At 48.3% G+C, this 70,442-nt stretch overlaps 2 protein-coding genes across 4 annotated transcripts; both read left to right on the forward strand.

The window, feature by feature from the left end:
- The first annotated feature begins 430 nt into the window (after window positions 1-430).
- On the forward strand, window positions 431-43,775 carry TOP1MT (DNA topoisomerase I mitochondrial). Of its 3 annotated transcripts, XM_073329969.2 has the most exons (16): window positions 431-486; window positions 9,926-9,998; window positions 15,429-16,918; window positions 21,829-21,944; window positions 22,453-22,574; window positions 24,353-24,475; window positions 25,832-26,019; window positions 26,995-27,139; window positions 29,242-29,385; window positions 30,223-30,408; window positions 32,098-32,166; window positions 33,575-33,689; window positions 35,619-35,746; window positions 36,938-37,032; window positions 40,229-40,378; window positions 42,246-43,775. In XM_073329969.2, the coding sequence occupies exons 3-16, from the start codon at window positions 15,750-15,752 to the stop codon at window positions 42,346-42,348; spliced, it is 2,853 nt and encodes a 950-aa protein (XP_073186070.2). In that variant the 5' UTR covers window positions 431-486; window positions 9,926-9,998; window positions 15,429-15,749; the 3' UTR covers window positions 42,349-43,775. The 3 variants fall into 3 exon arrangements, with proteins under 3 accessions (XP_073186070.2, XP_073186075.1, XP_073186076.1); XM_073329974.2 differs by lacking the exons at window positions 431-486; window positions 9,926-9,998; window positions 15,429-16,918 and adding an exon at window positions 18,423-18,661; XM_073329975.1 differs by lacking the exons at window positions 431-486; window positions 9,926-9,998; window positions 15,429-16,918 and adding an exon at window positions 18,533-18,620.
- Window positions 43,776-65,586: 21,811 nt separating this feature from the next.
- Window positions 65,587-68,432, forward strand: LOC140906308 (lymphocyte antigen 6E). The gene is made up of 3 exons (XM_073329978.1): window positions 65,587-65,638; window positions 67,646-67,765; window positions 68,275-68,432. Exons 1-3 carry the CDS (start codon window positions 65,587-65,589, stop codon window positions 68,430-68,432), a joined length of 330 nt encoding a protein of 109 aa, XP_073186079.1.
- Window positions 68,433-70,442: the final 2,010 nt, after the last annotated feature.

Consider the following 70,442-nt stretch of genomic DNA (forward strand, 5'->3'; position numbering starts at 1 on the left):
ATCGTCTGTCCCTCTGACTCGTTGCATCACCTCTGACATTGGATTGTAAGTTCTTTGGAGCAGGGCCCCATGTATTTGTTCTGGAAAGCATCCAGCACACTTCCAAAGTCTGTATTAGCCAAAATAATCTACATTCCAGGCAGAAACTCTCACACACTGCAGGTGCCTCTGTCCTTTTGAAAATCAGGTCATTTATGTAGGCACCTAAATGTGAACTTTTTAGGTCCCTTTGCTTGAAAATGTTGGCCTGCCTGAGAGTTGAAATGGGTAAACTTGGCTACAGGGTGCGGGGAGTATATTGGGTTCTGTGCCCCAGGCTTTAGCTGAGTGGCATCTCTGGTGCTGGGAACATTGTAGCTAATGGTCTCCTTTTCCAGCTCAAAGAATGTGCATTGCTTGGATCCCAAGGTAATAAAATCTCTTTCAGGTGGAGACTGAGCCCATCCCAACCAAAACTCCAGCTTCAGGGCCAGCGAGCGCTCCCAGGTGAGAAATGAATGGTTCGGCATGTGGAGGGGTGGGAAATAGACCATTGCGCAAGTGGACAGGAGAGGCCGTATGTGCAAACACGCTAAACTCACGGAGCAGCTGTTTGCCACAGATGTGTCTACATGGCTGCTGGGAGTGCACCGCCCAGCCCGGGTAGTCAGACTCACGCTAGCTCAAGGTGAGCTAGCTCGCTAAAAATAGCAGTGTGTCGTTATGGCAGTGGCTCGGGCTAGCCACCTGAGCTCAGATCCTCCTGACTTTCCTTGAAGATTTCTTCCAGTGGTATGCAGGGAAATGCTGGTGTAGATCGAACACTGATTTAACCACCACTCAGAGCAGCGCTGGATAAAACGGTGGTAAAAATGCGACTAGCTACTAGAGCTTGCACCAGTGGTAACAATGATGGGAGATTTTGAGTGGGTGGGGAGGACTCTAGTGTAGACAAAACCTAAGTGTTGATTCCTAGAGGAACGTTGAAAGAAACTTACCCTTTGACAATACTCTGGTTTGTAACCTGGGTTTCACCTACCCAAGCTTCTGATGAGACTTAAGCTTTCCATAATCTCTGCGTATTATTTCCTTTCCTATGTTTTCTGCACTGGGAGATTTTTCATATTCTTTGTGGCCTCAGATTTACCAGGGAAATGTTGGAACTTTGCTGCTCCGCAATTTTTATACAAATTGCAACTGTACTGAATTGATTTTTTTCCTCCCTATGATAAGAAACTCTCACCACTCACTGTGGCATTACTCTGAGTAAAGCAAGGACCTGGCTACTAAATTATCACCTCTCCTTTGCCTAGGAAAGCAGGGCTAAGACATCAATTTTCAATGTAATCTTTACATCCAGCTTGGGACCCGATCCAGCACCCACTTTAGTATCCACTTGATTTCAGTGGGCATTTGATCAAGCCCTTAATCCTTTGCTTCAGAGCAGCGAGGAGTAAATATTGAAGGGGACTGTTGATTGATTACACGTACTTAGTAATTACAGTGATGGGCTTTATAGAAAACACTAAGATAAGACAATACGCATCTGAAGTCCAATAGGTTTGTATTTTCTATACATTGCTACGTATTGAGGTTGCACTGTGATCTGAAAGGAAGGAGTTAATGTGAACTTGGCTAATTTTCACTCCCCTCATTTTAGGGTCAGTGACTTCTCCAATGCCTCTTGCTGGGAATGAGAGAGCTGGTGGAGGGGGAGTTAAACCCCTAAATGTTTGCAGGGGAGTCAAAATGATTTTCTCTACCCCAGCGTGCTCTTATTTTAAGAGGAGGTTGGGTAATGAGTCAACTCTCAGCCGCTCACGTGTTGATTTACACAGACCCCAGCTCCCTTTAGACTTAATCAGATTTTAGGAATTTGACATATTTTACGGAGTATGTCAGTTACTTGCTTAATGAGTTTAGCTGAAATTGTGTAACTCTTGGGAAAAAGTCCAATGCGTTTCCCCTGTCTTGATCTGCAGAATACGCTGAAGCCCATAAGGGAGCAGGGAACTCCGAACCCAGTGGTGGTGCTGAGGGAAAGTCAATTGTGAATAATTTATTTATATTACCCCAGGGCCGATAGGTTCCAACTGAAATTGGGGCTCTGTTGTGCTTGGCACTGCATGTACATTTAAGAAGAGACAGTCCCTGTCCCAAAGAGCTTATAGTCTAAACAGACACGGCAAGGAAGAATTATCCTCTTTTTACATATGGAGAAATGAGAGCAGAGTGACTTCCCTAAGATCACACAGGAAGTCAGTCACAGAGCAAGAGTTTGAACCCAGCTCTCTTGAGAATCGCAATCCATTTCCTTAACCACCAGCCCATTCCTCTTCTGAGTATTAATCCTAGGTTTTACTTACTACAAGTATTTGTCTCTGTTCTGTCTGTGGTGTGGGGAGAGGCCGGAGGGTGGGAGAGGGGAGGGAAATGATGCGCAATGAATTATAGAATACCAGGGTTGGAAGGGACCTCAGGAGGTCATCTAGTCCAACCCCCTGCTCAAAGCAGGACCAATCCCCAACTGAATCATCCCAGCCAGGGCTTTGTCAAGCCTGACCTGAAAAACCTCAAAGGAAGGAGATTCCACCACCTCCCTAGGTAACGCATTCCAGTGTTTCACCACCCTCCTAGTGAAAAAGTTTTTCCTAATATCCAACCTGAACCTCCCTCACTGCAACTTGAGACCATTGTTCCTTGTTCTGTCATCTGCTACCACTGAGAACAGTCTAGATCCATCCCCTTTGAACCCCCCTTTAGGTAGTTGAAAGCAGCTATCAAATCCCCCCTCATTCTTCTCTTCCATAGACTAAACATCCCCAGTTCCCTCAGCCTCTCCTCATAACTCATGTGCTCCAGCCCCCTAATAATTTTTCTTGCCCTTCGCTGGACTCTCTCCAATTTCTCCACATCCTTCTTGTAGTGTGGGGCCCAAAACTGGACACAGTACTCCAGATAAGGCCTCACCAATGCTGAATAGAGGGGAATGATCACGCCCCTTGATCTGCTGGCTATGCTCCTACTTATACAGCCCAAAATGCCGTTAGCCTTCTTGGCAACAAGGGCACACTGCTGTGACTCATATCCAGCTTCTCGTCCACTGTGACCCTTAGATCCTTTTCAGCACTGACCACATCAGACATTATTAGCTGGGAGCTTTAAGGGGACACTTAAAGCCCGTCTCTGGAAGCACAGACGTCACTGAAGGATGTCAGTGTGGCCCACCTTTGTGGCCCACCTGATGATCACTTTAGATAAGCTATTACCAGCTGGACAATGGGGTGGGAGGAGGTATTTTTTCATATTCTCTGTGTATATATAAAGTCTGCTGCAGTTTCCACGGCATACATCTGATGAAGTGAGCTGTAGCTCACGAAAGCTCATGCTCAAATAAATTGGTTAGTCTCTAAGGTGCCACAAGTACTCCTTTTCTTTTTGTCTACACTACGCAGCTTTCAGCGACACACCTGTGTTGCCACAGCTGTGCTGCTAAACGTCATGCCGTCTAGCCGCTGTTTGTCGCCGCTCCTGTTGACAAAAAACTTCCACCCCCAAGGAGCGGCGTTTGAGAGCGCTCCTGCCAACAACGAGCTGTTCACACTGGCACTTGTCGAGGCAAAACTTTTGTCTTGGGGGGGGAAACACCTCTGAAAGACAAAAGTTTTGTCGTTCAATTGCCAGTGTAGACAAAGCCTGGGTGACTCCCAGTGCCTCCGAATAACGTACCCCATGCCGTGAACAGCTGTTAAATAGAAAATTAAGCCCTAAGCCCGTGTTCTGGGCTCTTCAGCTCACACTCCCTGCTGCGTTTCTGGAGGAGAAAGAGAGCAGTTACCAATGTGTTGTCATCCTCCCCGCCTCTAGCTTGTCTATACGAGCTAGACCTTGGAGTTGCCAGGACCAGTTCGACAAGTTCTTTGCTGTTATCCTCTCCAAGCCCAGCACGCAGGCAGAGTGAAATCCCGAACCAAACTGGATAGACCTATTGCCTTGGGTGTCAATGTTAACATGTACCAATTGGAACTTCGCTTGCGGCCTCTAAGCATTAGTCAATATACGGAGATAGCAGACACGTGACCACCTTGCTTCCTTTGCTTGAGAGAATCAAGCGTGTCACTGATGGATTTTGTTATGATCATCTAATTTGACCCTCTTGTATAACACAGGCAATAGAGCCTCACCCGGTGACTCCTGTAGGGGGTGGCGTTCTCCTTCTTTGTTATGGGACAATATTGAACCCAGTAACTCATGACTAACTCAATTATACCTGCTTATGTGATGCCAGTGAGCCCAATAATGCATATGACCAATTAGAGCATATCTTTTAGCAAGACGCCTAAAATCCCTTGTTCCAGGCAGAAAACATCCAGGCCAATGGGGCTTTTGTTAAAGACCGAGCATTTTCTGTTCTCCCGCAGCACACGATTATGCCAGCGTGAGTAATGTCCAGCAACACTGGCTTTGTCCCTTTGAATAGCCAGCTGTAATTGAAACCCCTTGAGTGAAACTGATCTATTTTCAGAGCTGCTTCTGTATTTGTTTTTCCAAAATTTTGGTGGCATCAGGTAACCTGGCAACACTTCACAACCCCCTTGCACCCAACCCCCTTGCATCCAACTTCCTCGCTTTGGAAAGCAGTTTGTTCCGAGACTGGAATTCTGGCCCGGGGTATCTCCGCTTGTGACCCTACTTAATTTGTTTGTGGTTGCTGCAAAGGCTGCTAATATTCAGTGTGGATGTTTGTAAAGCTTTCTCCCTGCCCTCCCTGGTGAGAGTTCAGATTTAACAGATCCTACTAATCTGTATTTGACCTGCATGTGCTCTGGGAATTGATGTCAGAGAGAGAAGTGGCAGTCACTGTATCAAATAAGCAGAGGGGAACCAATCCAAAGGGAAACAGCTCCGCTAAGCACAGTTATAAGCTCTTATCCTGTGTCCTAAGAGAAGCTAAATAATTGCTGAAGGATAATTGCAACTGAAGTTGTGCTTGCATCTCTTTCAATACTGGGGATGAAATTGCATCAAGCCTTAAGCAGCAGGGGACGGTTGTCTGCTCTCTGACATTTCAGTGTGGCACGTGCTGCAAGTTAACCTCATGCAAGAACCTTTGGCTCTTTCCAAAGTGACTAGTATTTAATTACTTGGTGCCCAGCCTGACACCTTAAAGAGGCTGATTTCCAGAGGGCAGGAGCTTGGGACATTCCAAAAACCAGACCTCTTAATGTGCCCCCTGCAAATCAGTTATCACTCTTGAAATCTTCTCCCCTGCATGCAGCAGGCCCTGTTGGCAGCGGGGATTCTGTGAAACTGCAATGATAAGGAATTTGAATGAAGACACTTTATTGTTTCTCTGCCGATTCCTTTTCTCATACGGTGAAGCCCTGCCGATGATTTTCTGGATGGAGAGCGGACTTTAAGAAGACTGCATTGAGATCCACAGTGCTTCTTGGCATACTGGAGTTAGTGAGGCAGGCAGACGTTGCTTGCTTTTGGGTTTGTAACTTAATTACAGACCGGTTGCTTGCCTTTAGGGCAAGGTTAGAACGAGATCAGCCCTGGGGCATGCTGGGTATATATTTGTAGTGAGATCCCATCGAGAGTTGCTGTAGGCAGTCATGTGGGTTAAAGACCCATTGTCCGGATGGTAGCTCCCCAGTGACACCTGCAGGCCAGGAATATGGCATGCTTACTCCTTAAAGCTATATCACATCTTCTTTCCCCCCTGCCCATTTGGGAGTGACTCCCTTTTTTTGCAGGAACGGTAGTTAACTCTAGTGACTAATGTATCTGATCTAATATTAGACTACAGACTAGGGACCGAATGGCTCGGCAGCAGTTCTGCAGAAAAGGACCTAGGGGTTACAGTGGACGAGAAGCTGGATATGAGTCAACAGTGAGCCCTTGTTGCCAAGAAGGCCAATGGCATTTTGGGATGTATAAGTAGGGGCATTGCCAGCAGATCGAGGGATGTGATTGTTCCCCTCTATTCAACATTGGTGAGGCCTCATCTGGAGTACTGTGTCCAGTTTTGGGCCCCACACTGCAAGAAGGATGTGGAAAAATTGGAAAGAGTCCAGCGGAGGGCAACAAAAATGATTAGGGGACTGGAACACATGAGTTATGAGGAGAGGCTGAGGGAACTGGGGATGTTTAGTCTATGGAAGAGAGAGGATTTGATAGCTGCTTTCAACTACCTGAAAAGGGGTTCCAAAGAGGATGGCTCTAGACTGTTCTCAGTGGTAGCAGATGACAGAACGAGGAGTAATGGTCTCAAGCTGCAGTGGGGGAGATTTAGGTTGGATATTAGGAAAAATTTTTTCACTATGAGGGTGGTGAAACACTGGAATGCATTACCTAGGGAGGTGGTGGAATCTCCTTCCTTAGATATTTTTAAGGTCAGGCTTGACAAAGCCCTGGCTGGGATGATTTAGTCGGGGATCGGTCCTGCTTTGAGCAGGGGGTTGGATTAGATGACCTCCTGAGATCCTTTCCAACCCTGATATTCTATGATTAGTCCTAACAAATCTTAAGAGCGGCCAGCTCTATGTTAACCCTGTTCCCTCCACTTCTAACGTGCTTCCAATACCAGTTGCAGCAATGAACCTTCGGAAGCACTCGTTGCTGTAAAGTATCCCCACTCCCGCCCCAGGTGGGTAAATCAAAGCCGAGCAGGGGATTCATCTACACGACTTCCATTGAAATTAACGGGCGTTGCATGGTTCACTCCCCTGGAAAGCCACACTGGTTAGAAGGCCAGATGGCAGTGCGATGGCCCCGTCAAGTTTCGGAGGAGCTGATCTGGTGTCATTCTGTGCACACCAAAAGAATGTTGATCTGTTGCTGCTTGGCCAGCTGCCCAGACCTGTGGGCCTGGATAAGTCTGTTTCCTGTCACAGGCCCTGTGTCCTACACCATCAGGTTCTCTTGTTTTGAGCGGCTGGATCAGAGTTTCGGGGCTGAGCTGGGTCCTGAGTTTACGGCCCTTGGGTCTATCCCATTGCTGGGAGCCTCGCTGTTGATACGCCCCAGCGAGTTGGATCAGCAGACTCCTGCTGCAGCCCCTCGCTGGTTTAATCTGGTCCTTCAGTCTCCAGAGATTCCAATGGGCCCATCTCCCTTCCCATCTGTGATCACTCTGCATCCTTGGGGCAAGTGCAGCGTTAGGCTCTAGGGAAAAGCAGTCTTAGGAAAGCATTTGAGTCTATTTACCTGCCTCTAATGTAATAAGCACGGCTTTAAAAAATCACCAGCCTGCAAGCCAGAATGAAAAATAACTGCTCCCCAGCTCCCACAAACTCACCCCCAGCGGTTTCAGGAATAAGCCAGCAGTGCAAGCTTTATTAGCTGCTGTATTTAATTACAACATATTGTCAATCAACTTGACAGTGATTACACTTAATCTCTCTTGCTTCTGTTACACCTCTTTATCTTTTCTGGCTTCACTCCTTTCTTTTGTGTTATGGATAACGATGCATCTTTCCTGCACTGTCTCGAGCGTCTGTCTCATCTCCTCTTTCTCTCTGTGTCTACACCCTCCATCTCTCATGCCATGGTGATCTAATAGATGAGCACTGGACTGGGACTCAGGAGAACTGGACTCTGTTCCTGGGTCTGCCACTGATTTTCTGAGTGACCTTGGGCAAGTCACTTCCCCTCTCTGTGCCTGTTTTCTCGCCAGCCCTTTGTCTATTTAGACTGTGAGCTCTTAGGGCAGGGACTGCCTCTTACTAGTGTGAATACAGTACCGAGCACTGCAGGGCCCCGGTCTCAGCTGGGTTTCTAGCCAATGCCATAATACAAGTAAATTATATTTCTCTTTTCTAATTGCACACATCAGTCTGTCCCACCCCCACTTCCCTCTGTAGCTGCCGTAAGCAAATCCATTCTCATAAGGTGAGATTCAACAGTGCAGGTATGCAGTTTTTGTCCAGCCCTTTAAAAACAGAGACACAGGTAGTGGGTCTGCACTAGTGCTGAAGCTGCAGTGTGAAGCTGTGAGATTGTGGCATATAGTCTCTTGTTGCGTTGAAAAGGGGTTAGCCCTCCGCTTGTTGCTTTGGCAAGGGATCAGTTTATAACACATCCTGATTGAGATTCAAATTGGCCGCGCCGACTCTTTGTTTCAGAGTCCTTGAGACGGCAGCCGACAGTCCGGACTGCAACAGCCAGGAAGCTTCTCATCCGGGGGAGCAGGAGGGTGAAGAGGGCCAGCCCAGGGAGGGGAGCACTGAAAGGTTTATACGCTGCAGGTTTTGTAGCATTTGGAGGAGCATGTTAATTTTCATTGAGGGCATTGTCTTGCCCTTGCTCTCAATTTGCATCAGGGCTGTCTTGCAACCTCAGCTGGCTACAGAGATAGGAGGATTTTACCTGAGTCTTGGGTTTAAGATTCATACCCTGTCATTTCAACTCCTATTAGAAGTGTGGGGGAGGAATCGGTGTTCTTCAGACATCTCTAATCCAGGTGACCAGTGCTTGGTCCCAGCCACAGCCGCCCCTGCACCCGCAGCTTGATTCCACGTCTCGCTGGTCCACTTTGTCGCAGTGCGATAGCCTCGTTGAAATGGCTGGGAAGGCCCAGGATGGTCCCTGTGTGGACGAAGCCACCTGTATGTCTTTCTCAGTGAGCCTGTAGCATCAGGGTGGAAGAAGAGTGCTGGGCTGCAGTGGGGAAGCTTGTGTTGTTGTTGAGTGGAGAAACCAGAGGGCTGTAGTCTCCAAGCGGACCCTGTCTGCTTTGCACCAGCTTGCAGAACCTCTTACTGAGGTTCTCGCTGCACTTCTCCCCACACCCGTTCCTCTACCCACTCCCTGCTCATGGCCCCACGCAGCCCTGAGACCATTTCACCAACTTCTTCCTAGCCCTGGCCGAGGTGGCCGTGAGGCAGTTCAGGACGATGCTAGATGGGAGATTCTCTGACTGTGGGGCCTCTTTCTAGTCTCTGGTCCCCGGGCAGAGTTCCCTCGGGCAGCGTCCAGTGACTCCTTCTCGGAGCTGTGGGCACTGTCTGGGATTCTCTGCTCAGTGTCACCACCTGAATCCCTTGTTTTCATCCTGTGACCTGTACCCCTGTCCCTTTGGTTCATGTTTTTGTCCTCCGCACTCAGTTGCTGTCTGGGTTCTGTGGCTCCTCCCTCACCTGGCGGGGGCGGAGTCTCCATTGCTTTGATGGGCTCTGCTCACCGATCCCAGTCATCAGATAGGTTGCCCGTCACCCCCTTTGAAGCACCAGAAGCAAGGCTCCATGGAAGGGGAGGGCAGCTGGTACCCAGATCGTGGCCCCGCCTGTGCCCTGCCTCACCCCCACTCGGCCTCTTCCCCGAGGCCATGCCCTCACTCTGCCCCACCCCTGCCCCGCCGCTTCCCCACCCTCCGCTTGTTCCTCTCTGCCCCCTCCCCCCCAGTTGCTCGCCTAAGGCAGGAAAAAGTGATGGGGCCATGGCACCACATTCCGCCCCTGCACCCCCGTTCCGGGAAGGGGGCAGAGAGAAGCAGGGTGGGCCTCGGGGGAAGAGATAGGGTTGCCATTTTGGGTTGGACGTATTCCTGGAGGTTTCATCACCTGACATAATCTTTAACTGAAGATTAACCTTCAATTCCTGGAGACTCCAGGACAAGCCTGGAGGGTTGGCAACCCGAGGAAGAGGCAGAGCTGAGCGAGTGGGGTCTTGGAGGGGGCAGGAAGAGATGGAGCGGTGGCGGGGCCATGGTTCAGGCGCTGATGAGCCTCCCCACTTCTAGGTTGCTGTTGGCGCTCCCCAAACAGAGGACTCCCGCGCTGTCTGGGAGCATGTTCAAAGGCCCAGCTAAATAGGGCCGGTCATCACACAGGCTGGTGTGTTTAAAGGGAATGTGGTGGTTGTCTGAGGAGAGCTAGGCAGGATCTGGCGCTGATCCTTGTAGTGCACATTGATAAGTAATAAAAGGTGCTGTTCGTTCTAGATCAGAGCACGCCCCGAAGAAAGTGAGAACTGGCCCTGAAGGGAAACTCCTGGTGACCGACGACAGAGACCTGGTAAGAAGCATCTTGAAGTACCTGGAGCTGCTGTAGCCTCTGTAAATGATTCAGTGTTTAAACGGTTGTGAGAGGAGATGCCTGGGCACTTCAGTTTCTAAGAGTTATGTGTTCCTGGAAGGTGAACTCGTTATAAGGCAGTTATGGCCTATCCAGCAAGTCTTGATGGATTGGAAAAAATGGGCCGGACTTTCAGCTGGTATAAATCCATGTAGCTCTACCGTTATCGGTGAAGCTGTGCTGATCTACCTTAGCTCCGGAGCGAGCCTTATATTGGTACAGTCCCCTTTGACTCTCACCATAGATTCAAGGACTTGAAGGGACCATCTAGTCTGACCTCCTGCACATCGCAGACCACAGAACCTCACCTGCCCGCTCCTGTCATAGGCCTATAACCTCTGGCTGAGTTACTGACACCCTCAATTCTTGGTTTAAAGACTTTGTTACAGAGAATCTGCCAGTCACTCTATTTCAAACCAGCAAGTGACCCGTGCCCTGTCCCCTTTCTCAGCCTCTCCACTGACTTCCTTCTGTGCATCGCACAACTTCTCGCCCTCATCGCCAAGGCCAAATGTAATCCCATCCCTTTCTGCTTACCTAGCTTAGTTTCTAACCACTTCATCTGCCACTGATGCCACCCTGCCTGCCCCATTCATCCATTTCTCCCACAAGCATCTCTGTCTCATTTTTCATGCCACCCCTGTGCCTGGGACCCCCAGGCCATTCTGCTGTGACACCCACAATGAGCAAGTCAGTTACATGGAATCATGGAAATGTAGGGTTGGAAAGGACTTCCAGAGGTCATCTAGTCTGGCCCCCTGTGCTGAGGCAGAACCAACTATAAATAGACCATCGCTGACGGGTGTTTGTCCAACTTGTTCTTACAAACCTCCAGTGATGGGGATTCCACAGCCGCCCTTGGAAACCTAGTCCAGAGCTTAACTCCCTTTATAGTTCAAAAGTTTTTCCTAATATCTAACCTAAACCGCCCTTGCTGCAGATTAAGCCTGTTAACTTCTTGTTCTATCTGCTGTGGTCATGGAGAACAATTGATCCCCATCCTCCTTTTAACAGCCCTTAACGTATTTGAAGACTGTTATCAGGTGCCCCCTTCATCTTCTTTTCTCAAGCCTAAACATGCCCAGTTTTATTCAGCTTTTCTCATTGGTCAGATTTTTCTAAACCTTTTTATCATTTTTGTTGCTGTCCTGTGGACTCTCTCCAGTTTTTCCATATCATTCTCAAAATGTGGCACCCAGAACTGGGCACAGTACTCCAGCTGGGGCCTCACCAATGCCGAGTATAGTGGGACAATGACCACCCATGTCTTGACATATGACACTCCTGTTAATACCATTGCATCACATTATTAACTCCTATCCAGTTTGTGAGCCACTACAACTCCTAAATCCTGTTCAGGAGTACCACCACCTAGCCAGTTATTCCCTATTTTGTAGTTGTGCGTTTGATTTTTCCTTTTGAAGTGCAGTACTTTGCACTTGTCTTTATTATTTCATCTTGTTGATTTCAGACCGATTCTCCAATTTGTCAAGGTTGTTTTGAATCCTGATCTTATCCTCCAAAGTGCTTGCAACCCCTCCCAGTTTTGTGTCATCAACAAATTTTATAAGCACGCTCTCCATGCCATTATCCAAGTCATTAATAAATATATTGAACAATACCAGACCTAGGACTGACCCCTGCAGGACTCCACCGGACACACTCCCCCAGTTTGACAGTGAACCATTGATAACTATGCTTTGAGTACGGTCTTTCAACCAGTTGTATGCTCACTTTGTAGTAATTTCATCTAGACCACATTTCCATATTTTGATTGAGACTGTCTCGTGAGACTGTGTCAAAGGCCTTACTAAAAATCAAGCTATATCATGTCTACAGATTCTCCCCATCCACTAGACCAGTAACCCTAACTAAAAAGGAAATTAGGTGAGTTTGGCATGATTCGTTCTTGATAAATCCATGTTGGCTATTACTTATCTCCCTACTATCTTCTAGGTGCCTATAAATTGATTGTTTAGTTACTTATTCCAGTGTCTTTCTGGGCATTAAAGTTAGGCTGACTGGTCTATAATACCCCAGATTCTCTTTATGCCCCTTTTGAAAGACGGGTACTAGGTTTGCCCTTCTCCAGACCCCTGTCCTACATAAGTTCTCGAAGATAATTGCTAATGGTTCTGAAATTGTTTCAGCTAGTTCCTTAAGTACCTTAGGGTGCATTTCATCAGGACCGGCTGACTTGAATACATCTATTTAAATATTTTTAACCTGTTCTTTCCCTATTTTGGCTTGCATTCCTTCCCCCTTCTTAATATTAATTGTGTTAAGTATTTGGTCACAATTTGCCTTTTTAGCAAAGACTGATGCAAAATAGGCATTAAACACCTCAGCCTTCTTGATGTCATCCATTATTAGCTCTCCCTCCCTGCTAAGTAGAGGGACCTACACTTCCCTTCATCTTTCTCTTGCTCCTAATGTGTTTAAAGAACCTCTTCTTCTTGCCTTTTACATCCCTTGCTCTGTGAAACTCATTGTGTGCCTCAGCCTATATGCTTGTGCTATTCTTTTGTACTCCTCCTTAGCAATTTGTCCAGGTGTCCACTTTTTGTAGGATTCCTTTTAGATTTTGCAGGTCATTAAAGAGTTCCTGATGAAGCCACATGGGCCTCTTACTATTTTTCCTTTCTTTCTTTCGCAGCAGAATAGTTTGCTGTTGCACCTTTACTATTGTCTATGGGAAACTGCCAGCTTTCCTGAACTACTTTTTCCCTTACATTTTCTACCCAGGCGGTTACTAGTTATTTGAGTTTGTTTAAGTCTGCTTTTTTGAAATCCGTTGTCCTTATAACGCTCCTCTCAGTTCTTCCTTCCCTAAGAAGCATGAAATTTATCATTTCATGAGCACTGTCACCTAAATTGCCTTTAACCTTCAGAATTACAACCCGTTCCTCCCTCTTAGTCGAATCCATTCTAAAATGGTTGCCCCCTGGTTGCTTCTTCCACTTTCCAAAACAAAAAGTTGTCCTCAGTACCTTCCAAGAACTTACGGGACATTTTGTGTTTTGCCATATTATATTCCCACAGATCTCTGTGTCTTTGAAGTCCCCCGTTACTAACAGGTCTTGTGTCTTGGATATTTCTGTTTGTTCTAGAAAGGCCTCAGAATCATAGGACTGGAGGGGACCTCGAGAAGTTGTCTAGTCCAGTCTCCTGCACTCATGGTAGGACTAAGTATTATCTAGACCATCCTTCTTCCTGACTTGGTGGTCTACTATGACATCATGTTTGGTGTTTTCCCCCTTTTTGGCTTCGCCCAGCGATTTTCATCTGCTCTGCCTCTCACCTGTTTATGGACCTCAAAACAAGTATCTATTCTTCATGTGTAATGCAACATCTCCTCCCTTTTTTCCCTGCCTGACAAGCTATATGCCTCTGTGGTCCTTGCAAATAATGACACAACTGATTTGCCACACTGACATTATTTATTCTGAATAATTAGTCACAGGTTCTTTCCCAAAACGGGCTCCACACAAGTTTCCCTTAGAAACTTGTCTCTGTCTCTCTGGGATTGAAGTGACTGGCAGTAGATAGTGTAGATTCCACTGTAACCTTACAAAGAAAAGGAATAATTGTAATACCCATAATCATTAAACAGCTTAAACCTATCCAAATAGACAGCCCATGCACCCATTAGGGCCAGGCTAATAGATGCATTTTGTACTTATGCTCTAAAAGATTAGAAGAATTCAGGGATGAAGAATTAGTGAGTGGAGAACCTAAGAAGGCCACAAATCAGTTGACACCCAGTGCAGAGCCAAAGAGATTCTGAGAAAATGGAAATACGTGGTGGTGTCTTATACCCCACATTATGCAGATGTCAGGGATGTATATCCATATTTGTTTTGGTACCCCAATTACCATAAGGTCAGTGCCTGCCCCCGTTCCATCTGTGACATTCTGGATGTCCATAATTAACCATAATCATTTATATTAACAAACCACGTCAATACTGCCTCAATCTTTCTTAATTCTTATGCGTCAGTGCAGTCTAATTGCCTAGGAACCTAACTGCAACCTCCCCAAACCCTCCCATTTTACAGAATCTTGCAGTGGTCCCTCACAAGAACATAGGAACGTCCCTACTGGGTCAAACCAAAGGTCCATCTAGCCCAGTATCCTGTCTTCTGACAGTGGCCAATGCCAGGTGCCCCAGAGGGAATGAACAGAACAGGGAATCGTCAAGTGATCCATCCCCTTTCTCTCTTCCTTAGCTTCTGGCAAACAGAGTCTAGGGACACCATCCCTGCCCATCCTGGCTAATAGCCATTGATGGACCTATCCTCCATGAATTTATCTAGTTCTTTTTTGAACCATGTTATAGTCTTGGCCTTCTCAACATCCTCTGGCAAAGAGTTTCACAGGTTGACTGTGCGTTGTGTGAAGAAATACTTCCTTTTGTTTGTTTTAAACCTGCTGCCCATTAATGGTTCATTTGGTGACCCCTAGATCTTGTGTTATGAGAAGGAGTAAACAACACTTCCTTATTTACTTTCTCCACATCAGTCATGATTTTACAGAACTCTATCATATCCCCCCTTAGCCAAGATGAAAAGTCTCAATCGTATTAATCTCTCCTCATACTGAAGCCATTCCATACCCCTAATCATTTTTGTTGCCCTTTTCTGAACCTTTTCCAATTCCAATATATCTCTTTTGAGATGGGGTGACCACATCTGTACGCAGTATTCAAGAAGTGGGTGTATCATGGATTTATATCGAGGCAATAGGATATTTTCTCTGTTATGATCTATCCCTTTCTTAATGGTTCCCAACATTCTGTTTGCTTTTTTGACTGCTGCTGCACACTGAATGGATGTTTTCAGAGAATTATCCACAATGACGCCACGATCTCTCTCTGGAGTGGTAACAGCTAATTTAGACCCCATCATTTTATATGTATAGTTGGGATTATGTTTCCCAATGTGCATTACTTTGTATTTATCAACATTGAATTTCATCTGTCATTTTGTTGCCCAGTCACCCAGTTTTGAGAGACCCTTTTATAGCTCTTTGCAGTCTGCCTGGGGCTTAACTATCTTGAGTAGTTTTGTATCACCTTCCTGTTTACCCCTTTTCCCAGATCATTTATAAATATGTTGAATAGGTCTGGTCCCAGTACAGAGCCCTAAGGCTTGGCAGTGCTACCCTGTGTGCTTTTGTCACCTGGCCTCTTTGAACCTGATCTTTATATAAAACTTCCCTGAGCCACCAGTGCATGCGCCTGGTTATCTGTGGTTAGACTGAGAAGCACCTGCCATGTGTGTGGGTACCAGAGCATGCCCGTGAAGATGCACTGACAAAATCTAGGCTTCGGTCTGCTAATTTTACCCCCCCCCTTTTTTTGTTGGTAAGGTTCCAAGACACCATGGAACAGAAACCAATGGGGTTGGTGATGAGAACGCGGCCTTCTCTGGAGAGCTGGATGGTTCAGCTGAGGAAGTGGACATTATAGCCAAAGGCAGAACAAAAGGGGAAGAGGGGGAGAAAAATACTGAGAGGGAGTCAGGTTCATTCATCCCTGAGGGGCAAAGAGGGGAGAAACGAGTCAAAGACAGGAAAAGAAAAAGGGAAGAGGAAACGGAGAGAGGGAGCAGGGACCAGAAGGAAACTGAGCGGAGGAAGAAAGAGATCATAGAGCAGGGGAAACATGAACTAAAGGAAAGTCAAGGGGGTATGAGTAAGAAAGAGAAACCTAAGAAGGAAAGTGCTTATGGGGAGGGAAAGGATGAGGAGAAGAGAGATGGTTCAGAGCCCAGTAAAGCCAAGAGGGAGAAGGGCATCACTGAAGCCATCTATGGAAAGGCCGAAGGGCTAAAAGAGATGGGAAGGCAAGAGGATCACCCTAGGTTGGAAAGAGCAAAGGAGTCCAAGCAGATGAAGAGTGAGGATGATGCAGAGGGATTGGATGGGGGCGCTGGTGATCGAAGGGAAAAGGAAAAGCGAGGGAGTGAGGCAGCAGGGGAGGTGGAGAACAGGGCCAATACAGGGGAGGATGAAATACAGACAGAAAGAGGAAAGAACAGAATGGAAGAGAGAGAAAGGGCAGAGGGAGAAGAGAAGCCTGCACAACGGCCAGCAAGAGCAGCAGAGGATGAGGAGAAAAGGGAAGGTAAAGACATAGAGGGAGAGAAAAAGAATGTCAAAGCAAATAAGGAAGTGAAGGCAGGAAAGAACCAGAAAGAGAAAAGGCAGGAAAAGAGGGAAGAAAAGATAAAGGAAGCAAAAAACAAGAGGGAGAAAAGGGAAGGAGAGAAGAACAAAGAAAGTGAAGAAAAGACCAGAAGGAAAAAAACACAGAAGGATAAAAAGGTGGAAGATGAGAAAGAAATGGAAAAGGCAGAAGATGGGGCAATAGACGAACAAGAGGGAAGGGATGAGAAAAAGACTGAGAAAAGAGATGATGTGGAGGAAGAGAGGAAAAGAGAGGACAAAAGAATGAAGGATGAAAAAGAAATTAAGGAAGAGGAGGAGGAGGAGGAACAAGAGGGAGAAGGATGGGAAAGGAATGAAAGAATGGGAAGTGAACAGGAAATGGAGGAAAATAGCATTAGAGAGGAAAAGGAAGATCAGATGGAGAAAGATGAGATGAGGGAAACAAAGGAGAAACAAGGAAATGAGACGAACCAGGCCAAGAAAAAAAACAAGGAGAGAACAGCGAAGGATAAAAATAAAGGCACAGAAGAGAAGGGAAGAAAGAGCAAAGAGAAATCCAAGGAGGTGGAGAATGAGGGGGGATCAAGGAAAAGGAAAAGCAAAGAGGAAGGAGACAAGAAGAAACACAAGAAATTAAAGAAGGAGGAAGATGAGAAGGAAAAGAAGAAAGAGGAAAACAAGTGGAAGTGGTAAGCTTTCTGTGGGTTACCAGAGTGTGCTGGTGTTTGACCTGGGGGGAGATGTCAGGGATTATAGAGCCAATGGAATTTTATACTGATATTTTAAAATGTCAAAATATCAAATCTTATTAACTTTTTTTGTGGAATTTTTCCCGTTTTCCAACCAGCTACAGAGGAGGTCACATATTTTTGGAAATCTCAAAACTTTTTGGGGTGGGGAGGGACAAAACAGGAAAAATGCATGGAATTTTTTTGCTACATTTTTCCTTTTTTCTAACCAGCTTTAGCAAAATATACCCATGCATGTGCATTATAGAGCAGTGGGTGTAATTTCAATGCATGGGCATCATCTCATGTATTAATGCTGGCGTGTTTGCCTCACTGCTTTAAGAGAAAAGAAAATGGTTAAAAATAAAAGGGCGTGTGCAAGATAGAGAGATCCTTATACTGTACCATATACACAGGTTTCAGAATAGCAGCCGTGTTAGTCTGTATTCACAAAAAGAACAGGAGGACTTGTGGCACCTTAGAGACTAACCAATTTATTTGAGCATGAGCTTAAGTGAGCTGTAGCTCGTGAAAGCTTATGCTCACATAAATTGGTTAGTCTGTAAGGTGCCACAAGTCCTCCTTTTCTTTGTACTTTTCCATTATGTTTAAAAAGCACCTGCTATTATTGGTGTAGCCAGCAGATGTCACTGTATGTTGGAGTTTTGTCACAGGTGGCTAGAATTCAGATAGTAGATCAGTGGTTTTCAACCGGGGGTCCGCAGAGCATGTCTAAGGGGTCCCACGAAAGGTGGTGGTTACCATAGAACAGTGATTTTCAATCTGTGGCTCGGGTCCACAGACACTGTCTAAGATTTCCAAAGGGGTCCGCACCTCCATTTGAAAATGTTTAGGGGTTGGCAAATGAGAAAACCGCTGGGTTAGAAGATAGAGCCATCAGTTGGATGTTGTCAGGGAATTTTTAACAAGTCCCATCTGCATGATGGTCCACGGCTTTCCTTGCAGAGCTGACCAGTACTTCCCTCAGCAATAATTTTGCTGCAGTTCTTAAATTATCTGGAGTCCAACCCTGTTTTAAATGGTATAATTTGCATTCCCCCTTGGTATGGGGAATCTTATTTAGTGATCCTACCTCCTTGAGCGGAGTGTATCTTTTGATTACTCACTGGACAAGTGTGGCTTGGCTGAATGAGGTGGTTGCATAGTAACTAGTTAGCTTGCACCATGTGGTCCCCATGCTGACACACGTCTGTGACTACATTTCCCAGGATGCTGTGCTGCCCTGGCATTGAATGAAGTCCAGCGACCTGCAAATTGTTTGGATAGGAATTGCATTTCTTAACTTTTTTTTATAGCAAGTGCCATTCTCTCAAAAGCAATGCCACGCTGGAGTGACCGGCCTTTGCAGCTCAGCCCAGAGGGAGCTGTGGAGGAAGGTGATGAAACACTTCCACGTGAAAGGTCATGGGATGCAACCCAGCTGAGACTGCTGTTAGCATGTGGCTGGCTGCAGAGTGCCTGGCTCTTGCATGTGGTCGCTCTTACCCATGGAGGTGTCATAGCAGCTTCTACCATGTGACATGACTGCATTTCGGGCATGTTCCAGCGTGGTGGGGGGCTGGTTAGCCAAGCCCTGGGTCATTTTCACCCCAGTCCTGGCCGGGGCTGGCTCAGCAGCCTCCAGTCTTTGATACGCTTGCAGGTCAGTGCCGCTCGCAAGGGAGTGGTGAGTGGCAAAGCCAGGTAAGGTGGGTGAGGTGAGATCTTTCATTGGACCAAGTTTCTGTTGGGGAGAGAGGCCAGTTTTCGAGCTACCCCGAGCTCTGCTCCAGGTCTGGGCACTGTCCTCAGCGTCACTGCTAAATACAAAGTGTGGGACAGATTGTTTAGCATAAATATGTATTTCCAGGGACCATTCAAGGTGAAATGGCCTGTTCACACCCCTCCAGTCATAGGGGGGCAGGAGGTGGCGAGAAACAGCTGGGGTTATAGATTGTTGTAATAAATTGAGTGTCTCTGTTCGGTCCATGATTTTTAGTGTTTAGCAAAGTTATGAATGCAGGTTTCCTTGGAGGATGAGGGACTGACGGGTCAGATATGGACTGATCGCTTTGGGAAAAATGTTCCCCCACAGGTGATGTGGTATTCTATCATTTGCCTGTGGGCGTTCATTCGAAAGCGTAGCAATTGTCTGGTTTCACCCACATAGTTGCTATTTGGGTCCGTGCCAATTTGGGGGGCCCTGCAGGAGCGCTGAAACCTGGGTAGAAGTGGGGGACCGCCGGCACCGGAACGGTGACCCTGCCCCCTGCTTCTCTTCCCCCTGGGGCCCTGCCCCCCTGGCCAAACCAGGCAGAGATAAGAGCCGCTCAGGGTGCCCGGGCCAATGTGGGGAGCCCTGGACCCTCCCCCTGCCCTGTGAGGGGACTCCAGGGGCCCGAGAGCAGCCCCCAGCCTGTGTCCCTGCCTCGCGGGGCGTGCCGCCCAGGGCAGGTGGAGGGTCTGGGGCTCCCCCACAGCAGCCCGGGCTCCTTGGGCGGCTCTTAGCATGGCCCGGCTCCAGCTTCTGGCCTGGCCAGGGGTGAGGCCTCATGGGGAAGAGGAGGAGCAGGGGGCAGGGCCCCTTGGCAAGGGGGGGCTAAGGCCCACCTTAGCCCCCGCCACTGGGAAGAGTCTGGTGCCACTAGCAGGGGCTGCGCTTCACGGCAGGGGAGCTCATCATGTGAATGTGGTCCTCCTGCCCCCCAAAGTATGCCCATGTTAAAAAGTGGGCAAGCGTGGCCCTCCCACTTTTAAAAGCGGGGGAAGGGCATGGCCCCTTGGCTCCCTGGTTCTGGTGCCCCTGGGCTCCCAGGGTGTGGGGGGCCCTAATGTTCTTTGTGCCCAGGGCCCCACTAAATCTTTATCAGCCTCTGTACGTGGGGCATTTAGTGCACGTGTGTGATAGGCGTGTGTAGGACCCCTGGATCCTGAAAGGTGCTTGTGGAAAGTGTTGATCATTGTAGCAGCGGAGGTATGTCTGCAGGTTTTGCATCTGTGGTTCTGGCAGGGCCTGGTGCCGCTTTGAGTTGGTGGGTCCTGGTCTGTGGGGAGCTTGCTTCTGATGATGAGGTTGAACGGGGTTGAAGGCCAGAAGAGGGGGTTCAGGACAGATTTCATTCAGGAGGGGGTCCCCATTGCGTGTGGGTTGCATTACAACAATACTGCGTGCAAAGGCAGGTCAGGCATTGGTGATACTGTCAGTCTGGGGTAAATTAAACATCTGTGCAGTGTCTGTCTGTATCATGTGAATTGTCGCAGAGCACAGCTATCGAAGGCTCAGTCAGAGAGCTGCTTTGGGCCAGCTTCTCAGCTGGTGTAACTCAGTGTAGTCCCATAGTTCCTGGATTCTTTAGCCAGATTTTTGCCTTGATTGTCTTTCTGCAGACAGCAAACCTGCTGGTCTGATGTGTTCTTCCTGTTCCATATTACACCCCCCAAGGGAGGGGAAAAGCTAAACTACTTTCTACTCCCACCCAAAAAGGCGTGGAAGTTCTCAGCAGGCTTCGGGGGCCTCCTTAGTCATTTTGCATATTGTGCCAGGGTTTGGCAGGGCAGCGCGGCACACGCTTCGGATTTGCCAGTTTGCCTTGCGCGTGGCAGTGTTTTGGCATGACGGGATGATGTGAGAGCTTGGTGTGTCTAGGTCAAAGTCCAAGGGCACAAAATGTATCTGTTATCTAGATCGTCCTCACCCCCAAATTCCCCTCAATTAATTTTTCTCCGTCACAGATGTTTGTTGAAGGATCCTCATTCCACAGCTAGGGTTGCAGCGATCTTAGAATCCTAGCTGATCAGCTGGGGTGGGGGGGCAAACTTTGTTAGCGTGAGGATCACACATGTGAGCAATAGTGATCAGGGTGTCCTTGCCTTGGCTCCTGCTCTTGAGCATAGGTGTGTCATCTGTTTCAGTCCCACAAAAATGAAGCCGGCTGGGGGTGGGAGGGGAGCATAGCAGACGGCATAACCTCCCTCCCTTCACAGCCACTGTGCAAGCCTGAGTCTATGTCCCAGCTTATCAGCTGGGATTTTCAGTCCCCTTCCCAAGCCCTTGCTTGGAGGCTAATGCATTAGGGCGTAAATAAAAGGTGAGTGGACAAATATCCTCCTGCAAGTGCTGCTGTTAGAGGAAACTGCATCACGAAAGGAGCCGTAAGGGTTATGCCGTGGCATTTAGGGACTCTGCATAAAACCAACACTGCGGCTCTGGTTTTTAGTTATGTTAAATGTGGGGGTCTAGAAGTGATTATAACACAGCTGGGTTGTCTGACACTCTCCACCGTATTGTGGTCAAGCCCCACACTGCTTATCCGCCCTTGTCTCCTACCATGCACCTGCTTCACTCTGCTCACCCTCCATTCGACTGCTTCTCCCATCTCCATGCCTTCTATCTAGATGCTTGTGTCACAGCATGTCACCATTACTAACGGATTTTAGACTCACCACACTCCTGTGAGGGAGGGCAGTATTATCCCCATTGTACAGATGGGGAAACTGAGGCATGGGGTGGCTTAAGTGACTTGCCCAAGGTCATATAGGGAGTCAGTGGCTGAACTGGGAATTGGACTCAAGTCTCCTGAGTACCAGTGCAGCACCCTGTCCGCTAGAGCTAGACCATCCTCCCTAGCCTGGTTCCTTCCACACCATCCCCCTACCCATGGGGTACCCTCCTCAGCTGATCCACAAGCCCTCTGCTCCAAATCTTTTCCTAAGACCCATTTCTCCCACGATGCCTACAGGAAGCTCACCGACTGGGTCCCCACTGTGTCCTGGGCTGGTGGTATCCCAAACGGAGCAGTAGGGAATTGAGGATCTGAGTAATGTAAGTGCTGAGACGCTCCCCAACCTTTCCCGATGTTTTTCTCTATAAGGTGGGAAGAGGAGAAGACAGACGATGGGGTGAAATGGAAACAGCTGGAGCACAAAGGCCCCTACTTCGCCCCTCTCTACGAGCCACTCCCTGACGATGTCAAGTTCTATTATGACGGTGCGTCCTGTTTTATCACTGATGCTGCAAAACGTAGCAATATTCATGACACGGCACAGCTCGTAAAATGGGCTGAACAAAGAATACGGTTCATCTGAAGCAGACTGTCGCTCGCTCTGAGATGAGAGCCCCCGTTAACCAGTCAGTTCAGGTCCACGGGCCTGGCAAGAGGCTAATTTTGCAGCCTCTCTGATTGCAGAACGTGGTGTTAAACATTGACTGTTTTTTAAAAGCCAATGCATTTAGAGTAATCCCGGGCATTCAGAAATCATGAGATTGTTCTCCCCCCCCCCCCCCAAGTTGGTTTGCAAATTGTAGAAGAAAAAAATTTTTTTAAAAGAAAATAATAAATGGTGAGGTTAGGGGAGGGGTAATTGCCTTACAGTATGCGAGCCTTTAGGGTTAATTCGCTTCACGCTTTCAAGTGTTTCTCTGCAGCCAGCTTGGATGGAGGGGGGATTCGAGCAGGCAGGTGGCCAATGATGAAGCACACTGTGTTCCTGTACAGGCAAACCCATGAAGCTGAATGTGGCCACGGAGGAAATTGCCACCTTCTATGCAAAAATGCTAGATCACGAATATACAACCAAGGAGATTTTCCAGAACAATTTCTTCCACGACTGGAGAAAGGTACCTGCTTTGTGGGCCCGTAGTCACTGCTCCTTGGCCATAAGAACGCACGTGTGGGGGGCGGAAGGCTACGTCTCTAGGGGGTGGAGCTGAGCTTGCGGTGCATGGCCTGTGCTGGGAACGGTAAGGGGTGTGTTTATGGGTGGAGCAGGAGAGGGGATGTACCGTGAGGAGGCTTAGCATTTTCACGTCATTGCTTTTGTGGGTTTGAGTCAAGAGGTGTTTGTAGCATCCCGGCCCGGACTGCTTCACGTTAGTTTTTGGGTATTAATTGCCTAGGTTTTTTAAAAAAATGTTTAATAGGAGGTGGGGTTAGATGAGAAGGGGGAGGGTAGGGGTGTGTGTGTGTGAGTGAGAGAGAGACAGAGAGAGAGCCGTGGTGGGGGTATGAGCTGGGTTAAGCCTTGTCATGGGTTGAGTTAAACCTCATTGGAACTGGTGTGTGAATGTGTCCTTCACTTAACTGACAGTTAAGGGACCATGCCTAAAACAAGCTTAACAGTCTGCCCAGAAGCTCGCACCATGTGGGCATGGGGTACACTGGGTTTTGTTCTGCCTAGTTGCGTGTCTGTGAGTGTGGGAAAACGTTGAGCTGGGGGCAAACGAGGACCAGATTGATTGAGGCAAAGAAAGAAAGCTTAGCAAGAGCCTATAACCTCAGTGTAACCCTGGGAGAAGCGCAGAGAGAGAGTTTGGGGGTCTGGTGCTGGCTAAAGGGGTGTAGGGCTGTAAGCAGAAAAACTAGCCCCTGATTTTGGTTCCTCCTGCGTTTGGAGAAGCAGGACTTTGAGCATTCCTTGTCAATAAACCAGATGGCATCAAATAAAATACCAGATTCCATCCACAGTTTCTGCTCTCAACTGGAACACCACCAGGTCTCTGAACTCTGACTAGCCGCTCAGGGGCAACCGTATTTTATCATTCAGCAGCTACACGTAAGCGATTCTATGTTGCAGGAGAAAATCTCACAGAACAGTGACTCCTCTCAGAGCAGGTTTTATGTGCACCTGGCCACTGGCGATAATGTATCCATGCCCAGCAACCCCATGTAGATCGGGCTTGTCTGCGCCTGGCTTGGAATTTCTTCCCTGTCTGCTCTGAGCTGTGGTTTAGTGCTGCTGTTCCACCCCAGAGGTGGTTGCATTGCACGGCTGTATGAAGTGATCCCCATACACAGACTTTGAAGTATTCAGTTTTGATCGGTAAGTGTGGATTTCACCAAACACGCGCAATCCAAAGCAAAAAGGTTCCCACCAGTAATTGAAATTTACAGATAGGCGAAGTAAGAAAAATGGTGTTTGAGAACTTAGTAGAGTTTGGTTTAAGGATATTCACTGGGTAAGTTTTGACATGGAGTGTTGACAGGTTTTGTTTGAACGGTTATAAAGCTTCAACTTTTTGAATCTCAGCAGCAGCTGTCATTAAATAAACATTGTTTGACTCGCCCCCCCCCCCCCCCAACCGTGAAAGTTTAAATCAAGAAAAAATTGGACAGAATGATTGCAAATAAACATGGATATTATCCACTGAAATTATAAACAAATAAACATTGAATTCTGTCAACCCTGTCTGTACACAGGCCCAGGCTTTCAAAAGCGGCCACTCGTTTAGAAAATAAACGTTTCTGACGCAGCGAAGCCTAGCCTAGCACAGCTGCCAGCCTGCTGCTCGGCAGACCCTCCGGACAGCAAGCTTATTTTCCCCCCATGTGGCTTATCCCCCGTCGAAAATGAGATTTTGCCTGCCTGTTCTCCAAGTCTCTTCTGGCTTTTGCTTAGGAAATGACCTCGGAGGAGCAGAAGAAGATAAAGCACCTGGAGAAGTGCGACTTCAAAGAGATGCACAAGTACTTTGTGGACAAAAATGAGGCCCGGAAAGCTTTGTCCAAAGAGGAGAAGCAGGTTAGGAGGCTGTTTCTAATGACTCCTGTGGATGGTTGGTAGATATTTAGTCTGGGTGTGGGGGGCTTAATTTCCCTTATGTCAGCTGGTGTGTTTCACTGTATGCAATTGGAAAATTAATACTTCTGATTCAAAATCCTAAATCTTTTCTCTGTGTCTGGGTAGTCGTCGATAACCTCTTCCTGTTACCCTCCTCCATCCCTGCCCATTTCTCTCACTCATTTGCTGCATCTTGTCTTAAAATAGGGCAGGGAAAAACTTATTTTTCAAACCTTTCTGGGTAGAGACATGGAAGCAAAGTCAGACTCCAGTAGGTTTCAATTCTCATCCCTCAAACGCCCATAACATTTGCCTTTTTGGATTTGTGTCTATGGAGTTACCGGCCAATTCTCCAGAAGAAAGAATTTGTTTCTGATGCAACTGCTCAGACTTAGGCTCCTGTCTTGTTGACTTCACTGTGACTCCACACAAGCCTCAAGTTCTGCGAATGTGGATCATCTGGCAGGGTCGTGACTGTTCGAATTCTGTGAGGACACATTAAGCCATTAGTCACATCCTTATCACTGAGCGTACTTAGGCTACCTGTGGGTGTGGGTAATGTAGTGGCTTTAGAGGATGTAATCCTGTCTCTCTCCTAACGGCTCTCCCCAGCAATGATAAAATCCACGCTAATTACGGGCAATCCGTGAAATTGCTCGTTTAGCTCCAGTGCACTGGGGCTTGTGCTTTTCCTGTCCAGGCTTGATCCGTGATCACAGGTGCTGACTTCTATTTCTCCCGGTGGGTGCTCCACCCGTGCTCTGCCTGGAGACCCCGTCCCTACCCCTTCCCCGAGGCTCCACCCATGCCCCGCCTCTTCCCACCCCCATTACGCCCCTGAGTCTGCTCGCTGCTCTCCGCCCTTCCCAGAGTGCCTCCTGCCGGTCACCAAACAGCTGATTGTTGGCCCTGCCGAACAGCTGTGGCTGGTGGGTGCGATGCACCCTCTATTTTTTGGTCTGTGGTTGCTTCACCCCCGGAGCGCCCATGGAGTCGGCGCCTACCTTCTGTATCTATACAGCCAGGGATCATTTAACAATGTACCGATTAATACTGGTTCTGCCTCTTCCAGTCCCCCTGCTTCCGAAAAGACTTATTGACTTATTTCCAGCCATTGGGTGTCCACTCACTGCCAGTGCTGGTGATTGCTGGCAGTCGGTTTGAAACGCCGTGGGAAGGGGCTTAGGTTTCTGATTCTTAAAGCTCTTGAATTTGTGAACCAGCTTTCTCCTGGAAGACCCGTGGGCAGTGGTAGGCGCAGCACCCGGGGTAGCGCTTTGGACTGGTGTTTTCTCCATTGATTGTTTTTTAAATCAGAAACTGAAGGAGGAGGCAGATAAGATCCAGGAGGAGTATGGGTACTGCATCCTCGACGGGCACCGGGAGAAAATAGGCAACTTCAAAACCGAGCCCCCCGGGCTGTTCCGTGGGCGCGGGGACCACCCTAAAATGGGCATGCTGAAGAAGAGGATCATGCCGGAGGACGTCATCATAAACTGCAGCAAGTGAGTGAGTTCCCATTAGCTAGAACGTAGCTCTTCTGGCCAGCTCCTCAGCTGGCGTCAATGGACTTTGCTCCATTAAAGGCCAACATTTTCTCCCCGGCGTTATCCCTGGCTTTATTCAAGTCACTCTGCAGCCCACCTGCTTCCAGCAGGGCTAAGTCACTGCTTTGCTCTACTGTTACTCGTGAGATTTAAATTCACATGGGACATCTTGAGCCACCTTCTGAGGAGTTTTCCCCTTTCTACACGACGGGTACATTTCACAGTCAGATCCTTTGTAGATACAGATGGAGTGGCCCAGGAGTAGCCAGTCAACTCCAATTTCACATCTGACCAGGGATTTCTTATTAAAGCTTTGCAAAGGAGAAACACGTGTTCCGATGCCCTCATTGCTGCTTTGGGAGGTCTGAAGAAAGCCCAAGAGATTCTCTCCCTACCCTGCCCCTCCTGCCCCGAATCCTGCTTGTTTCTACCTCAGAAATATCAGGGACGCAGTTGTCAACGTTTTGCTTGTTGGAGGACTGCATGGAGGGCTGTGAGCTGCAGCTTGGAAACTTTCTGAGCCCTTCGTTAAAGAGGGCAGGGTTAGCAAAGAGCGTTTCTTCCTTGGATTTGAGTCAAATAAGTGTTAATCCGATATTATGAAGTTTGGGTAAAAAAGTCACGTCCCCACTCAATGAGTTTCAATTGCTTGGCATACCCAGTGCTATCAAACCCACTACTTCTCCAGTTGTCTCTAGTCTTCTGGGTAAAAGACTTGGATGTTTAATATTATAACTCAGCAGAAAGTCTCTTTACTCCTTTACAAGAACAAACCTGGCCCATCCAAAAAGAAGCCATCAGGGCTCAAGTCCATTTTTTTCCCCTTGGTTGGCGTTTTGTGTCATTAGCTTTGGGTTGGTTTCGGTTGGTCTTTGAATAGAAGGGCCCAGGGGAGTGGTTGTAATTTTGCTTTGTATCCTCTCCACCCACCAGGGACTCTGAAACCCCCAAGCCCCCATCGGGTCACAAGTGGAAGGAAGTGCGCTGTGACAACACCGTCACGTGGCTGGCTTCGTGGACTGAGAACATCCAGAACTCGATTAAGTACATCATGCTGAACCCTAGTTCCAAGCTAAAGGTGGGGTGTGCTGTTCCCCGTCAGCCCATCTGTTTGCCATTTGATTGACCCCTTTTATGCCACAGTCCACGTACATGCCCGTGGAGTAGCAGTTTGCACTATCTTCTGTGTGCCGCGTCTTTGTGTATTTGTCTGGTGGGACTGTCGGTGCGTCGTACGGCTACCCCAGTAACATCACACGCCTTGCGAGAGAAGCTAGAGTCTCTCGAAAGTGGAGGCTTTTGCAGTTATGCCTCTGACTTTGGATTTGTATGGAAAGACCTTTCTGGCTTAAAGAGAGGCCAGGTGGGCTAATGGATAGAGCATTGGATGGGTCTCAGGAGACGCGGGTTCTATCCCCGTCTCTGCCGGGTAAGCCCCTGTGAAATCTGTTCCTTTGTGTGCTTTTACCCTATACTATACTGATTTCACAGGGGGAGACCAGTGTTTCTCAAATCGAGGGTCCTGACCCAAAAGGGAGTTGCAAGGGAGGTCACAAGGTTATTTTAGGGGGCTCGCAGTATTGCCACCCTGACTTCTGCGCTGCTGCCTTCTGGAGCTGGACAGCTGGAGAGCGGCAGCTGCTGACTGAGGGCCCAGCTCTGCAGGCAGCGGTGCAGAAGTAAGGGTGGAAACACCACACCAGGCCACCCTGACTTCTCCGCTGGTGCTGGCGGTGGCTCTGCCTTCAGCTCCGGGCTCCCAACCAGCAGCCGCCGCTCTCCAGCTGCCCAGCTCTGAAGGCAGCATCGCCGCCAGCAGCAGCACAGAAGTAAGGGTAGCCGTACTGCAACCCCCCCCACAATACCCTTGCACCCCCCCCACACACAACTTCCTTTTGGATTAGGACCCCCTACAATTACAATACCATGAAATTTCAGATTTCAATAGCTGAAATCATGAAATTTACCATTTTTAAATCCTATGACCGTTAAATTGACCAAAATGGACTGTGAATTTGATAGGCCCTAGTTATAATGATTCACTAAGATGGGTAGAACATGGCTGGGGAGACTGTTCTGTTTTACAGTAACCCAGGCGGTGGTGGTTTTGAAAGTCTAAATGGGCCCGTATTGGGCTTAATATTAGCAACATGCTTTGTTCTCCCTTTTTACTTTAAAAAAGGCAGTTTAAATCCAGAAATGTTCTACAGATACAACAGGGAGGTTAATAAACGTGCAAAAGTCAGGGCACAATGTCAAAGCTTTCATTGTAGCGTTAACTCAGCTACGTTGCATTTAGGTTCACATTGAACAATCTGTTAGTAATCAAATATTATAGATGTGCAAAAATGGAGAGTTAGTGCTTTATCATTGCTTGATTTATATTCTTAATCTAACAATGAGACGCACGTTAGAATGATCTTCTTACAATAAGTACAGTGAAGTCAGTGCTGGTTCAGTGCTTCTGCACAGCCATCAGGGGGCGCCGAAACCATTCTTCCAAAAATTGTCGTTATTCCTCTTTAACTTGAGTGACATGGATCGGTTGATTTTTTTTAAAAAAATCACCTAACACTGAACAGTATTTAGAACCTGGACAGCGTTCTTAATGATTTTCTATCTTCAAAGTAGGTCCAATCTGGAACCAGGCACTTTCCTTGTACAGGGTTTTATTCCTGGAGCAGATTAGGACTTGTTTGACACAACGGTTTTGGCTGGAAAAGGCTGCTTTGTCAAAGTCAAACGGTTTCCATGGGAAAGGGTCTGCTTTGGTTGATTTTCCTACACCAAAAAATTTAAAAAAAAATCTTTTTTTTTTTTTTTAATTGTTGAAATGAAAAACTCTGGTTTTCTGGCTCAAAATAACTTTTCACTTAGAAATTTAAGCTAACTCTAGTTGGGAAACAATGGTCAAAATCCAAACAAAATGTTTTGAAATGATTGAAAGGAAGCGGTTTGATTGACCTGAACCAGTTATTTTTTAAGATGTTTGATTGGTGAAAATTTTAGATGTCGACTTTTTGCCCCAAACCCAGGATGGGAAATTTTTTGCTTGATCTCGAAATGTTTTGCAGGATGGGAAAGCAGTATCTTGCCTAGCTCTGTTTATTACCTGTGACAGTGGCCGGGTGGCAGTGGATGCTGTTCAGGGCAAGTAGAAACATCCATTTTTCCTTCCAGGGGGAGAAGGACTGGCAGAAATATGAAGTAGCCAGACGTTTAAAAGGTGTAGTCGACAAGATCCGCTCTCAGTATCGTGCAGACTGGAAATCCAGGGAGATGAAGAAACGGCAAAGATCTGTGGCCCTTTACTTCATTGACAAGGTGCCGGCTTGCTTCTCTGTCTTGTTGGGCTTGTTGCTTGTAAAATTACTTTATCTGAGGTACAGTCACACTTGCTGGTAGCTGCAAGTCATGGGTTAGCCCACGAGTGGAAGCCACTCGTGGTCACAGAGAGCGTGGGAGTGCATTGCGATGGGAAGTGTCCAGAGCTGTCCGTGAAAGCATGCTGGTGATACAGCATCATATGGACTGTTACACACATTTCCTAGAAAAAAACAGCCCTGCCTTTGCTACCCCCCAACACACACTGATTTCCAGCATGCGCGCGATGCTTGTCAAACCTGCTGCCGCTTGCACAGACGAAGAAGGGACACTGCATCCGCTGACAACAGAGTTCTGTGTTGTGAGGGTTATTTCAATGCTGGTGCTTGTTGCAGGGAATTCTCCGACTGAAAATAGGGCTGTATTATCCTTGCTGCATGTAAATGCAACTGAGTCTGTGTCCTCTTCTGATATCCCTCCCCTGGGCCATCTAATTCCTGAACTATTTCCTGCCTCTCTCCGGCCTAGCTGAAGGCATAAGCATAATGATACATGCGTAGCAAGGGCCCTTGAGATGCTTTCCTGCCAGGGCATTTCTGCACAGCTGTTCGAAGGGGTGTAAACATGAGCATAAAGATGAACGATGGAGCAAAGAAACTCAAGATGCTAATGGGGCATTTAGAGTCTGTGGTGATTGGGACTGTGCCGACCCCGCGGTGGAAAGAAGTATACAGTGTGTTTCTCACAGCATCGTGGCCTCTTTAGCGCTGTTTTTGGGGGGAGGTGTATAATGGAAGATTAGGGGTTTCCATCCCTCCTCTGCTGTGTTCCTCCCAGCTGGCCCTGAGAGCTGGTAACGAGAAGGAAGAAGGGGAGACTGCGGACACAGTTGGCTGCTGCTCCCTGCGTGTTGAGCACATTAAGCTGCACCCAGAGCTGGACGGGCAGGAGCACGTTGTGGAGTTTGACTTCCTGGGGAAAGACTCGATCCGGTATTACAACAAAGTGCCTGTGGAGAAACCGGTGAGCAGGGCTGGAGGGAGGTTCGCACGCACTCCCACAGATAGCTAATCGATCCACAGTGCCTGTCCATTTCCCTAGTACCTAAGCGTCTCACAATCTTTAATGCATGTATTCTCCCAACCCCCATGTGAGGTAGGATAGGGTTATTATCTCCATTGTACAGATGGGGAAACTGAGTCATGGTGGGAATAAATGACTCACCCCTGAATGTACAGGGAGGCTGTGTCAAAGCAGAGACATGAACCCAGGTCTCTCAACTCCCAGACTAGTGCCCTAACCACTTGGCCATCCTTCCTATAAGAGCATAAGAACGCCTGTGCTGGGTCAGAGCAATGGTCCATCTAGCCCAACATCCTGTCTTCCGACAGTGGTCAGTGCCAGGTGCTTCTGCGGAATGAACAGAACCGGACAGTTTATCAAGTGATCCTGCTGCCTATTAATTTCATTGGATGACCCCTAAGTCTTGTATTATTTGAAGGGGTAAAAAACACTTCCCTATTAACCCCCCCTTCCCCCTTCATGTTTTTATAAACCTCTGTCATATGCCCCCTTGGTCATCCCTTTTCCAAGCTGAACGGTCCCAGTCTTATTAATCTCTCCTCATACGGAAGCCATTCCATACCCCTCATCATTTTTGTTGCCCTTTTCTGTACATTTTCCGATACCAATATATCTTTTTTGAGATGGGACGACCAGAACTGCACACAGTATTCCAGGCATGGACATACCAGGGATTTATATAGTGGCATTATGATATTTTCTATCTTATTATGGTCTCATTTCCTCAAGAAAATTGAAACGAAATATTGACACTGGTCTGATTGTCAACTCCAGCCTGTCGTGTGCCGTCATCAAGGGCCGGGCCCTCAGCTGGTGGAAATCAGTGTAGTTCTGTTGACTTGAGATTCACACCCGCTGGAGACCTGGTCCAACTTTTCTCCTAGGAAAATGGACTCGAGCTCTTCTGTGTCTTAACACTTCTGAGCTCAGAGGCTTTATTTTCGGTCGCCACACCTTCTCCCCCCCGCTTTGTAGTTATTGTCACCATACTGGGTGGAGTCAGTGTAGTTATTTGTACCACATACATGCGGATCTTAGTTTCCCCAGACCATCCAACGTCATTGGGTTTGCACTTGTAAGTTGGTGAAAGATGCTGAAATACACTTGAGTGACAAGCTTTTTAAATCACAAGTTACAGTATAGAGAGAAAAAATGTACTGGGCCATATGTCACTGGCCTTTGCGTATTTAGGGTAATGCTTTTCTGTCCTCATTGACTTCAGCCTAAATTAGCAAACGATTCAAATGCATCGTTATCTACCTGGGGTCTACACTCTATGCTGCCACGCTGTCAATTGGCAAGAGCGTTACCTCTGTGTCCCTTTTCCTGATCTATAACATAGTGTGATACGCACCTCACAAGAATGGTAATGCTAAATGCAGGTGGGTAATCTTGTGTCTGAGGTAAAAACATTTGCCCAAGGTCACAAGAAGACAGTGGATAATCTGGGGATTAAATCTAGGAGCCCCAGCCTTCAGATGGTGTGATATATCCATCACGAGGGTATTGAGGCTTAGCTAACGTTGCTTTGGGATTCTGGGATGAAGAATCCAGTGGAGGGTAGCATCCGTGAGAGCTGCCACCTCACTTTTGCATGGCCCTTTGATGTAATTCTTCGTGTCGTTGCAGGTGTTCAAGAACTTACAGTTATTCATGGAGAACAAAGACCCAGGGGACGACCTCTTTGACAGGCTGAATGTAAGCTGGAATCGTCTTGCTCTTGAAACCGAAGGGCCAGTCGTGCCGACTTGAGCTAGGCAGATAGTGCAAACAGTTGCCCCAGTCTTGCCTGCAGCACCCCAAGCTAGTTCAGTTCCATACTTCCCTTGAGCAGAGAGGCTGCCAGACCCGGCAATACGGTGTTTGCATAAGGGGGTCAGTTGGGTGAGGCCCCTCGTTTCATTTTTACCCATGACCTTGATTTTTAATGCCCATCTTCTCCCGTGATTAGCTAGTGCGACCAGCTGTGTCCCCCAGCACCCCACTGTAATCTTTGATTTCTCAGTCCAGTTGCTGCGTGAGTAGTAACTCGGCAGCTGGGCTTTCTGGACCTCGCACCACGATGGCAGACCCGCTGTCTCCAGCAGGTTATAAAACTGCCTGCAGCAGCTTAGGACAGCTCCAAACGGTCCAGGGGTTCAAAGTCTGCAGCAGACCCACAGTCTTGAGGCCGTATTTAAACAGAGCCAAACCTTTCCCTCACCGACAGGGCAAGTCGCTATTTCCTGAGGGCAGCCATGCTGTCAGAAATGGCCTACATCCACCAGTTTCTGTGGGGATAGCCTGAGCCACCCTTCAGAAAAGAGGCTAAGCAAGGCTGGGTCTTGAGATTGAGGGCCTGCTTCTCTGGTGCCCTTCACCTGTGCAGAGTGGGGGTTTAACCTGACCTTTCTGACGTGTGAGAGGTTTTAACACCTCTCAAGGTGCAGGGCAATTTAGAGCCTGGCCCAGAGCCTTCTGTGGTTTCTCTCCTGGAATCTGGCCTCCTGCCGAGTTGTGTTAGCCACCAGCCCATAAATACACGCTAACGAATCGTTTCCATTTCTGTGGGCACTTCAAAGACTTGTGAGCCGCCCTCTCCCAGGCCACCTCAGCTTTTGTACCCAGTCTGCTCCCCTATGCTGCATTCACACCCCCCAAAACATTGTGTCTTCAAATGCATGTTGTTTCTATGGGAGGGCTCTTATCTGTGAGGCCAAGGATGCCTAGCTAAGTAATTGGGTCCTGCGACAGTTTTTGCCCCCCCCCCCCCCCCCAAGCACAAACACCGGTGGTCTTGGTGTTTAGTATCTGCGTCTTTTGATGGGACTGTGACTCCATGTGGCTCAGCAGTATAAATTCAAGCCGATGTTGGATCTGATCATTAGCTAGTGCAGATCCATTGAGTTCAATGGAGCTATGCCAGTATATGCCATCCCGTATACTCACCAATTTCAGAGCTAATGTGCAAAATAACAAGAAATCTATGCACTTCTCTGCTCCTCATCACTGTAGTTTTCTGTGCCTAAAGTCTGCCCGCTTACAAATAAAAGGGAAATTGAAAACCAAGCACTTTGTTTTCCCGCTTTTTACTAATTTTCCCCTCTGCCTTGTCTCTTTTTTTCAGACAACGGTCTTGAACAAACATCTTCAGGATTTGATGGACGGGCTGACAGCCAAGGTGTTCAGAACTTACAACGCTTCCATCACTCTGCAGGAGCAGCTGAAAGCACTCACGAACGGTAAGAGAACGTTTCCTTCAGCAGCTTGTGGAATTCATGGCCACACGAGGCAGTGGAATCAAATGCCACATGCCCATAGCAACATGCAGTTAATGTGAGTTAGGCTGAAAGTTATCAAAGCCTCCGAGATACCAAATGAGTGTAGTAATAGTCAGGAAGGGAATATTTTTTGCCTTTGCTGCACAGTGGATTAGCGGTATTATCTTGGGCCTATTGTTTTGCCTTGCTCTGGAACATGAGTTGTTAGCTATCTCTGGAGGCAAGATAATGGGCAAACCCTATGCACCTCTGGGCCCTCTTTCCTTCTTCCGACCTCTGATACATCATAGGGTAGCCCGTGATTTTAGTTTATTGTTCATTTATTATGTGATGTTATGATTAACATGTCATATTTTATATAATTATTGTATGTTAAATAGAGTTAAGTTGTAGGATTATAGAGGTATAAGATTGATCTTACTAAACTGGGAGGAGTGGTAGATACGCTGGAGGGGAGGGATAGGATACAGAAGGACCTAGACAAATTGGAGGATTGGGCCAAAAGAAATCTGATGAGGTTCAACAAGGATAAGTGCAGGGTCCTGCACTTAGGACTGAAGAACCCAATGCACAGCTACAGACTAGGGACCGAATGGCTAGGCAGCAGTTCTGCGGAAAAGGACCTAGGGGTGACAGTGGACGAGAAGCTGGATATGAGTCAGCAGTGTGCCCTTGTTGCCAAGAAGGCCAATGGCATTTTGGGATGTATAAGTAGGGGCATAGCGAGCAGATCGAGGGACGTGATCGTTCCCCTCTATTCGACATTGGTGAGGCCTCATCTGGAGTACTGTGTCCAGTTTTGGGCCCCACACTACAAGAAGGATGTGGATAATTGGAGAGAGTCCAGCGAAGGGCAACAAAAATGATTAGGGGTCTGGAACACATGACTTATGAGGAGAGGCTGAGGGAGCTGGGATTGTTTAGCCTGCAGAAGAGAAGAATGAGGGGGGATTTGATAGCTGCTTTCAACTACCTGAAAGGGGGTTCCAAAGAGGGTGGCTCTAGACTGTTCTCAATGGTAGCAGATGACAGAACGAGGAGTAATGGTCTCAAGTTGCAGTGGGGGAGGTTTAGATTGGATATTAGGAAAAACTTTTTCACTAAGAGGGTGGTGAAACACTGGAATGCGTTACCTAGGGAGGTGGTCCTCTTCCTTAGAGGTTTTTAAGGTCAGGCTTGACAAAGCCCTGGCTGGGATGATTTAACTGGGAATTGGTCCTGCTTCGAGCAGGGGGTTGGACTAGATGACCTTCTGGGGTCCCTTCCAACCCTGATATTCTATGATCAGTGTGTCGTTGATTGATTTCTGTAGTTATAACTGGTACATTGATGTGTATGGGAGCCGGGTATGCTGTGACATTCATAACTTTGTTGGCAACTTCAATACAGTGGATAGAAGATAGTGGGCCTTGTGATCGTCTGTGTTACTTGCCTGTGGTTTCATCTGTTCCGATGAGCTCTAGATCTAAAACAAGCGGAGATAATTCTGTTTAACTTGAGGCTGTAGCTACCAGAGCTTAACCCTCAATGGTGTCACATAACACTGCTAAAATGAACCTGCAATAAAAATAAAGGCTGCAGATAAATAGGGGAGGGATAGCTCAGTGGTTTGAGCATTGGCCTGCTAAACCCAGGGTTGTGAGTTCAATCCTTGAGGGGGCCATTTAGGGATCTGGGGAAAAAATTGGGGATTGGTCCTGCTTTGAACAGGGGGTTGGACTAGATGATCTCCTGAGGTCCCTTCCAACTCTGATATTCTATGATTCTATGATTCTAAATAGGTATATCCTGTAAATCAGTTAAATTTTTTCCCATCTTGAAAGCCTGTAATTTTTACCCTCTTTCCATTTCCTTTACCGGGTGCTTAACAATTACATTGTGTTTTTCCAGCTGAGGACAACGTAGCAGCAAAACTCCTCTCCTACAACCGAGCCAACCGAGCAGTGGCCATTCTGTGCAACCATCAGAGAGCCACGCCCAAGAGCTTTGAGAAGTCGATGCAGAACCTCCAGGCCAAGGTAACAGAGGAAGGATGCTGATAACAGCCTGAAGAGTTATTGCTTCTGTGTATCAGATGCGTTTCAGGGTTGCTAATCCGGACTTTGACCAGGTGCTGCGTGGTTTGGGAGAGTTTTTGTTTTGAAATTACTTACCGGGCATCAAAAATGATTTGAGGGCTGGAAAAAATGCCTCGCGGAGAAACTTAAGGAGTCATTCTGTTTAGCTTATGAGAAAGGAAGTCAAGAGGTGGCTTGATTACAGCGTAATGGCGGGAAAATCCTGGGTACTAACCAGCTCTTTAATCAGAACAAGAGCCGGTGGCAGGAAGCTGAAGCCAGCCCAATTCAAATTAAAAACTGGACACACATTTTGACTAGTGAGGATGACGGAACTCAAACACTGGAGCAAACTCCAATGGGAAGCGCTGGGTTCTCCATCTCTTGATGTCTTCAGATCCAGACTGGCTGCTTTTCTGGATGCTTTGGCCACGCACGAGCGATTGGATTTGGTACACGGGGTAACTGGCTGAAATTCTATGGCCTCTTGTGCAGGAGGTTGGATTAGATCTGTGAATTCAGGGTGCTTTTCCTTAGCCCCGCCAGACAGTCCTATTGATGTATCCCTTACATTTCTATCGCTTAATTATTTCAGTGTCTGAGCTCATTATCAGCTGTCTTTATTTGTTACACTTAGATTAGATTAGAGTTGAAGGCCAAAAGGAACCACCAGATCATTCAGTCCAACCTCCTGTATCTCGCAGGCCACAAGCAGCACCCAGCACCCACACACCAAACCCAACAACCAGAATTAGACCAAAGTATCACAGCCCTCAGGAAAGCCAACTAGTGCATGTCACAAGCAGAGAACAGGAGGGACTGAGGTGCACCAGTGCCCGAAGCTCCTGCAGTGGTCACAGCAGGAGTCGTGAGCTCTCTGAGCAGCGAGGCTGCTTTCTGAGACCAGCTCTGTCCGTCTTTTTACGATGCGAAATGCCTAAAACCAGGCCAGCAAAAAGGGACTGGCCTGTGGGACATGCAAAATTCTGGAGCAGGTGTGATAGGAAACCCAGGGTGGAGGTGACAAGGAAACCCAGTAGTGCGTATGATGGAGACGAGATGGTGGCACTGGGTCGCCGTTGGGGTGGAAGCGATGTCAGGTCTTCTCCGGGAAGAAGGGACGTTCAGGGTAGTTTGTGTTTGTTTTCCCAGATCGACGCCAAGAAGGATCAGCTGGCCGAGGCGCAGATTGAGTTGAAAAGAGCCAAGGCTGATCTCAAAGCCAAAAAGGATGTGAAATCTAAAGCGTGAGGATCTCGTTTATTACAGTCTTTGTTAGCAGAGGGAAGCGGGCAGGACTGGGGACATGGCTAGACTATACGAATCAGCTGATTTAAGTTAAGTCGACATACAGCCACCGCAGTAATTAAGTTGATTTTTAATGTCCACACTATGCTCTTTCTGTCGGCGGTGAGCATCCTGACCAAGAGCACTTGCAGCATTTTAACTGGCATTTTGGGGCCCTTGCAGCCGGAGCCCCACTGCCTGGGCCTGACAGCCGGAGCCCCACTACCCAGGCTCAGGCTCTCCTCTCTCTTTTGCCCCCCACCCCCACCAATCCCTCACCAGGCAATGGGGCTCCGGCTGTCAGCCCCGGGTGGCAACAGTCAGTGTAAGCACAACCCAGTGTCTGCCCGGACATTGCGTTGATCTAACTACATCGACCTGAGCGCTATGCCTCTCGCGGCAGTGGAGTGAAGTCCGTGTAGCGGGAGAGTTACATCAGCGGGAGCGATGTTTTAGTGTAGATGCTTGCAGAGTTAGATCGAGGTCAGCTGCCTTATGGCGACCTAACTCTGTAGTGTACACCAGGCCTGGGTGATACGGGATCCATGGACTGGGGAGAGGGATCGGGCTTGGTAGTTTTTCTTAGCCTTGTTTTCAGTTTCTCCTGCCACTCCGAACTTAGAAAACCCTTGCTGTGAAGCATCAGTGTGGGAGTCACTGGGGGCCATCATGACTTTGAGGATGTTCCTTACTAGCATGGCCTGCTGGTTAAAAATGAGCTTCTGACCTGGCTCTTAGGCCTGGAGCCTGCAAGAGTGGAGGGTGAGGGGGTTTCTTTATGGGAAATCATCTGTATAAAGGCAGGTTTTGGACACCACGAGCTGCCCACCTTTATCGATGCTCCTGCTAAAGTACTGCCCAGACAAGTGGCACATGCTTCAAGCTTCTTGTGGATAGAGACATTTGATCTGGCACAAAGCTGTGCCCTTGGCCGGAATAGGGGGGGAGGAGGAGGAGGAGCACTGGCATTGATAGAAGGCACCTTTGCCATCCAGCAATGGTTTCAGAGCTCTTAATCGCTTCACTGATTTCCCTTCTGGGGACTGGTTGTCATGGTGACCCTACTCTCGAAGATCACATAAAAACCCAGGTGTTTTGGTCTGTTGAGTCTGTCTTTTGAGATCCACCTTAGTGCCCTAACCAAATCCTCCTCGTCGCTATCTTAGGAACATCTCTAGGCTTCATGCCATGCGGTCTCATCCTCTCGATGCTAATCTATGCAGCGATTGGCCCTAAAATGGGTTATTGGTTGCTTCATGGACTAGCAGATTGGATGCTGTGTAGGTCTAACAGGCTTGTGCACAATGCTGAAGCCAAAGACTCTTTCCAAGCAGTCGAGTCTTTCAATCTACTTCTCCAACATCATTGTTACCAAATTTCCTTGCAAATGATGGAACACTCTCCATCAAACGAATCCCATATATCCATGACCTTGTGCCGCCTTTATCCTGTAGCCTTTTATTTTATTTAAAGTGAATGTAGTCATGGGGTATTACACCACCGTGGGTTTGGCTCTGGCGGCTAGTTTCAAGTTCAATAGAGTGCAAGTCACCTCTGCTACTTGCTTCAGATATAGAGTCTCTAGGACACATAAAGACCCAGGATAGTGACCGCACAGACATTCAAGTACAAGGTCTAGTCTGTTTTACAAGTTTTATTAAAGTTATGATTACCCAAGCATGTAGAAATGCTATACAGACCTATGCACAAGTTACAACTATAGTTATACTCACATCCTTAACTATAATGTTCGGGTCTGATGGGTCTCTCATGGCTTGATCGTCAGTAGAGGAATGGTTCCTGCTGGAGTTTCCCATAGGGAGCTCAATTTTCCCAGTCTGGCCACTTTTGTATAATGTGGTTCTGTATAAACCTACATTCTGCGCATGTCCATAAAAGGGTCAACCCTCTTTTTCCTTATTGGTCTGATGTCCCCATGAAACTTAAGGGACCCCAATTTCTATAGGTTGTGTAGATTCTCTTTATTCTCATTAGCACTGATGCCCCCTGCGGTTAGGACATGTGTTAGAACAATGTGATTACCGGGTATCTTGTAAGCAAAAAAACTTTTACTGTTAATTTTTTGCGATATCACCCATTGGTGCATCTTTTCCCTTAATTTTAGGGCATCGGGTTATTCAGTCACTTATTTATGTCAGCATATCTTATCGAAAGGCCTAGTATGGCTAAGCTAAACCTGTAGGCCTTGCGTTTCAGCTGTACTTACTTAGATGCCTAATGCATGATTAGTCCCTTCTAACTACCGATCAATCTTATACTTCAAGAATCTTACAACGTAATTCTATTTAGCATACATTGATTATATATAAGATAATTAGGAGGCTGGAGCACACGACTTATGAGGAGAGGCTGAGGGAACTGGGATTGTTTAGTCTGCAGAGTGAGGGGGGATTTGATAGCTGCTTTCAATCACCTGAAAGGGGGTTCCAAAGAGGATGGCTCTAGACTGTTCTCAGTGGTAGAAGAGGACAGGACAAGGAGTAATGGTCTCAAGTTGCAGTGGGGGAGGTCTAGATTGAATATTAGGAAAAACTTTTTCACTAGGAGGGTGGTGAAGCACTGGAAGGGGTTACGTAGGGAGGTGGTGGAATCTCCTTCCTTTGAAGTTTTTAAGGTCAGGCTTGACAAAGCCCTGGCTGGGATGATTTAGTTGGGGGTGGGTCCTGCTTTGAGCAGGGGGTTGGACTGGATGACCTCCTGAGGTCCCTTCCAACCTGGATATCCTATGATTCTATGATAACATTAGTTAACTATAACATCATACAATAAATGAACAATAAACTAAAATCATTGGCTACAATCCCTAGCATTTATAGTTGACACCAATGGGAGCCTTTCCACTCACTTTAATGGATCACCGCCTCAGGTCTTAGTGACTGTTAAACAAAACCTCTGGGACTTGACCCTCGTGGCTGTGGCAAACCGGGGGTCTTGGCTCCTTCTCCTGGCTTGGTCAGAGCGGCAGGCTCCGTCTCTGTTGTTGAAGCTAGGTGTACGGCATGTTTGCTTGCCGTGCCGTACGTAGGACGGCTAGAGCGCTGAGGGGCTGCACTGCAGTGTATCGCTCTGTATTTCAGCCCTGCTTTGTTTCCCTTTTTTAACGTCCCGTCTGCCTTGTCCCTGCTCTTCCGCCAGCGCCGTGGAGAAGAAAAAGAAGCTGCTGGAGAAGATCCAAGAACAGCTGCTGAAGCTGAACGTTCAAGCCACAGACAAAGAGGAAAACAAGCAGATTGCTCTGGGCACATCCAAGCTGAACTATCTGGATCCCAGGATTAGTGTGGCCTGGTAGGCTGCTGGCTCTCTTCAGAGCTGTTCCTTTACCCTCCTATGTGCCTATCCCATTGACGCAGAGCAAGCGCTGCCCATGCCGAATGAAATATCCACTTGCCCCCTCAAACATAGGCGCCGACTCCGCGAGTGCTCTGGGGCTGGAGCCACCCACGGGGAAAAAAGTGAGTGCTCAGCACCCACTGGCAGCCCCACTAATCAGCTCCTGCCCCCCACCCCCAGCCCTCCCGCCAATCAGCTCCTTCCCCTCCCTCCAGCCCCTCCCACCTGCCACGATCAGCTGTTCAGCAGCAAGCAGGAGGCAGCTGGGTGCATTTGGGGAATGTGGCGGAGCAGAGGCAGAACAGGGGCGGGGAAGGGGTGGTGTGGGGGCGGGGCCTGGGGCGGAGCAGGGGTTGAGCATCCCCCGGGAAACGACAAAGTCGGTGCCTGTGGCCTCAAGTCTCTGGATCTGGGGGAAAGGGGGCGTTTTGCAGACAAAACCAGGCTTGGCAGGGCCAAGGCTGCCAGGAGAGGGGCAGAGTTGCAAAGCTGCGCATCCCTCACAGGGAATGTCCTGCAAGCAGCTCTTCTTGTGTATGACAAGGGAGCTTCAGCTAAGGCAGCTCTGCTCTCCCCCTCTGTGGCAGGATGGCCCCGGGCACAAAGGCGATCCCTCAGGAAACTGGGTCCCAAACCAGCCTCTGAGGGCTCGTCTGTACAGCGAGCCAGCGTGCGGCAAACTGGGGTGGGAATCTACAGTGCTGTAGCCTGCAGCCCCCGACTGGCCTTATGGACCTGCTCCCGTGCGCTAGAAATTGTGTAGCGTGGCACCGGGGTCCCTACCGAATGGTCAGTGTGCAGCGGCCTGCCCTAAGTTAAAACCAACACCTTGAGTTGCACCCATTGGAAGCTAGTGCAGATCCTAGGGCACCTGGTGTCTTGCACTGCTAGTGGGAAACTCGGCTTTCCTTATCTTTCTAGCCCTGTGGTATCTGAGCACTTCACAGTCGTTAATGGTTTTATTCCTCCCAGCACCCCTGAGAGGTAGGGAAGGGGTATCCGCCTTCTACAGATGATTAGATGGTGATGTGGCCAAAGTCAGACAAGGAACCAGGCTGAACTGGGAATTGAACCCACATCTTTTGAATCCCAAGCCAGTCTCTCATAGGCCAGAAGGGACCATCATGACCATTTAGTCTGAGCTCCTGCACATTTTAGGCCACAGACCCTCACCGGCCGTCGCCCGCAATAGGCCCCTGCTGAGTTATTGATGTCCTCATGGTTTAAAGACTTCACGTTACAGAGAATCCACCATTTACACTAATTCATACCAGCAAGTGACCCTGGGGAAAATTCCTTCCCACCCTCAAATATGGCAGTCACTTAGACCCTGAGCATGTGGGTGAGACCCACCAGCCAGACACCCGGGAAAGAATTCTCTGTAGTAACTCAGAGCCCTTCCCATCCAGTTCCTGTCTCCAGCCGTTGGGGATTTTTGCTCCTGGCAGTTGCAGATCGGCTCTATGGCATTGTAGGCTGTCCCCTCGTACCATCCCCTCCATAGATTTATCAAGCTCCGTCTTATCCACTGGCCACCCTTCCTCCCTCCATTAGTGTGTAACAGAAGACTAAAAAGCTGTATAGTGCTGTGAGCGGGGAAGTGATGCATGTCACTCACAAAACTGCGGTTCCATACCTCTGTTATCTCAAAGCCTTTATGTAAAGCTAGAGAAAACCTACAGAATCTGACAACATTAGCAAATGCCCAGTGGGTAAGAATCCTTCCCTGACAGGGTGTTGAACTGGCGGATCTAATAGCAACTGCCTGCTGCTGCCGACACCTTCTGCTACCATTCAGCGTCTGCCCTGTGCTTGCCCGCAGGTGTAAGAAGTTTGGAGTGCCCATCGAGAAGATTTACAATAAGACCCAGAGAGAGAAGTTTGCCTGGGCGATTGACATGGCTGATGAAGACTTTGAGTTCTGAGAATGGGGCTTCCCACTGAGAAACGGAAACCCGTGTTACCTCTTGTTCTTCTGGCAGCTTTGGAAGTTTTTATGTATTGGGGAAAATACGTGTAATGGAAGAATTTGATACATGTATATCATGTCTTTTTTTGTATAAAAAGAACCCCCGAGTTTAAATCGGAAACACAGGTACCACTCCCAGTGGTACTAATCCTGACTATAGTGGCCTTATATATGAACTTTCAGTTCCTTCTCTCTGCTCCCAAGTGCTTCATGTCTTCTTTCCCCTTCAGTTCTGAGATGATGGAGGTTAGGTACGAGTCTTAAGTATACAGTATAAAACTACATTAGATTATCTAATCCCATCTCCATTCTCTGTATCAGGGTGTCTGTACCCTTGCACTCTGCCTGAGAATTAGCTTGACAAGAAACACTAAGGAATGATAGTGCTGGAACCAAGCGATTGGGGAGACTGAAAGCAGCTGTAACATGACTGAAGGGCTGTAGCAGGAGTCCTGGGTATACTGTGAGAAGGGATAGTCTACAGATTTCTAACCCTGTCTGAGCTGGAGTAAGAATTACAGGATATTTTATTTTCTCTATTCTTTGGAAGGGGAAACTGGTTCAGATGCACACAGATAGTCATGGTGATCTATAGGAAACATTCGGTTTATGGAGGGAGGAAATGATTGAAAAGGCCAACCAGCACTTAGGGTTGTTATACAATAGATGGTTGAAACCCAAAATGAAAATCCTATTGATTTGAGCAAAGCCTGCTCAAATGCACCTTCACTGTATAACCTTGGTCTAGCAGAACCGTTCTCTGTGGCCCTGATCCAAAACCCACTGAAGTCAATAGATGTTTTCCCATTGACTTCAGTGGGCTTGGGATCAAGCCGCAGATATCTTTAGACACCATATCAGTTGATGCAAATCTCACCACACCCGTTCACTTTCATATTGTGGAAAGGTGTCAGGTCCATGGCAGGGGTTGGAAATGTTAGGTAGGGGTCATGGTTTTGCTGTAGAAACGACAGTAAGTGGCATGTGACTTCACTGACTGAGTCCATGTTTCTCACTGCTCTGGTGACATAGGGCAGCAAGCTGCCCTCATCACAAACCACATGGGGATCTACTGTAGGCAAAATACAGTAAAATGAAGATATTTGCCATATCACTATTGATCACTTGTTTTGATACAAAGCACAAAGTTTTTTATGGATCTTGCAAGCAATAAGCCTGAAAATACTTTTGTCAGTAAACCTTTGTATGCACATTAAGGGTTAATCCTTCTACCATTCAGTGGATAAAGTCCATGTCACTGCGGTCTGGAGGTCCTTTTCTGCATGTTGATTTTCAGACCATCGCTCATGTGTTAACTTATTTAAGTTCTCATTTCTGTTTGAAGTTAGGTGCTTGAAACATTTCATTAAAATCTGAAATATTTTTGGGTACATTGGTCCTCTCGTTTATCCAGATAATCCAGTCACAGAACCTTGCACTGGAAGTTGGTCTCTGGGGTGGTGATGAAAGGGCTGCCTGCAAAAGCGATGCACATGCAAGTTTTTGTGAGGACATATTTGGAAACAGGGCTCTAAAATGTTAACTTTAAGAGAGGGCGTTGGACAGCGGTAAAAGCAGGAGAGAGGACTTGTGTGCAATTGACCGCCATCTATTAGGAAGCAGGGACTTTGGGTTTCTAATCTGATCGTTGGATGGGTCCCAAAGTGATTTTGCTAGTTCGTGTCTGGTGGATACATGTCTCCTAGTAATATAAATAGGACCTTACCAAATTCACAGTCCATTTTGGTCAATGTCTTTGTTTAAAAAATCGTAAATTTCACGATTTCAGATATTTAAATCTGAAATTTCACAGTGTTGTAATTGTAGGGGTCCTGACCCAAAAAGGAGTTGTAGGGGGAGGCTTCCAGTGTTGTTATAGGGGGGGTTGCGGTGCTGCTACCCTTACTTCTGCGGCTGGCAGCAACGCTGCCTTCAGAGCTGGGCGGCCAGAAATAAAAGGAGGCGTCAGCTGCTTATGTCGTGACACTTCCTGGGCATGCCAAGGGCTGGGATGCACCTCGCTACCACCTGCCCTCTGCATGAGGGTGTCTTGTCTGTGCCTGCCAGAGGTCAGCTCGCTGACACCCCCAGCCACAGACACGCACTCCTCCCCCCTCAGCCTACGCAGGCTCCGCTGTCCCTCGGCAGGTTAGCAATAGGCACATGCCAACCCCCGAGCCCTCTGAGCATCCGCCTGCAGCGTCCAGCCTCAGAGCCGCTGGACGCTCCCAGAATTCCCAGCGCCACAGCTCCCAAAGGAGCAGCCCACGCTGCTGACCAGTGTCACAGCTGGACCCCGCAGCCCTGAACCCGCAGCACGTAGATGGGCTCATGGTAAAAGCCCTGACGACGTTTATGTAACAAAGGAAGAAACTGGAGAAGACGCGAAGGGGACTAGTGGCCTCAGAGGGTTACAGACAAAGTCAAACCAGAACACACATGCTAGAGCCGAAACGCCGCAAAGAAGCTGCCTTCTCGTCTAATACAGGCTTCTTCCCCAAAGTGCTCCTCGGGGGGCTTTTCACCCAGGCTGGCTTAGACCAGAAGAGCCAACTCTCGAATGTGGTGGGAGGGGGGCTCCCCCCAGCTTTGCCCCAGGCCCTGCCCCGACTCCGCCCCTTCCCCCAAGGCCCCACCCCACCTCTTCCCGACCTTGCTCCCTCCCCTCCACCCCCGAGTGCCTCCTGTGTGGGCGGGCAGGAGGGGCTGATGGTGGGTGCTAAGCCCTGGAGCACCCGTGGGGTCGGCGCCTATGGCTCAGACCCTCCTTTCATGAGACCAAGCCTGCCGGCAGCTTGTCTTCTCAGATGCAGCATGCCAGGGCATTCCTCTGCACCCCTAGGTATGTCAGGCCATGTCTACACTAGCGAGCGCATGGCTGTACCAATGCAAGTAACCGCACTCCTGTAGCCGCACTGTGCCGGTGGGAGAGAGCTCTCCCGCAGGCAGAATTAAATCACCGCCAGTGAGTGGCGGTAGCTATGTCCGTGTGAGAGCTGTGCAGAGGAGCGCTTATGCCAGTGAAACGTATGTGGCTCAGGGGGGTGTTTTTTTACACCCCTGAGTGACACAAGTTTTGCCAGCATAAGCAGTAGTGTAGACATGCCCTTAGACCAGTCCTTTGTTCTTCTGTAGGCTTGCCCCACCTTCCCCCGCTGCTCACCTCTCCCTGTTAATGTCTTCTCCAGGAGTCCCCACAATTGCGTCACTTGACTCCGCGTTCAAGTAGATTTCCATTGTAAGCCACACGGTACACAGTGGACAGCCAGGGAGCTGTGTGTGTCCCACCTCCTGCCTGGTGGGACCTGTCGTAAGGCATGTACCTCTGGCAGACCTGCCCTTTAATTCAAGGCTCTAAGAACATGATTTCCAGAATATGTGCATAGCTCCTTCCATATTCTCTGCGCACACATCTGGCAATGTGTATGATGCCCACTGTGACACAGGCGTTTGGTAGACACCTTACATGACACTCTTTGGTGACCTAGTACGAAGATACAGTATCAGACCCAGGGGATCCCTGTAACTATTATGTAGCCCTCTGCCAGCTGGCATTCTGAGGGCCTTCGGTCACATATGTCAATCATCTTTCTTGTGTGCTTTGATTAGCAGTGAAATAATTGACAAGACTGACATTTTACACACTCATCATTAGGTTTCAGAGTCAACGTGCTGAGTGGCACCTCACTCTGGCATCACGAGTAAATGGAATTTAAGTTGTGAGTAGAGAGTGACTTTACCATCAGTCATTTTCCAGTCCAAAGCCTGTTAAAAATAGCTACTGATTGCTTCATTATTACCGGGCCATGGGAACTTCCCTGTACCTAAGCCACAGGAGACAGGTCTCTTGAGACACCTATTGCACTTCCTAATAACTTTCTAAATAGAGAACTGGAACTGTAGGGTGAGGTTTCTCCTTTGACATTGCTGAAGTGAAGCTGTTGCCCTGGGAAAACAGCCGTGGATAATTCATGTTTGTTCTCCAGCTAGAACCTGTTCGGGGTGGGGCTAAGAAGTGATTTCAGTCATGATGGGCTGCGATACGTCAACTGTAAGCCCCTTGGGGGCAGTCTGTGTTTGTACAGCACCTTGCACGGTGCGGTTCCTGGTCCATGATTGGAGCTGCTAGCTGCTACCACAATCTAAATAACAACAGGCAAGTTGGTTTCATTCTGGAATGCTGAAAAACTCAGCCCTCTTGCCCTGGCTGTTCACAGTCAGAGGATGGTGATATACATGGCACGTTCTCCTGGGCCACCCCTTGTGCATGAGAGGCGGGCCTGTACAAACCTCCAAAGCCTCCACCATCCTCCTTCAAACTCACTTCTGTGGCGACGCCCAAACCCCCTCGACAACGGCTAGGCAGTTGTGCGGTAGCTGCCCCTCACGGCAAACTGGCTTGTCTCCCTGTTAGCTTGTCCTCCGCCCCTTTTATGTCCACCTGTTGTTCTCTCATCATAGGCTGGGCCTGTGAGCTCTTCGGAACAGGGGCTGTCTTTTTAGCTACATGTGTGTACAGTGCCTAGCACAATGGGGCCTCAGTCCCTGACTGGGGCCTCGAGGTTGTACGGCAATACAAATAATCAATAGATTATAAATGCCCTATGCAGGCCTTGCAGTGGGGTTGGGGTGTGTTACTCCTTTAGGCAGTCCGTGTGTTTTTCTTTTGGAACGTACTAACATGTGAAGCCAGGCGGGCTGTGAACCCCAGTGTGTACAGACCCAAAATAATTCCTCACAGCTCGGGGGCGTGGGCCTGAAGTGCCCCCACATTGGCAAATGCCAACATTCCCCTTGGCGTTCTCAATCTAATGTTCAGAAATAGTTCTTGTGCCCATAGTACTTACGTGGCTCTTTTCTCTGCATTACCTGAGTGCCTCATTGTCTTGAGTGTATTAACCCCAATGACCCTCCTGTGAGGCAGGGCAGGACTATTAACTTCATTGCTGAGATGGGAAACTGAGGCACGGACCTGCTAAGTGACTTGCCCAAGGGCACACAGGCAGCCTGTGGGAGAAGCAAGGACTTCTCCCAAGCCTTAGGTGAGTGCCTTTAATCATTGATCATTCCCATTTTGTGGTCTGTGGGGCACTTGTTGGTTCTGGCTTCTCCCCCTGTGTCACCTGCTAAAACACATTAATAGAAGCTAAAACCACACTTAATACTTTCCTAGTTTCACCTTGCCATGTCAGCAATTGCTATACTTGCAGAGGGATATTAGCTGGATGCAAACAGGAGAGGAGGGTCTTGTGGTTAAAGGGCAGGCCCAGGCCTCAGGAGACTGGGATTCAGTCTTCGGTCTGACACAGACTTGCGGCATGACCTTGGGTAAGTCACTTAACCTCTCTGCATCTGCAGAGTGTGACTGGTAACCCTGTCCTGCCTCACAGGGGGGTTGTGCGGGTAAATTCATGAGCAAAGGTAACAGGCTCAGATCCTGCAGTCATGAGCATCGGCGCAATGCCTGCGAATAAAAGAGGAGGTGTCTGGGGCAATCTCGGCATTAAGATCATAGGATGGAAGGGACCTCGAGAGGTCACCTAGTGCAGGTGAGGCAGGACCAAGTAAATCTAGACCATCCCTAACAGGTTTTTGTCCAACCTGTTCTTCAAAACCACCTATGATGGGGATTCCCCAACCTCCCTTGGCAGCCTATTCCAGAGCGTGACTACTCTAAGTTTGTTCTTTATATCTAAGATGTGGGTCGCACTGTGGAAGAGTTTGAGAACCGCTGGCTAACGTGAGCAGACACAATTTGGTGGGTTGCATCTCTTGCTATCCTCACACGCAATGAGCCTGGGAGCAAACTTCTCCAGGGAGTTATTTCAAGTGAACATGTCTGAGAGCCTTGCCCAGGTCATTGCAATGAAGGTGCAAGGTCTCGGCAGAAACACACAAAGACAGTCACAGTCTGCAAGGTCTCTGGCGCAAGGGGTAATGTTTGCATTGAGAAATCAAGATAAATTCAGAGAAGCGGCAACCAAGAGTCACCAGAACACCTCGACTTGGGGCTCAACCCAGTTCTGTGACCTGGGGTGGAGACCCTGACCCTCCCAAAGGGAATTCTATCCCCTCTGTTGCCCCAGCAGCCATGCCCTGTGCAAAGCCATGCTGACGCTTCTCTCCCAGGGGACCGTGTCAGTTGACATGGGTGGTCATTTGTTTTGCTTTGAGAATTTGGGCTCGATAACTATTGCTCCGTGCTGGTGTTCTGATGCAATGCCAGAACATCTGCCCATTGCTGACCATGTGTGGGGCTGGGTATGTATTAATTGCAGTGCATAGAAAACTGCCTACGGACAGCACTTAATTAGAAGGCTGTCCCTCGTGGCTTACATGATGTTTTACCTATTACCAGCTACACCCACACGCTCCCCGCAGCGTGAGATCGCACCAGGTAGGAACATGCATTTTCTTACCCACAGCACGTGGTAGGCCACGTTACTCCAGTCATTTGCCTCTCCTAGCTGTCTGCAGAGATGTCATGTTTCTTGCTTTTAATAGTGTGCTCGCCCTGAGGCAGTCGCAACTTCCATACAGGGACCGAGTGCCCTGGAGCTGTCTGTACAGAGCCATCAAAATGACACTCCAGATTCTGGAGGGATGTAGCTTGGCTCTTCAGGGGTCAGTGGTCGTAGGATTTGGATGGATTTGATTGACAGGATGCACGGATCTGGATGTCATTCTACTCCCTCAAACAATCTCTGCTCCCATTTCTCAGAGAGATTTTCTGCATCCACCAGCCGTGTCCCCTCCCAGGCTCTTCCCACGCGTAGTGTGGCTCGACTCACTCAGTTCTACAGCCTCCCTGTTTTGCAAAGATAGAAAAGGAGACACCAAGGGGTAAATGGCTTTTCCAAGGTCACATGTGGAGATTGCAAACACGGCCCAGCTCCTGTGACTCCCAGTCGTGTGCATTAGCCCCTCATTTCGTTGGTTGCCAGCTGTGAAACACTAGGCATTAGATCTCCCTTGTTGTCTCAGTTACCGTCTGACACGGCCACCTGGAAATGAACCATACGTGTCCCTGCCTGCATCAGCTACTGTAGTTACACCATTGTCACAAGAACAAAAGAACGGCCACACTGGGTCAGACCGAAGGTCCATCCAGCCCAGTGTCCTGTCTGCCAACAGGGGCCAATGCCAGGTGCCCCAGAGGGAATGAACAGAACAGGGAATCATCAAGTGATCCATCCTCTGCCGCCCATTCCCAGCTTCTGGCAAACAGAGGTTAGAGACACCATCCCTGCCCATCCTGGCTAATAGCCATTGATGGACTTATCCTCCATGAACTTATTCAGTTCTTTTTTGAACACTGTTATAGTCTCGGCCTTCACAACATCCTCTGGCAAGGAGTTCCACAGGTTGGCTGTGCGTTGTGTGAAGAAATACTTCCTTTTGTTTGTTTTAAACCTGCTGCCTATTTTTTAAAAAAAGTCACCTATCCGTTCCTGAGCTGTGGAGAGCTCAAAGATCTTGAACACCTCACTGGTGGACAGTATCTTCTTGTTGCTCAGGCAAATTTCCCTGACTCTGGTATCGTGACAACTTCAGAGTCCTAGCATGGTTGGGGGAGGGGGGGCCATCTACAGCTATTACAACATCGCTGCTCAGGAAGTGACGTTCGCTCCCTCGTGCCATATGCATTGGACTCAATCTTACAGGTGCCTCCTTCTGCTCTGTTTGCTCTGCCAGACTCTCATGCATTGCTGACCTGCCTTGGCAGAAGGTCTTCCCATGTGCCTGGGCTTTGTGGGATACCCCGGGGATGCCCTGGTCTGGTCCCGCACACAGCGGCTCTGCACCCAGCACTTGATTGGTGAGGTTTGATCTGGACAGTTGAGTCACCACCAGACACTGTTCTGTGCCCCAGATGAAACTCTATTCTTTTTGCCCCTCATTTGGAATCAGAGGAGGAGACAAAGATTCATAATACGGATCATGAACAATAACCCTACGCGGCTGACTATGGTGATGCTTCCTTAGAAGAGGCCCTAGGTTTACTGTCAGGGACGTGACCTAATCCCTAACCTCTCCCAACTGCCCCCAGACAGTCAGCCCCCTAGAATCCAAGACCAATGCAAGCTGGGGACAAGGCTGGGCATGAAAAGCCTGTACTTGGTTCCCATGCGGATTCAGTGCCCAGTAAACCATGCGGCAGCTCTTCAGCACAGCTGCCACGTGAATCAGAGTGTGTTGTCATGAGTGACCCAGCCCACTTCAGAAATGGACCTTTAAAATTCCAGCCTTCGTAGTCACAAGAACCCCGGGGAGGTATATAACCCACCCCTGCGGTGCAGGCTGAGGAATGCAAAGCAAGATGAGGACCTGCCTGACTATATTGCTGGCTGTTGTCCTGTGTGCTGAACAAGGTGAGGTTCCCAGTGATTCTCTTGGGCTGCACGGTATTACAACATGCTCAGAAAGGAGGGGGACATGGGGAGGTAGCTGACGTTATTCTGAAATGACCTGCCTTGCGGTTTGGAGACCAGCATTTCTGTAGAGGGCACGATGGTCGGAGCTATTAAGCATCAGAAGGTGGGAATCCCAGAGTCTTCCCCCCTCCCCCCCATGATGTCTCTCAGCTGAAAGTGAAATTATTCTTTGTGGACCTGTCAAGGCTGAATTCCCACTCTGGCACTTCGAGTGCAGGAGGTGGGGGCCCGCAAGGATTCTAAAAATTACTGGCCACTCCAGGCTTGTATTAAACGCTCAAGGTTACAGCTTAAAGGTTACAAGCAAACAAAAGCATCTGGGGTTAGCACAGAGGAGATCCACAAGCCAAAATAAGAAATAAACCTGATCGCATCTAACTAAACATTCCCGATCCAAATGATTTCTTCTAGGTATGGAAGGTAATTTTTCATACCTGATTCAAACCTTACACAGCATTCTTGCCTATAGCATTGCTGCTCCGTGTCCTGCAGCCCAGAGAACAACAGACAAAGGGAAAGTTTCTTTCCAAATTTTAAAATTTCTTGCCTTCCCATTGGCTCTTTTGGTCAGGTGCCCACTCCTTTTCTTTTACCTGGGGGCTTGTTAACCCTTTACAGGTAAAGCAAGCAAAGAACAGCTACCAAGAGGGATTTTACAGCTAACTGGCTGGCTTGCTGTCCATCAAAGGGAGCTATCCCCCCACTTTATTTATCAGAGGATCCATTCTGTATAATTTATTTCACCCATTTCTTGCATTGTCGCCGACCTATCCTAATCCCTAAAGATGGGTTTTCAAACATCAGTGTGCTTCACTTTGCCCAATGTAAGTAAATGGAAATGTAATTGGCCAAACTGAGGGCAATTACATTTCCCCATCTGAATGGGGTGCCTTCAACCCGAACTAGCTGAGGGTGTGCTATCTGGCAAACCCCTCGCTCAAATTCTTCAAATTTTACCCACAAACTCTACCCTGGTCCCTGGCTTGACCTACCAATTTTCAGGCCAATCTGTCGTTTCTTGGGGGAGTATAGAGAGGGTGCAAAATTCAGCCATAAACAGAGACTGCAAGCTTCGTTCTGGAGAGACTACTGCCATGTTACTGTTTGCAGAGTGCTCTAAATGTGCAGAGTATTATTAAAGCCAATCTTGCAGGTATAGAATTGCATAAGTATCCCAGTGCTTTAGTTGTGGGAAGGGTTTCCTGGTAGGAAGCATTAGTGTTGATCACTATTGGCAGTAAACAAAGTAGAGGGATCTGGCTTAGAAATCCCTATGTCATCTTAATTATTTTCTGATGTGTGTTGAAAAGTGAGACAAATCTATTAGAAAGTGTTTTTTACTATTGTAATGGGGGTTAGGTGTTTATCAGCAGATGGATTGGGGGATGGAGGGACAGGATGGTGGTGTCATGTATTGCAAACCTTGGTGTCATGTATTGCAAACATCTCTGTGATCTGCATGGTGTTTCCCTTCCTTAGCTCACTCGCTGAAGTGCTACACCTGCATCGCCCAGTCCAGCAACGACCAGTGCATGATCCCCACTGACTGTACCGATGGTGACAAATACTGTGCAACAATAATCGGGACTGACAAATCTAGTAAGTTTCAGCATTAGTGACTAGCAGAGAGAGTCTGTCTACTAGTCTGGGCACATCACGGAGAACAGAGAACTCCTGCTTTCTAATGCCACATGCTACATGACACTGACTCTTTCTCTGAGCTTGGCCACATCACTTACACTCCCTCTGCCCCACTTTCCCCAGCTTTGAAATGGAGATAATCAAATTCACTCAACCTACCTCACTGGGATATTGTGAGGCTTAATTAATGTTGTTCACAGGTATAGCCTCATATAATTGCTAATTATTCTCCTTATTACTGACCAGTGAACACATTATTAAAAGGTCACTGCACTCATTTGGCTCAGCCATGGCAGCCTGGGACTTCAAAAGTGCTCACCTGCTTCTTACCAAGGATATCATAGAATCATAAAATATCAGGGTTAGAAGGGACCTCAGGAGGTCATCTAGTCCAACCCCCTTTGCAGTGAAACCCGGGTCCTCTGCAAGCACTGGGAGTCCTGTTATGGTTATGACCCGGCTCTTGGTCACTCCTTGTTATTACAGCGGTGGCAGAACAGACACCAACTCCGTGTGCTTCAGTAGGGCGCTAAATACTCCTGCAGGTGGTGCTTATCTGGCCCCCACTGCTGTCGTACCTGAGCATCTCCCAGTCTTTAACCTGGCCTCACCCCGGTGAGATAGGGCAGTGCCATTGTCCCCATTGTACAGATGGGGAACTGAGGCACTGATCCTCAAAGGTATTTAAGTGCCTAGCTCCCACTGATTTCAATGATTCTTGAATCTGGGCCTAAGCAACCTGCCCAAGGTCCCACAGGAAGGCTGTGGCAGAGCAGAGAAGTGACTGTCCTCTCTCAAGCCTTAGAGCAATGCCCTGAGTACTTGGCTATGCCGCAATGCTGGAGCTCCCTCGCTTTACTGAGACCCCCCACCCCGAACACCACATCCTTGTCCTCTCTAGCAAGTGGACGTGTGGGTTTGTCTTAACTCCACGTGCAGCATTCCACATTAGAATAGAATAGACTATCAGGGTTGGAAGAGACTTCAGGAGGTCATCCAGTCCAACCCCCTGCTCAAAGCAGGACCAATCCCCAACTAAATCATCCCAGCCAGGGCTTTGTCAAGCCGGGCCTTAGAAACCACTAAGGAAGGAGATTCCACCACCTCCCTAGGGAGCCCATTCCAGTGCTTCACCACCCTCCTAGTGAAAAAGTTTTTCCTAACATCCAACCTAGACCTCCCCCACTGCAACTTGAGACCATTACTCCTTGTTCTGTCATCTGCTGCCACTGAGAACAGCCGAGCTCCATCCTCTTTGGAACCCCTCTTCAGGTAGTTGAAAGCAGCTATCAAATCCCCCCTCACTCTTCTCTTCTGCAGACTAAACAAGCCCAGTTCCCTCAACCTCTCCTCATGAGTCATGTGCCCCAGCCCCCTAATCATTTTTGTTGTCCTCCGCTGGACTCTCTCCAATTTGTCCACATCTCTTCTGTAGTGGGGGGACCAAAACTGGACGCAGTACTCCAGGAGTGGCCTCACCAGTACCAAATAGAGGGGAATGATCACATGAGCTCCCTGTTCAAAGAGGTGGCCACTACCAGTGGGATGGCTGTAGATCATGAAGATTTCTCAGCCCTTGATTGCCAGATGAGCTAGTCCATGAGGCTGCTCTCCCCTCCGGGCCAGGCTGCAGTACGCTTTGTTTCTCTTTTGATTTAGGCTCTTCCGGTGCAGTGCGCATCACCAAGCTGTGCCTGCCTATGTGTACAGCAGCCAGCCAGCACGCCGGCCTGGGAGACGTGTCTACCTCCTGCTGCCAGAGGGACTATTGCAACCGCAGCGGGGCGGCCAGCTTGAGAATCAGCTACGCAACGCTGGAGGTTGGGATTTTGGCCAGTTTTGTCTGTCTCCTTGTCTGGAGCGGACTGTGATGTGTTGGGAAATCAGGGGTTTGTCTTGAAGAACCCATGCTGGTGCCCTAAGCACTAGCTCTCGTACGCAACTCGTGTATCGCCCTTCCCGCCATGGTTCTGTTCCCAGCCGCAGCTCGGCATGTCCAGTACGTTCACTGCCATGTTCGTGGGGTTGAAAGCACAAGAAGCTCAGTTGAATAGTGCTGCCCTCTCCGGACAAGCCTGCCTGGGCTCTAGCTTGTGAGCTCTCTGGAGCAGGGACTCCGTTTGATTTATCTCTATAGTGCCTAGCAGAGTGGGGCCTTGATCCCTGAATGGGGCCCACTGGTGCTACCCTAGTAATAAATCATCACAATGCCTGTTCTGGCCGGAGATGCCAACACACATTGACTGATGTTCTGTAGACTGGGGATTGCGGCGTGCCCCTGTATTTCCTGCTGAACGTGCGGGTGCCATGGAGGTCAGGGGCTCTCTAGGGAGGAATTATGTCAGGAGAGCAGAGGTTTTCAATTCCTCAGGATGAGATTTGTGTGGATCCTGAGACCCCCACCCTTACCCAACAGGTAGTCTCTGGCCTTACATGGGAAACAAACACCTCGAATGAGTTATCTTTCCTCATTGTCTGTTCCAAATGCACCATGGGAATGAAGAAACTAAGGTTACCCCTGAGTGGAGGGCAGCTGGGTAGAGCCCTCCAAGGAACTGGAGGATCCTGGACAAGCCCTTGCAAAGACTGTTTGCTGCTCCACCCTTAAATTTTATAAATCCATGGTATGCCCACACCTTGAATATACTGTGTGTAATTCTGGTTGCCCCATCTCAAGAAAGATATATTAGAACTGGGAAAGGTGCGGAGAAGGGCAATGAAAATTATTAAGGGTATGGAACATGTGAGGAGAGATTTAATAAGACTGGGAATTTTCAGCTTGGAAAAGAGGAGACTAAGGGGGGGGATACGATCAAGGTCTATAAAATCATGACTGCTGTGGAGAAAGTGAATGGGGAAGTGTTATTTACTCTTTCTCATAACATAAGAACCAGGGGCCATCCAATTAAATTAATAGGCAGCAGGTTTAAAACGAACAGAAGGAAGTACTTCACACAATGAACTGTCAGCCTGTGGAACTCATTGACATGGGATGTTGTGAAGGCCAAAAGTATAACTAGGTTCAGAAAAAAACTAGATAAATTCCTGGAGGATAGGTCCAGCAATTAGCTATTAGCCAGGATGGACAGGGATGCAACCCCATGCTCCACGTGTCCCCAAACCTCTGACTGCCAGAAGCTGGCACTGGATGACAGAGGATGGATCACTCGACAATTACAGTTCTGCTTATTCTCTTTGAGGCATCTGATATTGGCCACCGCCAGAAGACAGGATACTGGGCTAGATGGACTTTTGTCTAACCCGGTATGGCCATTCTTATGTTCTAGCCTGAGCTACATTAATGACCATGAGACCATGCAGATCAGCAAGCCCAGGTTGACCAGCATGAGAACTGGGAACAAAGTGTTCTCAGCTGAGGGGTTGTGGCTATGAACCAATCTGCCAGAGGAGATCAGGCAGCCCCAGAGCTTGGCCATTTTTAGGAACCACTGCAAAGCCCTCCCCTTCGAAAAGGCCTTCCCACCAGCAGAATGACACTCCCCACCCTGACATCCCTTTCTACCCCCAAATTCCCAACTAATCCCCCCAAAGCCCTAAACAAATCAACCTAAAAATAAGTAAATTAATAAAATGTACAAAATCAAACTCAAAGCAGAGTTTTTACTGGGGAAAAAAGAGAAATGGCATCAACTCCATGGACCACACTAGGGATTTGACTCTTGCTGTTGATTTTACATGGAAGGTTCCCAGATGCCACAGTGATGGGCGGCAGGACAACCCCTAAGATGGATGAATAACATTGTCGCATAGCCACCCTCTCCTGGATGCCAGGTTAGGAACAGGAGAGCTGGGAAGTTGATCTTGGTTGCACCAACTCACTGGCTGCAATATAGAGGAGAGACCTGTCACCATCTCGCCTAAAGATAATTACCCTGGAGTGGGTGGTACTGTGGTTATATAAGGCCCAGGACAGAGCCCATGTGGGATACTGTGTGCTAGGCTAATCACTGCTACATGGGAAAGGCAGAGTTGTGGTCAGTTATCTGCTCTTGTCTCTTATCATACCACCTTCAGTCACCTCCACGGTCTTCACCCTGGGTACGTCTACTTCCATAGCAGCTTCACAATTGCCAGCATCTAGCACGTCGGCCATTCCTGCCCTATCAACCATATTTGGTGGCTGCAGTTGCAAGATGGATGGAGTTTTTGTTCACCCATGAAAAGGAGAGTTGGAGCCTCACCCAGCACTATGTCCTCTTGGACAACGTATTAAAAGAGGGACTTGCTGTGAGACCTGAGATCAATCTGATGAACATACGGTAACACTGGGCTCAGCCAGGCTGCAGATGGGAGAGAGACATGCCAGGCATGGGAGAGCCCAAAAGGTGACTCAAAGCTGCAGAGATGTTTGCCAAGAGAAGATCCCTCCTGCAGTATTTAAGTAGGACAGTACATCTCCTAACTGCTATGTGGGCGTTCCAAGAACTAATCAGAACATGCTGCAGAACTTCCTGCAGTGCCCGTGAAATGCAGGCGTTGGATTTTATGTTGTTATTCTCTTGATGATATCTGTTGAGACTATAAACCACAAGGGACAACACCCCCTATGCTGCATGATAGATGCACCTTCCAGTTAAGCACTGGATCCTACACTGCTCAGATACCTGTGCAGTGTTAAAATGGGCTAAAATCCATTCTTGCAATCCTGGCGCTATTGTTCCAGCAGCTGAACCAGGAACAACGGCACCCTGCAGATCTTCGGCATCTGGGTTGGGGCTGTTCCGTCACCAACAAACTTTTCCCATGCCCAGAGCATGTGTTCATGCGAAGAGCAGGATTTTCAATTATCCCATCAATAAGGGGCATATGGACTAAGCACTGTCGTTACCCTGCTTCTGTCCAGGTCTTTGTGTTGTCTCGAAGTCACATTCCTGCAATGTCTACAGTTTTCCGATGAGCTCCCTTACTGTCCCTCCATCTGACCAGCACCCTCCAGTCTTCCTCCTCTTTCTTGAATCTAAAGATCCTAGTGACTCTAATGTCAACTAAATACAGACTCAACCCCAAAAGCCAAACAACAGGAGCAGATCTCCCCCACCATTACCCTGATGGGTTAAAGCCTGAGGGAGAAAATGGGCTTTACATCACTGGGGAAAGGTCAGCAAGCTTGAATTACACTGGACCACCCAGGGAAGCAAATTCCAGAAATGCAAGTGCTTCACTGAGAACTGCCAGCATCCAGGCATCCAATCTGGGGGAAGGAAAGTATGAAAATCATTGGCTTTTTGCAGCTTTTGTGCTGACTGAAGGATGAAGCCATAAGAACATAAAAGTGGCCATATTGGGTCAGACCACTGGTCCATCTAGCCCAGTATTGTGCCTCTGACAGTGTCCAGTACCAGAGCTTCAGAGAGGCTGTACAGAACAGGTCAATTTTGGGGTGCTTCACCCCTGTCTTCCACTCCTAGCGTCTATCAGTCAGAAGTTTAGGGTCAGCCAGAGCATAGGGTTTGACCATGTTGGCTAATAGCCATGAGTGGATCTATCCTCCATGAACTTATCTAGCTCTTTTTTTGAACCCAGTTATACTTTGGGCCTTCACAATATCCCCTGGCAATGAATTGTGCAGGATAATTGTGCATTGTGTAAAAAGTACTTTCTTTTGTTTGTATTAAACCTGCTGTCTATTAATTTAATTGGTTAACCCCCGGTTTTTGTATTGAGAAAAAGGGAAATAATGCTTCTCTAGTCACTTTTCCCACACCATTCATGATTTTGTAGATTTTTTTCATATTCCCCTCCCACCCCCCGCCACATGTCTCTTTTCTAAACAGAACAGCCCTAATCTTTTTAGTCTCTCCTCATATGGAAGCCGTTCCAAACCCTTGATCATCTTTGTGCCTTTCTTTGAACCTTTTCCAGTTCCGCTACATCCTTTCTGAGATGAGGACACCAGAAATGGACACAGTATTAAAGGTGTGGGTGCACCATGGATTCATATAGTGGCATTATGATATTTTCTGTCTGATTTTCTATCCCTTTCCTAATAGATCCTAACATTCTGTTAGCCTTTTGGACACAGCTGTGCACTGAGCTGAAGTTTTTGGAGAACTATCTCAGAATCATAGGGTTAGAAGGGACTGCAAGGGTCATCTAGTCTAACCCCTGCCAAGATTCAGGATTTGTTGTGTCTAAACCATCCAAGACAAATGGCTCTCCAGCCTCCTTTTGGAAACTTCCAGTAAAGGAGCTTCCATGACCTCCCAAGCTCTCTGTTCCGCTGTTCTTATTGTTAGGAAGTTTTCCCTGAGATTTCATCTAAATTTGCTCTGCTGGAGTTTGAACCCATGGCCTCTTCTTGGCCTGCCCTCTCTGACAAGAGAGAACAACTTTTCTCCATCTTTTTTATGGCAGGCTTTCAAGTATTTGAAGAGCACTGTCATGTCCCCTTTTAATCTCCTCTCTTCCAAACTAAACACACCCAGTTCCTTCAGCCTTTGCTCATCTGGCTTGTGTTCCAGCCCTTTGATCATCTTTGTCGCTCACCTCTGGATCCTCTCCAGTTTCTCTACATCCTTTCTGTACATTGGTGACCACAACTGGACACAGTTCTCCAGCTGAGGCCTAACCAGTGCCGAGTAGCGAGGTACTGTCACCTCCCGTGATTTGCACGCTGTGCCTCTGTTAACGCAACCTAAAATAGCAATTTCTTTTTTTGCAACAGCAGCACATTGCTGACTCGTGTTGAGTCACGCTGACTTCCAGTTCCTTAGCAGTGCTGCTGCCAAGCCAGTTTCCCTCATTCTGTATTTGTGCATTTGGGTTTTCTCCCGTAGGTGTAGCACCTTACATTCGTCTTTGTTGAATTCCACTTTGTTGTCTGTAGCCCAGTTCTTCAATTTATCAAGATCCCTCTGACTTTTAGCTCCATCCTCCAAAATGTTTGCAACCTCCCCCTGCTCCAGTATTGTGCCACCTGCAAATCTGATCAGTGTGCTCTCAGTTCCTACATCCAAGTCATTAATAAAGATGGTAAATAACATGAACCCAGAACAGATCCCTGTGGAACCCCACGAGACCTCCTTCCAATCCGACATCATTCCATTCAGAGTTACTCTTTGTTTGCGCTTGTTTAAGCAATTATGTATCCATTAATGGTAGTTCTGCCGAGCCCCCATTTCTCCAGTTTACTGATCAGAACGTCATATGGGACTGTGTCACAAGCCTTGCTAAAGTCTAGGTACATTAATAGTCAATTGCTGCAACCAGTTTTAATTAGGACTAAAAATTCCTTCCTGGTGGTGCAATAATTTATCTTTGGAGAACTGTGTAATTACTTCCAAGAGTCCCTCCCTGGTGGTGTAATTGTTCTCTCCACAGAATCCAGAGTCTGGATGCAAGCTACCCCACCCTTTCAATTGCTGCTTGTCCTGGGGTCAAAGCTGCTCCCAGTGTATAAGCACCTGTTTCTCTAGCTAATATGAAACTGGGCGATGGGTAAATTGCGAGACAGCTTGCTCTTGGGAGGATTCTAACTCAATATGACGGATTTAAATGGGTGGGAAAATCTCTCAGATGCCTAATCTGACCCACAAGAGATTTGTGCATTGCTAAGCCCATGTTCCAGGTGTAAGACCAGCAGGAGTCCACAGAGGTAAAGGTATCTGGGCAGCACCTGCCTATCTTCTTGGAATACTGGCAGTCCCTAACGCATTCAGCTCTTTCTTCCTAAGGAACACAGCACCTTCACAACTAACCCCCTGCTTCTCCAGCCAGGGGCGGTCACATTTCTAGCCCTCCTGGCTGTGCAGAAAAGCTAGAAAACACAAGCCAAGCGTAACCTCAAGGTAAAGAAAAAGACGCCCCTGCCCGCTTTTTAAAAATCTCATGATTTTTAAGCCAATCTCAGGATTTTGGGGGGTCTACCCCAGCACCCCTGCTCTTTGTACCCCTCACCTCCCTCGCCTTCTCTGTCCCCCTCTCCCTTTACCACTCCCCTTTCTTTGCCCCACTTCCACCTCAAATGGCCCACTCAAATCCCACTCCAGCTAAGCATTTATAATACAAATCAGACCATTATGTTAGAAAGCTAATTCATGAAACATACAAGCCAGAAATCACAGAATCATAGACTATCAGGGTTGGAAGGGACCTCAGGAGGTCATCTAGTCCAACCCCCTGCTCAAAGCAGGACCAATCCCCAACTAAATCATCCCAGCCAGGGCTTTGTCAAGCCTGACCTTAAAAACCTCAAAGGAAGGAGATTCCACCACCTCCCTAGGTAGCCCATTCCAGTGCTTCACCACCCTCCTAGTGAAAAAGTTTTTCCTAATGTCTAAACCTCCCCCACTGCAACTTGAGACCATTACTCCTTGTTCTGTCATCAGCTACCATTGAGAACAGTCTAGCTCCATCCTCTTTGGAACCCCCTTTCAGGTAGTTGAAAGCAGCTATCAAATCCCCCCTCATTCTTCTCTTCTGCAGACTAAACAATCCCAGTTCCTTCAGCCTCTCCTCATAAGTCATGTGCTCCAGCCCCCTAATGATTTTTGTGCCCTCCGCTGGATTCTTTCCAATTTTTCCACATCCTTCTTGTAGTGTGGAGCCCAAAACTGGACACAGTACTCCAGAAATGAGGCCTCACCAATGTCAAATAGTGAGCAACACGGGGCATGGACCATGCCTTCCTCTGCATGTATGCAGCACTCAGCCCAATGGGGCCATTCTCCTGACCGGGGCAATAGAGATAAGTAATAAAGAACAATAATTCATTTCCCCATAGTAATATCGACTATTTGGGGTGATTGCATCATGCTAGTCATGTAAGCTCCTGCCTCCTGCCTTAGCAGCCCTGTGAGGCAAGATGGCCTCCCATCAGGACATTGTGTGGTGCCTCATTGCCCCGTTTTTACACACATATCCCAAATTTTCATTGGCTACACACTGAAACATGTCCATGGTTTTTCATTGTTGGTTTTTTTTGTATGCCCAGGAGTGATGATTAGTGGAATACATAACCAAATTTTTTGTTAATTGGATTCCCACAGATTCAGTTACTACATATGCTTGTAGAACCATTTGATCTTTATTTAGGGTAAAATTTACCAATTTCCACCATGCCATTAATTGTTTTTTCCCTTCTGTAACATTTTCCAACAACTTTTTTATTTTCAAAGGAAAATTTTCTTGCATGCCTTTCCACACAGGTTGACTGTGTTGTGTGAAGAAATACTTCCTTCTATTTGTTTTAAACCTGCTGCCTATTAATTAAACCTGCTGCCTATTAAAACATGCTACTTAATTAAAATCCTATTAGGGCTCCAAAAGGAGCCACAGTAGGTTGTGTTTTCTTTTTCAGATTGCTGTGTGTTTTGGAAGCAGGAGTTGAAAGTGGAAAGAAATCAAAACTCTGGTGGAAATTGATTGTGTCCCTTTTAAGACAGAGTCTCTGAGATCTGCTGATCGCTTTGGATCCAAAAGCAAGCCAAAAAGCATCCCTGTCAATGCAAATTACCTAGCTGATACAGGAAGCAGAGTACTGCCCATAAATGGCAGCACAAAGGGGCTGCAGATAATGAACATACCTGGTCAGCAAACAAACTACCTGAAACAAAAAGGCTCAAATTATGACCCTCGAGAGGAAGGTGGAAAAAGAAGTCAAACCTAAAAATAAGAGAGGAACAGGTTAACCCTAAGTAGAAAAAAATATACTTTTTTGTGTGCGTATGCAGTGCTGAAATCTGAAGACAGGTACCAAAGGAGTCTGCTTATACACATGACACACCTACCTTTTAATTCACCAAAACCCCAAGGATATAATTAAATTAAAAAGCCTATGCAAAAATTTCAAGAGAACATTAAACACACTGGCCTTAAAAACAAATCTCTAAATAAAAGGCACAGTATAACAAGATACTTTTAATGGATTGGATGTTAATATTAAACATTGGGTTAAATTTAATGTTAATAAGTACCCCTGTAACAACATATAGTGTGTATAATTTTAAAAAAAAAATCTTTAAGGTCATATGGTAATGATGCTTCTCAGCTATTACCTGTGAATAAACTTGAAGCTTAGCACGGCAGAAAAAACATTACAAACTTGGTCTGCTGTATAAGAAGGAAAACTGAGGTACTCCACCTCATAAATTTAATAACTGAACAGTGGGATAATTTCCCCTAAACCCTTAAAGGGTAGAAGCCATTGAAACCTGGCCTGCCTATAAAACAAAAACACAGAAAAGGTGGTGGTGTCTAAATTAACCGGGTTATGCCTGAAGCCCTACAGCCTGGGAAAAGGTGAGGTGCCCCAATGGGTGCAGGTAACACCATCACCCCTTTGCTTTGCACAACGTTGCCCGCTGGGCTCGTTAGTGAGGTTCACAGCAATGTTACACGCCTTTCCACACCTCCAGGGCGGGCCAGGGAGAGGTGCTGTGGAGAAGTGCAGCACGTTGCTATGGTGTTGGCAGGGCCTGATTCACCGTTGTGTTATCCCAGCTGTCTGCCTGCTGGACTGTCTGCACCGAAGGTTCAAACATCATGAGTCAGACCCTCAAAATCAGGAGATTTGGGGGCCAAAAAGACTATCTGGTATTTTTGTTTGATCTGTCTTTTGATTTTGAACTCCCCTGCCCATCCCCAGTGAATGAGTGTGTGTGTGTGTGTAAGACAGGGAGAGACAATGAATGCTGCCAACACTCCCACATTCATTGGACAAGGGGATTCGGGCCTCCCACTGTAGGAGCTCTCACCCCATATCTGCCCATCCCCCTGCCCAGCAATTAATTCTGCCTCAATCGCGAAATCAATCCCACCTCCCGAGCCCAGCCCCCCACAGCCTCAACTCTGCTTCTCCTGCAGTTCCTGGGGTTCATCTCCCTTTTCCAGGCCAGGGGGTGGGGCTGCAGCAGGGTCCCCATTCCAGCCTGGGTGTTGCAGGGAGGGAGAGTAGGGCATGGGGCCTCCCTGAGCTGATGGGCTCGTTCTGCTCTCTCCTTCACTCCTCCAAGAATAGCTGCAGCTCCTGGGGATTGGAACTACCTGCTTCCTGCAGCAGCCCTGATTGGCTGCTCTTCCCAAGACGGCAGGCAAGTGGGGAAGGCAACCAATCAAAGGGTCGCCCCGCCCCCCCCAAGGTAGGGGTTGAAATTCCTGAGGGGGGCTAGAGCTTCATCCTCCACCTGGAGATGGGCTCCAGTTAGTGATGTGACTCCTGAGGAAACCATGAGAGCTGGCATCACTTTTCTGTCATGCCAGAGATATCACCGGAGAGACCCCAGGATGCAAGTGTTTCATGAACTGCATTCTGGGTAATAACACATGAGGCCTTCATTCCTATGAAACTGAACCTGCTCTTTACTAAAGCAGCTATTTACAGAGCTACTCCACTTGCAGCTTAGCATTCCAGCCATGTGCACACAGACAGACTTCTTGGTGCCTCTTCCAAACCCTTCCCTCCAGCAATCTGTGCTCCTCTCTCCAAGTTCCACACTGATTGCTACCAAAGCTGGAGTAAAGCAGTGGGGAATTGGGCCACAGTTTTCTTGTTCAGTGTCCCAGTCATCAAATGTCCATTGGCACAGCAGATTGCACAGGTGAGTGTTGGCCACACCAGGTGTTCAAAAATCATGAGTCAGGCCCCAAAGATCATGAGATCAGCTTATAAAATCATATATTTTGAAAAATAAAAATAAGAGGTTCGTTATATTTGCCTTCTGGTGATTGAGCCTTTAGGGTGAACTTCATTCAAGTTTCAAGCTTCTCTCTGCAGCTGTGACGGCTATACGCTTCCTTTTCTCCCCCCAAGAAAGCAGAGGCTTTTATGAAATAACATGAATCCAAGAGCAGGGGCTTTAATAAAAATACCAAATAGCACTAGATGTGCAATAAAACTGTTAGGGTTGGAGACTCTATATATTTTCTTGCATTTCCTAGTGGATGGGACAATATTGATTTTGTGAATATTTAAGGCTTCTAAAATATACCCCAAGATGATGTGTGTTACTGAAACGTGATATTCACGCACGCAGACAGAAAAAGAAATGCCACCAGAAAACACTAAGACCACACCCACCTTGCCCTTTTTTCTACATGTCTCAAGTCTAGCCGGTCAAGTCTAGCCCACACTTGCTCAATAAAGATGGACTCTGGCTGGACCTATTGTTGGGGTGGAAATTCCTGAGCTGAGGGGCTTCTATTGAGAATGCCCTGACTCCAGCAGCGAAATCTAGAAACTGTTCTTATTGCCATAATTTATGAGTATTATGGTAGTGTCTAGAGGTTCCGGCTGAGCTTAGGGCCACCGCAGTGATAGGTGCTATACAGACACATAGTGAGAGACAGTCCCTACCTACAATAGTGTCCAATCGAGTGGCCTGCTTCACAGCCGCATAGAAATCAATGGAAGGAATTCTGTTGGCTTGAATCAGACCCTGTACAAACCATTTAGGGCTTTGTGAAGCCACGTGAACGCCTGAATTCTGGGGCTTTGCTGACTTTGGACAAACAACGGGGAGTGGGGTGTAACGGAGGGAAAGGGGAGTGGCATTTGTTTGTCAGACTTTCATACTGCAAGGTGGGAAACTGAGGCAAAGGACGCTGACCAGCGTACTGTGGGTGGGTGTTTACTTATGGTTTGCATGCTTCGGAGTTGTGGTGGTGATGTTTTCCCACATTAATACCGGATTCCCTCTGCCTTTTAATACGTTTTCTTTCATTATACCTAGACTCTGTGCTCACGAGTGGGGCAAAATGGCTTCCTAGAAGCGCCTAGGGGTGGGGCTTTGTTTTCCCAGATTGCTGGGTTTGAGCCCGACCCAATTCTCTTTTGTAATTCTCACAGGAACCCCTGCACGCTGAACCCAGCCCTGGTTGCTGCTCATGCCTCCCAGCAGAATGGCGACATATAGAAACAAAAGCAATCAGGGTCAGGACCTTTCACTCTGCACCGGGTCCCTCACACCACCCTGCCAGCACAGGGCGAGCCGGATCTGAGCTTCCCACACACATTCCACCCCTCCCAACCCGAGCATTGCCCCAGCGGGACCCAGCCTTCTAAATTGCTGTTTCCCTCGTCACTGAATCCAACCAGGGAGATTTATATCCCGCCCTGGGAGAAGCTGTTCACACCAGGACATGACCAAGATCCAGGGAAGATGAAGGTTGTCCTGGCTGTCTTGTTGGCCGTCATTCTGTGCGCAGAGCAAGGTGAGACGTCGAGAGAGGCTCCCTGTGCTGCTAGACAAACAAGATGCAGATCGGGGCTGAGCAACGGGGGGTCCAGGGGATGATGCCAGCCCACCAGACCCAGCCTGGCCCAGCTAGGGGTGCTGACAGCACCAGGGCAAGGAAGGGGGCAGGGCAGCATGGTGGCAGGGCCCCATGGGTGTGCTGTGGTGAGAGCCAGTGGGTTGGAGCCGCACAAGATAAGCTCCTGTGATCTCTCACACCCCAGGGGCAGCACCCATCTCCCCTGCACCTCCGTTACACCTCTGGGGGCAGGAGCTGCTTCTCCAGGGGCACCTATCCCACCGGGGCAGGACCCAAATCCCCAAGGTGGTCACATCCCCCAGCCCAGCAAAGGGTTTCCGTGGATTTTGTGGCCCCCGTACGACTTCATCCAGAAGATGGGGAATCAGGGGAGCATCTTCCCCTCTGGGCTAGCAACAAAAGTATGAAGCGCTGCCATAGTGTTTGCGGCAGAGATGCGGCGGGCGACGGGAGGTGCTGTGGGAAAGCCCTGCTCTCAGTTGTCTCCACTCATTTGCCTGCGAGCCGACGGGGGCTCCGATGCTTGAGCTCAGCCCAGAAGTGAGTATGTTTTTGATGGGGGAAAAGAGGAAGAAGTTTCCACCCTCATTCCCGAAAAGGGCATTTTTCAGGGAGGTTTCTGGGCTCCGATAAGTCAAACCCAGCATTGTTTAAAAGCTTCTGTGGGCTGAGAGCGGGGCACAAAGCCAGGAGTTGCTGCATAATTAATTCTGGCTTGGAGGCTGACTCTTTTTCTGTTCAAGTCATTGACAAATCTTCTGTTGACTTCAGTGTGTGGCCCTGGGCACATGCGGCGGTCTGGTTAGTTCACATCAGTTCTGTGTCCTGTCGGTTTGGTGATTTTTAAGGGGGTTTGGCTCCATGCCTGCGAGTGGTTTGGTTTGCTGTCCGAGCGAGTTTGTGTTGGTATTTTTATTATTTCTGCTATACAATCGCACCTAGAGGCGCCAACCTGGGTCAGGGCCCCCTCGTGCCAGGCGTTGCACAGGTACATAGTGAGAGTGTGGAGGGGGTCGCTCACCAGAGAGTGCGCCCCCCCCCCTTGTGGCTAGCTGGGGGTAAGGCAGCCTCTTTGATTCAGAGCCCCCCGTTGAAAGCCCCTCAGAGCCTGCAGTGATTTGCCCCTTCTCATGACTCAGCCTTCCAGCCAGGTCACTATATTCCTCACCTCCCTCCAGCCTACTTTCGCAGACCAACTCCTTGAGCTCCTTCCTGCCGGTTTGAGCTGATACAGTGTCCCCTCAGATTCCCTGGCAGACCCCTTCTGCCTGGGCCGCAAGCTCTCACCCAGCTGTTGGTGGCTCGCCAATAAGACGCAGCTGAGGAGGTGTCTACTCCATCTCTGAATCCCTTATTGCCATGGCAGGATGGGGTTTATAAACCCCCTCACAGACAGACAGTCCCTGCCCGGATGAGCTTACAATCTAAACTGGGAAGCCAGGCAATGGGTGGGTGAAAATTGGGTGAGCATTATTAGCCTTATTTTACAGCTGGCCAACTGGGAGGCAGAGAAATTAAAGGCCTGATCCAAAGCCCATGGGCATCAACGGAAAGACGCCCATGGTCCTCACTGAGCTTCTGATCAGCCCTTAATGCTTTAGCGATGGTCACAAAGTTCATGGAAGAACCTGACTCTCCTGGCTTCCTCTGCCTTTAACCACAAGGACATCTTTTCTCTCTAAGCTTTGCTCCGGTGGTGCAATGCACTGAATGCTTTCCCCACCCCCGATCCAGTGTGAGAGGGAGCATGGGCGAAGGGCAGTTGTTGCAGGGTGGGTGGATTGATTTAGACCATGGGCTTGGTTCTCCTCTCACCCCAGTGTCTCACTGCACTGGCGTCAGTGGGCTAACTCCTCGCTGACACTACAGTAAAGGAGAGGACTTGGCTGCTGGAGTGGCCACACCATTTTACATGTCTAACGCCTCCATGTCTCCCTTCCACAGCTGACTCACTGTGGTGCTTCACTTGTGAAAACCAGTCCAGCAACTGGCACTGTCTGAAGATCACAAAGTGCTCGGATGCGGACAAGCACTGCCTGACGACTGTTGGTTTTTTGGGGTTTGGTACGTGCCAGGATTGCTGACTAGGGAATGACTCCCGGAGCATGGAGAACAGTGGGGTTTTGCTAGGGGACGGGTCCAGGATTTATTTACCTCACAGGAGACGCATGTTAGGAAGGTGGAGAACCTTACGGGGCTGAAGGAGCACCCCTGGCTCAAATACCCCAACCTTTGTGGGGTGTGAAATCCAGATCCCAGTGTTACATCTTGAACCCATCCCCAGAGGGGTCAGTTCAGCCCCTTTGTCTTCTTGTTAAATCTGTCTGGAGAAGGGAGGGGATGCCAGAGATTGGAAGAAGAGGCAAAAGCCAGGGCCTTGGAAAGAGAAGAAGAGGAAGGAGTGGAGAGAGAGGGGGATTGGAAGGTTTAGAGTGAGGTGAATGGAGGGATAATTTTACTGTAGTCTCCTAGAGACTCCTGGAGATTAGATCTAAATCCTTTCCTGCAAAGGCTCTGAGACCTCAGGGAGAGACCTTTTAATAATAGTTTTCTCTTTCTTCTCCTTGGTTAAGGCATGTGGGCAGCCAGGAGGCAAATCACCAAGAAATGCTCCCCAATCTGCCCGCACTTCAATATCAACCTGGGCTTAGCCTCCTATTCCACTACCTGCTGCCAGAGCACCTTGTGCAACCTGAGTGGGAAGCCGCCACCCAAACCAGGTCCCCAGTGATGGGGTAAGAGGATCTTAGAGCTGGACTGTGATGTGCTGGGAAAAGAGGGGCTTTAACCCTGAAGAACCTGCTCAGATTTCCCCAGCAAGAGACCGACACCTTGTGTGCATTGGGTTTAACGATGTATCCTAACAGCCAGGCCTTGCCTCAAAACTTCTGAACAAATAGCTTCTCTGTTGCCTTTCACACTGGGGTTCTGTCACCTGGCATGTCTCTTGGAAGATGCGGAGTCTTCTATTGTGAGGTCTTAGGCGTTGGACTGGGCTGAACGGAGCTGCCGCCTGGGGCCAGGCGGGGCAGGAGGATGCTGAGTGGTATTCTGCAGAAAGGGGATCTGGTGCAATCCCAGCCAGTTTCTATAATATTTCCTTTCCTACAGACATTTCTAGTCAGTGTCACACTATGATAACGCAGGCCAGAGAATTGCCCCCCAAATAATTCCTAGAGCAAATCTTTTAGAATAACCTTCCCTCTTGATTTAAAACTTGCTGCTGATGGAAAATCCACCATGACCCTTGGTAAATTGATCCAATGATTAATTACTCTCATTGTTAAAAATGTACACCTTGTTTCCAGTCTGAATTGGTCTAGCTTCAACTTCCAGCCACTGGCTCATGTTAGACCCTTCTCTCCTAGATCGATGATCCCATTATTATATATTTGCTCCCCATGCAGGAACTTTTAGACTGTGATCAAGTCACCCCTGAACCTTCTCTTCGTTAAGCTACCTAGCTTGAGCTCTTTGAATCCATCGCGATGGATTGTGAACTCAATGGTGAAAAAGGAAGCAAAATTCGTAGGCAAGGTCATAAGACTCTCCCCATCCTTTCACTATCTGCAGCTGGTGACGGGAGCATCCCCCCTGCCCCGATTTTGAAATCCTGACCCCGGGTTGATTGTAGCAGGAGGGGCAGTGTGGCCTTCTAGAAGGCTCTGGGCTGGGACTCAGAAACCCTGGCTTCTGTTCTGTAAACAGGGGACAATAGGACCGAGCTCCTTTGCAAGGCGCTTTGAGATGGACGGATGGAAAGCGTGGGATAAGCACTAGGGATAGTTATTATTATTACAACCAAGTGGCTGGGCCTCAGACTTCATCTCAGGGCAGCTTCCAGCCCTGGGGATCGTTCGACCTCTTCCTACCCCATTGCCTTAGCCGGGCGGCCATTCCTGGCTCTCTTCTGTCAGAGAGCCGCTGCCCGCTATCACACCTCTCTCACCAAATCCCGTTGCTCCTCTTCCTCTGGGCCAAGCTCCCCCTCCCTCTCAGCCACTTCCTGTTTAGCTGTGGTGACATTCTTTATATAGATGCACTTCTCTGCATGCATTTTTAACCCCTCCATCATCCCCCTCTCTGCGTGCCTTGAGCGGGCAGACTCCCAGATTCAGCACCATGTCCGGGACTGAAGGGGCCTCCAAGACAGCTGTGCGAGAGCGGCATTGCCAAACCAAGCTCTGCTCCTCTCGCTCCTTCTTTGACCCACACCTCTCTTTTGTCTCTGCTGTTCATAGCCATGATCCTGGACCCTGGGCCCCCCTTCTCTTCCCAGAGCTGCAGATCTTCCCACTGCCACCCTGCTGCTGCCTTGGCCCCTCCTCTGCTGAAATCCCACCTCCTCTTTTGCCTGGACTCGTACAATTCCCCCTCCTCCCCAGATCCAAGCTGCCAGGACTCCAAGATGTGCTGGCTTCTCCTCTGCAAGATGTGTGAGCTCACCATCTGCATTCTCAAACAACTCCCTGGGCTCCCCATTCATTTCAGGACCCAGTTCAAAACTGCCCTCCTGGTGGGTAAAAAAAACCCCATCTGTAACATAGAATAGAATCATAGAATATCAGGGTTGGAAGGGACCCCAGAAGGTCATCTAGTCCAACCCCCTGCTCAAAGCAGGACCAATTCCCAGTTAAATCATCCCAGCCAGGGCTTTGTCAAGCCTGACCTTAAAAACCTCTAAGGAAGGAGATTCTACCACCTCCCTAGGTAACGCATTCCAGTGTTTCACCACCCTCTT

The sequence above is a fragment of the Lepidochelys kempii genome, chromosome 2 (genome assembly GCF_965140285.1).
Source record: "Lepidochelys kempii isolate rLepKem1 chromosome 2, rLepKem1.hap1, whole genome shotgun sequence".
Classification (NCBI taxonomy): domain Eukaryota; kingdom Metazoa; phylum Chordata; order Testudines; family Cheloniidae; genus Lepidochelys; species Lepidochelys kempii.

What these genes read in the sequence shown, in the direction of transcription:
- TOP1MT (XM_073329969.2), top strand. Translation starts at nt 15,750, where the DNA reads ATGAGTAAGAAAGAGAAACCTAAGAAGGAAAGTGCTTATGGGGAGGGA. An exon ending in TGCAGAACCTCCAGGCCAAG is followed by an intron (nt 35,747 to 36,937) that starts GTAACAGAGGAA and finishes TTGTTTTCCCAG; the next exon opens with ATCGACGCCAAGAAGGATCA. An exon ending in CCCAGGATTAGTGTGGCCTG is followed by an intron (nt 40,379 to 42,245) that starts GTAGGCTGCTGG and finishes GCTTGCCCGCAG; the next exon opens with GTGTAAGAAGTTTGGAGTGC.
- LOC140906308 (XM_073329978.1), top strand. Translation starts at nt 65,587, where the DNA reads ATGAAGGTTGTCCTGGCTGTCTTGTTGGCCGTCATTCTGTGCGCAGAG. An exon ending in CATTCTGTGCGCAGAGCAAG is followed by an intron (nt 65,639 to 67,645) that starts GTGAGACGTCGA and finishes TCCCTTCCACAG; the next exon opens with CTGACTCACTGTGGTGCTTC. An exon ending in TGTTGGTTTTTTGGGGTTTG is followed by an intron (nt 67,766 to 68,274) that starts GTACGTGCCAGG and finishes TCCTTGGTTAAG; the next exon opens with GCATGTGGGCAGCCAGGAGG.